Below are 72,089 nucleotides of genomic sequence, written 5' to 3'. Positions count from 1 at the left end.
ATTAGCAAGGTTAAAATAAATAGATTTCTACCAAGCTCAATAGGGCTCTTGAAACACTGCCTGCATTTGTACAAGGACCAAAAGACAAAACCTTTAGTCAGTAGATTTGGCACCACCATAGCCCAGTGAAGAAGGAAATACATCAACTTCATACCAACAATGATGTAATACGGTCCTTCGAAACAAAGACTTGAAAATTTTCACCACAAAAAGCTCCATTCTCAATGCCCGGTATCCATTCAATGCCATCTTTTTTATCTCATACTATACTGATGACTGAACACCAACCCAATCTTGAAGGGAAAAAAACAATAGAAAACTACATAAAAAAAAAAACTCTGAAAATTTTACCTCTGAAAACTAGAACAATGAAACACCATAGAAAGAGATTAAGGAACCAAAATCACAAAGATTTAGGATCCACCAGCTAACCTTTTCGAGCTCTTTATTAACTCTCATCCTCTTCTCCTCCTCGGTCTCTTCTTTACCCTCGCCTTCACCATCCTACACCCTTCGTATCAATCTCACCTATAATAACAAATTACTAGAAGTTGGTAGTTTAGGCTGTTAGTTATCAAGCTTTATGATTTGGGATACAAATTGAAAAACAGAGATCATTCAAGTGTAAAATGCAAAATTTTCCCCTAAGAAAAAGGTTCACATGGGAAGAAAAACGCAAAACCCAACATTGGTTTTTCTACATATGGTAAATCAAATCCTGCATATGGTTTTTCTGCATAAATATACCCTTCGGATGGATAGAGGAAAGAGAAGTTGTTGTTACCTCAAAGCCAAGACCCACCAAGAACCAAAGATTTGCGATCTGGAGCTGAAATTTCTACAGAGGGAAAAATAGAGAAAGAGGGTAGCATCGAGCTCTAGAAGGAAGAGAGAGAGAGCGAGAGAGAGAGAGAATGGAGAGGAAAAATTGAAAGGGAATTTTTTCAAATTCACTTGAGAAAGAAACATCTGGGAGAAAGGGACAGGAGAGGAAGAAAGGGAAGAAAGGGAGAGGAAGAGAAAGAGTTGAAGAGAAAGAAACGGAATCACGGACGAAAATGAGAGGGTAGTTGAAGGAAGTGATTTTATAATAAAATAATAGGAATAGATGATGATAGTGCATCTTCAAATATAGAGATGAAAGTAAAGATTATGTAGCTCAAAGCTTGAGCTTTGATGATATATCAAATCCAATGCCAGGGTTTTAACCCTCAAATCATCAAATTTTGATGAAACTTCTGTTTTGATGAGACCGATGCTGGAGCTCTAACCTCACTACCTCAAAGGAAGCTTCTAGTCAAATCGACTCCAAAGCAAAATAGACTGAAGTAACATAATCCTCATAGTGGAATATTGTGGTAAAGCCTAGAAATATATTTTGTAACAGAATTCTCATAAGAATTATGTCTGTAATAGTGGTTTGGTATTGTCTATAAATACTGAAAAACAAAGTATTGTTGTAGTAAGGAAAATCAATACATAAATGATTTTGTGAAACCGTAGGTCTGTTTGAGTCATTCCATCTAGCACCTTCTATGCAACATCTTTCTTCTACTCTTTATGGTAATTAGAGCCACAATAGGACTCACGTCCGTCTCCTTACTACATGTCTACCATGGAATCAGAAAAATACCCACCACCCAACCCCGCAATCATCAACTCAGCATCTCATCTAGTCACTATAAAACTCACCATTGACAATTATTTACTCTGGGAAGCCTAGATTCTCCTTTCTCAAAGGCAACCAGCTATATGGCTTTATTGATGGAACTGTTCCCATGCCTGCCTCTACCATTAATGGCCTTCCCAATCATGAACACACCAAATGGATACTTCAAGATTAATTGATCATTTCTGCGTTAAACTCTTCTCTTACTGCCACTGTTCTTGCCCAAGTCCTGGAATGCTCTACCTCACGCGAGGTCTGGACCACCCTTCACAATCTTTTCTCTGCCCAAACCTCTGCCCATATAATGTAAACCCAGCTCCAACTAGCCACGTTGAAAAAAAGGCTTAGACAAAATTTTTGAATATTTTCACAAAGCCACTTCCCTTGCTGCCTCCCTTAACGTCGCTGGACAACCCCTCTCCTCCTTAGAATTTATCATCTACCTCTTAGTCGGTCTAGGATCTGACTATGAATCTCTAGTAACATCCATTACCACTTGACCAGACCCTCTCTCTTCTTCTCAAGTCTATAGTTATCTCCTGAACCATGAGTCGCACCTTGCTCACCAAACTTAGACCCTCCTCTTCGGTAGTTCATTTGCTGCCCACACCACCTCCGTCAGGCCATTTTCTCCATCTCCTTTATCTAGCCGAGGTCGTGGCCATGGCTTTCAGCAAGGACGGGGTGGTGGTCGTAACATCCCCCTTCAAATTCCAACTTCTTCTCCTCTCACACCACCAATCGACCCACTTGTCAAGTTTATCATAAAGTGGATCACACGGCCATATCATGTTACCATAGATTTAATCAGGCATACCAAGCTCCTACCCCATCGTCTTTATCTGCCAATTACACAGCTTTTCCTAACACCACTACAAATCTCACCAATTGGTTCCTTGATACAGTGGCTATGAACCACTTCACGATTGACTTCTCAAATCTGAATATGGACTCCGCCCCTTATCAAGGCAATGATCAAGTTAGCATTGGCGAAGACTCATCTATTTCCAGTCAAAATTTTGGCACTGGCCTCCTTTAAACACCTTCTGGCAAATTTCTTCTTCGTCAATTACTTCATGTTCTTTTAATTTCTCAAAATTTGTTATCTGTGCATCAATTTTGTTTAGAAAACTATGTTTGCTTTGAATTTAATTCATCTGGTTTTCTTGTAAAGGATTTACATACTCAGGAGGTGCTTCTTCGGGGACCCATTAGGAATGGTCTGTATGTTCTTCCGTTCGATACTGAGGTCGTGACTCCTTCCAAAAATTTCTCTACTGCTACTCCTCCAAGTCAAGCTCTCACTGGTGAAAGAACCTCCTCACAAATATGGTATTCCTGTTTAGACCACCCTTCCCCATGCATCACATTCTTCACCATTCGGCAATTTCACCTCCTAGTTACTTCTACTTCAACTTCTTCCTCTTGTTTAGCATGTCTTCAAGCTAAGCCTCATGTACTTCCCCATCCACCATCTCCCTCTCGTTCATCTCATCCTTTTCAACTTTCATTTCTTGATATTTGGGGACCAATGTTTGTGCTCTTCTCTAATGGTTTCAAATTTTATCTCTATATTGTATATGATTTTACTAAGTACATTTGGTTTTTTCCTCATCATGCTAAATCGGATGTCACTACAATTTTTATAGTCTTTCTCAAGTACGTGCACAATACTTTCTCTTCAAATATAATTGCCATTCAAATTGATTGGGGTGGCAAATTTCGTCCTATTCGCACTTTACTTCAAAATTTTGGAATTACTCACCGAATTACGTGTCCATATTCACACGCTCAAAATGGTAGTATTGAAAGATGTCATCGTCATATTGTTGAAACTGGACTTTCTCTTTTAGCCCAGTCATTGGTTCCTACTAAATATTGGACTGATGCCTTTCAAACAACTGCGTTTCTTATAAATCGTATGCTCGCGCCAATTCTTAATAATTCCTCACCATTCCAAGTTTTATTTAAGCAGCTTCTTGATTACTCCTTTTTGTGTATTTTTGGTACTGCTTGCTGGCCCAATTTATGACAATTCTTGGTATTTTTATACCATATCCATTTTTGGTCACAAAATGAATATGCGTTCTCAACTCTGTGTTTTTATGGGTTATAGCCAAGATCATAAAGGGTATAACTGCCTTCATGTGCCAACGGGTCGAATCTATATTTCTAGAGATGTCCGCTTTAATGAAACTCAGTTTCTTTTTCTTCTCATGATGGCCCCTCTGTACTGCCCAACTTATCCACCCGGCCCAGCCATTCTTCTGAAAGTCAAATTCCCACTCATTCTCACCAGCTCTCGAGTTCTTATCTCACTCAGCCCACTTCACCCAACCCAGCCCACGAGCCCACTTCATCCAACCTAGACTTAAACATCTCAGCTTCTCTCCAACCCGATATTACTTCTTCTTCTCCTAACTCTACATCGTCGCCTGTTATTTCTCCAAACCCTATTGTCTTGTCTCCCCTATTTTCTGTGTCATCCGAAGCTCCATCTCCTCATCATTCCTCAGTCCATCCCATGATCACACGGTCAAAAGCTAATATTCACCTCTCTCTTCTTAGATCTGACGGTACCATACCATGGCCACCCTCTAAACCTTCCATTTCCCTTTCCCAGACCTCTCCCATCCCTGAAGAGCCATCCTCGTACACTGAAGCTTCAAAATTTTTTGCCTGGTGTGCTGCCATGGCCAGTGAATTTGAAACTCTTCTTCACAATCACACGTGAGATCTAGTCCCTCCCAACCCTAACTAGAATGTACTCGGCTTCAAATGAGTTCTCAAGACCAAAAGGCATGCTGATGGCACTCTTGAGCGTCGTAAGGCTTGTCTTGTGTCCAAAGGGTTCCACCAGCAAGCCGGTCTTAATTACTCTGAGACTTTTAGCCCTGTAATCAAACCGGTTACCATTCGACTATTGACTTCTATCGTTGTAACTCGTCTATGGCCCCTGCATCAGCTTGACATTCAGAGTGCGTTCCTTCATGGAGACCTAGAGGAGGACATTTTAATGTAGCAACCAATTGGGTTCGTAAATCCTGACTTCCCTCATCATGTTTGTAAGCTAAAGAAATTCATATATGGTCTCAAACAAGCCCATCGGGCTTGGTTCTCCAAACTTAGTTCGAATCTGTTATCCTTAGGTTTTCATGGCTCACTTTTAGATTCATCACTATTTATTTTTTCTTCTGCTTCCGCTTGCATTTATGTTCTTGTTTACGTTGATGATATTATTGTCATTGCCTCTAACTCGTCACTTATCACTGATTTTATTTTTGCACTTCGGACCACTTTTCCAGTTAAGGATCTTGGTACATTGCACTATTTTTTGGGTATTCAAGTCTTTCGTAATTCTACTGGTTTGTTTATGTCTCAATCCAGTTATATCACTGATTTACTATTTCGGACTAATATGCACAATTCCAAACCAGTGTCCACTCCTATGTCTGCCTCGACTAAGCTCACTGCTCTTGATGGATCCTCCTTTGAGGATCCACAACTCTATCGTAGTGTCGTCGGTAGTCTACAATATCTAGCCTTTACTAGGCCAGATATTTCTTTTGCTTTAAATAAAGTCTGTCAATTTATGCATTGTCATCGTCTTCGTCATTGGCAAGGTGTTAAAAGAACACTGAGTTATCTTCATTTAACTACTTCATTTGGTCTATGTTTCTCACCTGTCTTCTTGTTAAAACTTACTGCCTTCTCTGATGCTAATTGGGTTGGATGCCTTGATGATCGAAAATTAACAGGTGATTTTTGTATCTTTTTTAGGACCCACTTGATCTCCTGGGGCTCTAAAAAGCAGCCCACTATAGCATGATCCTCTACTGAGGCCGAATATAAATCTGTGGCTAACACTGCACGTGAACTTCTCTGGTTACAATACTTATTAAAAGAATTAGGAATTTTTCTCAATGACCCACCGAATTTATTGTGTGATAATCTTAGTGCCACATATTTATCCGTTAGTCCTGTTTTACATTCTAAAACTAAATATGTGGATCTTAATTATCATTTTGTGAGGGTCGTGTGGCTACAAAAGCTCTCAATATTTCCTTTGCATCAAGTAAAGATCAAATTGCTGATATACTTATCAAGCCTCTCTCCTCGGCACGCTTTTCTCTTTTTACACTCAAGCCTCACTATCTCTCTAGTGCCGCTTGAGTCATGGGGGGCTATTAAAGCACATGTTTCTTCTGCCTTAGACCTCACTACCTTAAAGGAAGCTTCTAGTGAAATCGACTCCAAAGCAAAACAGACTGAAGTAACATAATCCTTATAGTGGAATATTGCGGAAGAGTCTAGAAATATTCCTTGTAAAAGAATTCTCATGAGAATTACGTCTGTAGTAGTGGTCTAGTATTGTTTATAAATACTGAAAAAAATGTACTGCTACAGTAAAGAAAATCAATACATAAATGATTTTTTGAAACCGTAGGACTCTTTGAGTCATTCCATCGAGCACCTTCTATGCAACATCTTTCTTCTACTCTTTAGTGTCAAATTTGATGAACTCAAAGAGTCAAAATAGTTTCAAGTTTTGTTATAAAAAAAATACAAGTTTTTGTAATGGTACGCCATGAGAGAGAGATAGAGACAAAGAGAAAGAGAGGCAATTGGGCTTTTGCCACATCATCATGATGTATTGACTTCAGTTGCTTTTTCTAAACTTAGTAGTTGATGACGTTGGAAGTGGTCATTTGTTGTTTGCCTTCGTGTCTTTATTAGACCTATCCATAGTACCATACATGATATCATCCACTTCTCATGAAGTAAAACCAAAACCAAAAACAATTCACCAACAGAAGAAAGCAAATGGATATGGAATATGTATCTCTCAGATTGAATCACTCTCATGGCAAGACTTAAACCTTGAACCTGCACCAGAAACAACACAAACCATATCAGACTCAATTTTGGTAGGCATACTTGTTGCTGACAGACCTTTCAATAAATTTGCAGTCCACTCAAGCATCAAGGTAGAATGGAACTTCATCCAAAAATTCCTCATTGAAGATTTAGAAGCCAACATGTTTTTATTCACTTTTCATTCTCCCCAGGACAAACTCAGAGTACTCAATCAAGCCTCTTGGAATTTTAAAGGTCATATCCTAATCCTTAAGCCTTGGTCCCCTGGGTCCACACTCCAAGAAATCAGTCTAAAGCACTCAATATTCAACATCCAAATCCATGGACTTAAAAATGCCACAAACATATGAAAAACTCTAGGCAGCCCAATAAAGGTTGAGGTGGACCCCATCTTCAGAATAACTTACAAAAAACTCATCTGGCATAAGGTAGAAATTGATATCACAAATCCTCAACAACAAGGCTTCATGCTGCCAAGATTTGGAAATCAAGAGACTTGGATCTCCTTCAAATATGAAAGACTGATTTTTTATTCATGTGGTCGACTAGGTCATTCTCAAATTTTCTACAGCAATTTGAAAACCCCACCCACAAGCTAAGCTACGGACCATGGCTGAGAGCCGAATTCACAAACCTAACCACCACTCAATCTTTCTATCAAACACAGGACAACCAAGAATCAGAAGTGTTTTTTTCAGATCAATACACTCAAGCATCAGAGTCTCAAGAAAGAATAAGAAAAGGAAAAGAGCTTCAAATGACAATCAATCAGCAACAAAGAAATAGCCAAATCTCTTTCCTAAATCAGAACAAGCTTACCAACAGCAACGAAGAACAATCGGCAACAAAGCAGCCGGAACTTCACCATTTCTTTCCATCGCCAGAGCCGCACCAGGAACATTGACCCCATAAACATTCCATTTAAAATACAGAAAGCCTCAACCGCCACTGAAGTCTTTCAACCTCCAAAGAAAAAATTCCTGCCATAAGTGAAATAGAGGCACCAAGCGAGGTCCATGCCACAACCAGTGAGTACCAAACAAAAGAGTCCACATTAGCTCTTACCCTGCTGAAAATGCAGTTAAGTTCAAAAGGCAAAATACAGAAACTCAAAGAGAAGGCCCGCATGTCACCTTATAGTAGACATTCACCTCCACTTCCACCTCCAGGAAAGTCCAAACAAGCTAAAGAGGCAAGCTTCAAAATGCCTCCCCCCTTTGAATGAAGACAATGGCTTAGAATTGTAAGGGTTTAGCTCGACCCAAGGCAATCAAAGATTTAAGGGCTGATAGTAGGAAATATAACCCGGACGTCATCTTTTTGTCGGAAACCTTGGTGTCGGAACAATGCACCATATCTATTGTAAATAGTATATGTTTCCGTCATTTTGTTAGCTATCCAGCTTTTTGTAAAAAATGGGACCTCCTACTTATGTGGCATCCGGGTGTAGAATTAGAACTTATTCATATAAATATGAATGTTATTTTAGTTTTAGTTTACTCAGATCTTCCACATCATCTATGGTTAATTACCTATGTTTATGCGCCGACTCAATGGAATTACAAAACAAATTTCTAGACTCATTTGGATTCAATACACCAAGCATTTCCAAGGCCATGGATATGCATTGGCGATTTTAATGATCTCCTAAATCAATTAGAGAAACATGATGGGCACTCAATCCCCTCCAATCAAAATGGAGGACTGAAATCTCTAATGGAAAAAAAAAAAGACTCATTGACATAGGATACACAGGTTCAAAATTCACATGGTCGAACAACAGGCATGGAAAGGCACTTATCAGAGAAAGATTAGACAATGGAGGTTATTTTTTTCGGATGCTACACTGCAACACTTAGCTTCATCAGCCTTGGATCGCCATCCACTTCTACCACACACAACAACTAATCATCGAAGAGCCTCGTCTTTTAAATTTGAAGAATTTTGGATTCATGAACCACTTAGCCACAACATCATCAAAGAAGCATGGAACAAAAACTACCAGGACAATCTGGCCTACGTACCATGCAAAAAAATCAAATCAACAAAGGAGGCTCTTAAGCTATGGAATAAAAATCATTTTGGGCGAATTCAGAACAATATACTGGAAATTGAAAGAGAGTTACTTGAAGTGCAAAGCCGCCCCATGACTTCTTACAACCAAGAAAAAGAGAAGCTCCTACAACACAGCCTCCAAAAGCAAAGGGAAAATGAAGAAATATTTTGGCGACAAAAATCAAGAATTGTTTAGCTCACATCCTCGGATCTTAACACAAAATTTTTTCACCTTTCAACAATAATCCAGAGAAGAAGCAATGCGATAGACTCTATCAAACTGGGACCAGGTAACTGGTCCATGGACCCAATTGTTATTTAATCCTTTTTTATTCATTACTTTACAACAATATACACTTCCTCCAATCCGCAAATTCTGGAACAACTAGACAATATTTTTGAGAAGCAAATTTTGGATTAGGATAATGAATTATTCAAAGGGGTGCCAAGTGAAGAGGAAATTTTTGGGGCTCTAAAATAGAACCCAAACCACGAAGTGCTAGGTCAAGATGGAGTGACTACACTCTTATATAGACACTATTGGAGCATCATAAAAAAAGAGGTCATCGAAGCTGTTCATAATTTTTTCAGAAGTGGAAAGTTCTTAAGGCAAATGAATCACACCAACATAGCACTCATCCCAAAAATCCAAAATCCAAGTACCCCATGCCAATATCGACCAATCAGTTTCACAAATGTTATTTACAAAATCATCACAAAAATATTGACAAACCGATTCAAATCCAGACTAGCCAACATAATCTCCCCTCTGCAAACAGTTTTTATTTCGGGCCGCAACATAAAGGAAAACACCATAATCGCCCATGAATTGTTCCACCACCTTAACAAGAAAACAGGACAAAAAGGATTAATGGCCATCAAGCTTGATATGGAGAAAACTTTTGATCTAGTTAAATGAGTGTTTCTCTTTATGATAATGAAAGTATTGGAATACAATCAAAGGTGGATAAATCTGATAAAGAAATGTGTCACAACTGCAACTTTTTCCATTATAATAAATGGCTCACCAAGGGGTTTTTCAAAGCGCAAATAGGGCTACGACAAGGAGACCTGATCTCACCCTTTTCTCTTTATACTGATCATATAGGCACTATCAAGAATTTTGTTAAAAGCCAAAGCGCATGGGTCACTTGAAGGAATACGAATCAGTCCACCTATTTCACACTTGTTCTTTGCGGATGACACTATCATTTTTGCCAAAGTAACTGAAAAAAAATGTCAAAGTAATCTCTAAAAGTTTAGAAAAATATCAGCAATGGTTGGGGCAAAAAATAAATTTGAGCAAATCCTTCATCTTCATCACAAGAAATACATGTTCAGTGTCCAAATCAATCATCACACAATGGCTCCCATATAAAGCTTCTTCGGCGAGAATAAAATACTTGGGCCTTCTAACTTTCTTTAGCAAGAACAAAAAAGACAATTATAAAGAAATGCTGACTAAAGTGGAAAAAAAAAATTGGAATGATGGAAATTAAAGTTACTATCACAAGTAGGGAGAACAATGTTGATTAGAACAGTTGCAAGCACCATCCCATCTTATTATATGACTTCTTTTCGACTACCAAAAACAGTATGCAGGATCCTTGACACCAGCTTCAAAAAATTTTGGTGGAGATTTCCAAGAGATAAAACCCACAATCTGACTTTAAAATCATGGAAATCAATATGTGAACCAAAAAAGTCAGGAGGACTTGGTCTCAGACTGATGGAAAATATGAACCAAACTTTATTGGTAAAGACGGGATGGGAAATGATTGAAAGACGGAATGGATTATGGCACTCCCTCCTCTCAACAAGATACCTCAAGCATTTGGATTTTTGGAATGTAACACTGAAATCGTCTGATTCTAGTCTATGGACAGGAATTCTCCAGACAAGAGATCTTCTCAAATAAGGACGATGCTACCAAATTATTAATGGAATTTCGGTTAATGTCTGGTCAAAACTGTAAATCTCCTCTATGGAAAATTTCAAACCAAAATCATTACATGAAATGAACCAGATCCACCCTTCTCTAAAGGTCTCGAACATAATCACAAGCCACCCACAGTCTTGGGATATATAAAAAATGTAGAATTTATTTAATCAAGAAAACATCTCATAAATCCTAAAGATACATTTGCCGATAATCTCCTAGAGACAAGACAAGATAATATGGTCCCCGAATCACAATGGAAAATTCTTTGTTAAAACAGCTTATCACATAGTGGCAAGAAATCAAAATACAGCTCAACTGAATCCCCTATAGGCCCTCTTTAAACCCCTTTGGAGTTTAAAGATCCATGACCGTCACAAGCTGTTATTATGGAAACTACTTTGGAACATCCTCCCTACCAAATCAAGAGTAAGCGAAGTCATCCCTCAGCTTGAATCTGAAGAATGTCCACTATGTAACCAGGCGGAAGAAACCTCACTACATCTCTTCATAAAGTGTCAAATAAATCGGATATTATGGCAACAAAGCTCTTGGCCACTAAATCTCGCAAATCTGCCAATATAGTCCAGAGGCAAAGAAATGATATAGTCCACAACCACTCTTCCCTATCTTTAGAGACAGAAAAAAACAGATTGAACCAGATCTACCAAGAATACAAGCATGCTTGGGAAGGAAAGAAGAACAATCAAGATGATGTTTGGAAACCTCCACCACAAAATTTTAAAAGCTTCTCCTTCGATGCTGTAGTTAGAGATTCATTCTCACCAGCAACAACAATATGTAAAGACCATAATGGAGAAATCTTGGAGATTAGAGCAGAAAAAATTCAAACCATAAATCCCTTGATAGACGAAGCTTCAGTAGCACTCTTAGCCTCCAAAATTGCATCCCAACATCAGCAAATCCTGGCAATAATTGAAGGCGATGCCCAATCCATCATCACAGCCATTGAAAGCACAGACTCGACCCTGCATTAACAGATCTCCCCCATCATTGAAGACATTCAACAAATCTTCCATCATCACCAGGAATGGAAAGTAGATGTGCGCACTCAGTGGCGCAATGGGCAGCAACCAACCTAGTTTTTGGATGCATACCTTTAGATATTCTAACTAGATGTTTTCTATTTCTTAATAGTGGAAATGATCCACCTTGAACACTTTGTATTCTGATTTTTTTATATAATAAAATGCTTGATTAGAGAGAGAGAGAGAGAGAGAGAGAGAGATTCTTGGCAATAAATGCTAATGGTGGCTGGATGAACTGAAGTTAATGGTGATCCACTTATGGCAAGTCACATAATCATCAATATGCAAAATAAAATAAAATAAAGATTTACATATTTCATTCTATCCACAAGGTTTGGAGGGTATAAACCCATGATATATAGATGTGAAGATTAAAATGGAGCTATTTTTTGTTCTTTATTATGAAATGAGGAGGAAGAAAGAAGTAAAGGTGACTTACCAAAACAAAAAAAAAACAAAAAGAGGTACATGTCCAAGAAGGTGATTAGCCATTGTTTGGGCAATATCATACATTCTCAAAACTTTTTAAATTCGCAACTATTCTCGTAATTTCATTTCTAAATATTATCCAAATATTAAATACTTATCTGCTTCAAAGTTTAAACTTTTCATTTAATTATTACTTAATCATTACTTAAATACAAACTTCAACACAAAAGTAATATTACAAATTATATTCAAACAAAATTTTAAATTTATCTATTCACTTTTACAAATCCCAATACAAATACTTATTTTAAAAGTGTTTTTCTTTAATTTTATCTCTCTCATTTTCCAAAACTCAATCAAACATATTCACTCAAAATATTTCATTACTATTCACAAAATTTTTAAATAATTTAAGCGTCCAAACATGTTCTAAATTTTCCCTTGCCTTCTTATAATTGTTCTCTCCCTTAACTAGGGTGTGTGCATTATCTCCTTGATTGGTGTACTCATTAGTAATCTCAATTGTGGGCTTTTTAGTAGCTTTGCATGGTACTTTTAGGTTTTAGTAGATATTGTATTGCATACCGGACTCTCAATCTATTAATCTATTATGAATAATGTTATACACCGCACTCTCATCTCATTTTTATTTTACTATATAAAATGTGGTGTTATATTTGTCACCAATGAATAATCTTTTATTAAATTATTTTTTATCATCATTATTTTATCATCTAATGATGATAAATGTGTCATATCTTATATATTTCAATTTTAGTTTTTGATTTACCCCTATTGTTTTCTCATGGGACCTCAAGGTTTCCTGATAAATCTTCATGTTCTTAGGAAAACTGAGAATTCTGGAACCACATGAGTAAGCCCAATTTGGTTGGGCTTTCATAATTATTACAGCCCCTGAAAATATATAGCAGATCAAGAGAAAAGAAAACAAATAAATAAGATCAGGAGAATAATAATTATTACACGTACGTACATGATCATCGTGGGCTGCTCAAGTACTATCATCGTGGGCTGCTCAAGCAGTACTTGATCATCAAACATGACTATTACTCCCACTCATCAGAAAGCCCTATATCTGATGATCTCTACCTTAAAAACGATATAAATCAAGGGAAAATAAGTGTCGAAAAGAAGTGATTTGGTGAGCAAAGCAAGCATATATATATATATATAGAGAGAGAGAGAGTCGTCATGCCAAAACACGAAAAGTAGGTCCAATCATTAGTCAAAACATGAGCTTAGTTATTGGTGAATTAATCTATTCATGTCATCATGTACAGAAACCAGCAGGCTAGGGTCGGTATTCATATTACCCTTTTGGGACAGATCCAACTAGTTTTTGCCTTATCTTGATGGGTTAATGATAGCTAGCCATGCATGCATGCATTATTGATCATCTTTTCGCCAGCTTTGACTGCAATCTTTCATTTCTGTTAATTTTGCATCATGTCTTTTATTGTGCAAGCATGTCATGTCCTCTAGAAGAAATATTGTACCAAGTTATTCACGTCTTTTTTGTTGTAGAAATTATATTATATATTATATATATATGAATAGTGTTAGATAGTGTATAAGCATCGCGTAATCATTTTAAAAAATAGTAGAATTTATTATTAAAAAATTCATTTTTTCATATAGATCCAATATTTACTCATTTTTTTTAAAAGATTGTACATGCAGCACTTATGCACTCTACGACTATAAATATCATTTCTTATTCATGATATACCGATCGACTGCCAAACACTAGGTCGGATATGAGGTGCCCAAAAGTTAGATTAATTGGGTTAATTAATTCAGGCATATTGATCTGAGCCCCGAGTAGTGACCGAATATGAGGAGGGATAACTATACCTTCTCTAACTAGGGTATAATAATGGGCCAATGCCGGCCTCATGCATGGCGTGCGGGAACCAAAAAATACCTTTTATATAACTTTTGTCTTCAGTGGAAGGTATTTTGTAGATCTAAAATATCATATATAAAGTTATGTCTATTCGTGAATTTATTTGGATCTCTTTGTAGTTGTAGAGAATAATATTTATAGTCATAGATCAGTGTAAAAGTTTTACACACTCTTTTTGAAAAAAAGTAAATAAATATAAGATTCATATATATGAAAAAATTAAATTAATTTTAATGATAGATTTTATTTTTTTCAAAAGAAGTATACGATACTTACACAATCCATAATTGATTACTCAGTACTTTTTTTTGTAAAATATCGTATGCCTATAATTAAGGGGTGTCATCGGTTTAAATAAAATGAAAAAAATTATCTGATCTTCACGAAAGAATAACTGCTAGTACTCCGGAAAACTAGATCACCTTCTCCTGAAATCTTTCCCCGTGAAAAGAAATTGAAAAAAAAAAAACTCAAATCTTTCTGCCTAAGGCTCTCTATATATTCTAAAAGAAAAATTTTACTTATCATTGTCACACATAACACTTATTTTTATTTTTTTCTCTTTTTAAATGTGTGGTATATGGATGCTGAGTATAAAAATTCAATTAATTTGAGAAAAATAAAATTAAAAAATAAGTGTGGTGTGTGAGAATGATGAGCGTAACAAAGCTCATTCCAAAAACACTTTCCATACTCACCGTACTCATAATTAGTTTTTTTAACAGGACCATAATTTTTTTATCTTAGTAGAAAAAATTCAATAACCCATATTGTGTTTGGATAAAAGAATTTATTTTAAATCAAAAGAATTAAAATATCTTGATTTAAAATCTATTGATTTTAGAATTTCTTATTTGGAAGGATTTTAGAAATGATTACATCGATCATTTGGACTTCATTGTAATCTATTTGGTAGAATGATCTGAATTCTCTTTTATAAATATAACCTGAATTAATCCAAGATTTTAATTTTATTTCAACTTAATTGATTCAAACCCCAAATCCAAACTACTTAAACTTTAGTTTATGTCGGGATTTGGATTTTAAAGGTTCAAATCCAAATCTTTCCTTCGAAATCCGTCTATATTCTAAACTTGCCGGTAGATTAATATTTTACTCCATGGATCTTCGCTTATGAATTATAACTCGTTAGCTATAATTGAGTTTCCTCTGACTTTTATCTCTTCTCTCTTCGGAAAGGGAGGTTAGGTTGAGTGTACGTCTTTGTTTTACTCGAGTGAGTAAGAGAAGGAAGGGATCACTAGTCGTTACAGAGTACGTTTCGGTAGTGAGAAGTATTGAGAATGTTTATGAATAGTAGTGAAAAAGTAATAATAAAATATTAAATAGTAATAAAAAGTAGGTGAAAAGTAATAAATAGTAGAAAAGTAGGTAAAAAGAATACTTGAGGTACTCTCACTTGCCAAACATACCTGTTTGTAGTTATGGAGGAGGGAACAATTAAGGCCTTATTTAGATTTGAAACTCACGTCAATTCATTTTATCTTATTATTATAATTCTTTTAAATTTTTACATAAAATATAATAAATAATTTAATTTTTTTTAAATTCTAAAATAATAATAATATTAAAAATAATATTCTAACAATATTTTATTTAAATCGTCTAAAATTATCTCAACTCATCTCTGAATCCAAACGGGATCTAGGCTTTCGGAAGAAGAGAATGTAGAAATCAACCTGGAAACAGAGCATATGGCCTATGGGAGAGATGACGAAAAGATGGGAACTGAGTATTGTTGGGAAATTGTTCTCAGACCGAATGATAGGGAAGGAACTGATTCGATCAACCATGGAAAAATTTTGGAAAGTAGAAAAGCCTCTCTCTTTTCAAGATATCAGCCCAAATTTGTTGTAATTACGTTAGAGATCCAAGCAGATATGAGCAGGGTTCTAGAGACGATGGGATTGACGGGTAATTTTCTCAGAATCAAGATTGAAATTGATATTAGGAAGCTGCTGTCAAGGGGGAGAACTGTTAATCTTATGGGGAAGAGAATGTAGATTCCAATTCGGTACAAGAAGCTTCCTCAAATGTGTTTCTCTTGTGGAAAACTAGTGCATGGTTCATATGGGTGCAGCGGGAATGGTGTGCGAAATTAACAAAGCAGCAGTGAAAAAAATCAATTTGGAGTTTGGCTCAGAGCAAGTTCGACCCCAAGAAGAAGGTATAATGATAGTCATCACGGAGCTGACCAAAAGAAAACAGGAGATAGTGATCGGGAATCACATCATTGGAGGTTTGATCGAGGGGGATCGGTGAATTCAGAAAATGCTCTAGGACAGGCTGGCAACACTGCAAGCAGGGAGGATTCCGACAGAAGTGAAATGGAAGGCGTTAATAAAGGGAATTCAAACTTCGTATTTGAAAGTGTGACATATCACGGAGTATTGGAGGAAAAAGATGAGCAACAACCTCATCCTGGGCTAGGTAAAAGCACATATTTGAACTTAGCGGAAAATAAGGAAGTGGGTTTTGGTTTTTTCGCTGAAGTGGATAAAGGGGATAAAGTGGATATGAGTCAATCAAATAATATGAATAAAGGGGCTTTGGACTTATCTACTGAAATAGTGGGCTCGAGGGCCCAACATGAAGCTGTTGATGGAAATAATAGTGTTAACTACCATGAACTACAAAACCTCATGGAAGTCAGGAAGCATATCAGTAAAGCAGATAAGGGGAAGGCTCTCCAAGGCAAGTGGAAGAGGAAAGCTCGTAATAAAGGTAATAATTCTATTAGTTTGTTGAGTTCTGGTTACAAACGCAGGTTGATGGATGTAGAGGAAGACTATTTAGAGTCTGAAGGTTCTAAAAAATGGAAATTTGATAATGCTGAAGATGTTAACACAATAACTCAGATAATGGCGGTGGCTGCAAGTCAACCCTGCCAAGCATTATGAAAACATTAAGCTAGAATTGGTAGGGGCTTAGGAACCCCTGGATAGTTCATGAACTTTGTCATTTGGCAAAGGAAAAGAAACCCCAAATAGTTTTTTCTTATATAGACAAAATTGTTTGCTTGCAAGATAGATGGTATAAAAAATAGATTGAATTTTGATTGATGTTTCGTAGTAGATCCTATGGGAAGAAGTTGGGGTTGGCATTATCATGGAATGTAGATGTGGATATAGAGATTGTTAACTACTCTCAACATCACATTCACTCTAAAGTACCTTGTCAAAAGAAAAATACACATTGGTGTCTCACAAGTTTTTATGGTCACCCTGATATGAATAAGAGAAAGGAATCGAGAGGTCTATTGTCGATGCTAAAGCAACTTGTTGAACAAACTTGGTGTGTGATAGGTGATTTTAATGAGATATTAGCCCAGTCTAAAAAATCAGGAGAAAGCAAGAGACCAAAAAAACAAATGGAAGATTTTAGACATGCACTTGTGATTAACAACCTATCTAATTTGGGATGGGTTGGAGATAAATTCACATGGAGTAATAAGCATGTAGATGATTCATTTACAAATGAGAGATTGGATAGAATGGTAGCTAATGTTCAATGGACAAAATTATTCAGTTATGTGATGATGAAAGTCTTGCCAGCTATTAGGTCTGACCATAGACCTATTACGTTGGAATTGAATGATGAAAAATTTATAAGAGGGAAGAGGAGCAAAATATTCAGGTTTGAGGCAAAATGGGCAATGGACGAGGAAGAATCTGCTATTATCCCAGAGGCATCATCGAAAAGAGCAGAAGAGCAGGATCCCTTGCAAAAGGTACATAATAAATTAAAGTCCTATAAAGGGGCTTTACTAAGATGGAGTTCCTTAAAAGATCTTGATGAAGAAAAGAGTATTGTGCAGAAAACTGAGTTATTAAAGAAGAAGCAATTGAAGGAAGGTCCCCATATTGTTGTCTCCATTAAGAAATTGCCAGATGAGATAGGTAAGCTCTTGGATAAAGAAAACATGAAGTGGAGGCAGAGAGCTAAAACAAACTGATACCGGCTGGGTGATAAAAACTCTAAGTATTTCCATACTTATGCTTTTCAGAGAAGAAGGAAAAATTGGATAAAGCATATCAGAGATGGGCAAGGCAGACAACTGAATGACATGAAGGAAATAGAAGGTGCGTTTCATGACTATTTCCAAAATATTTTCTCATCCTTAAATCCACCTATGGAGGCAATGGAAGACTGTCTCAACACTATTGAACCAAGAGTCACTGCAGATATGAATGAAGAATTGCAAAAGAAATTTATAAAATGAGAAGTGGAAAAGGCATTGAAGCAGATTGGGACCCTCATATCTTCAGGCCCTGACGGCTTTGGGGTTTACTTTTATCAAAATTATTGGAACACAGTTGGGGAGGTATGTAAAGCTTTTAAGTTTTAAATTTTGGGGGGGGGGGGTTCTTTGGATTCTTGTATTAATTTTACTTACATTGCATTAATACCTAAGATGAAAAATCCTTCTGTTGTTAGTGAGTTTAGGCCTATTAGTTTATGTAATGTATTATGTAAACTCGTATCCAAAGTTTTAGCAAACAGGTTGGAGAAGGTGCTCAAATCCATTATTTCCAACAGTCAAAGTGCTTTCATCCCGTGGAGGCTTATCACAGACAACATTATGATAGCTTATGAAACTTTGCATACAATGAAGACTAGACAAAAAGGTGGTTCTGCAAGTATGACACTTAAACTTGATATGTCAAAGGCGTATGAAAGAATTGAATGGAGTTATTTGGAAGCTGTCATGAGAAGATTGGGCTTTGGAGCAAGGTGGATATCTTTAATCATGGAATGTGTTACATCAATTACATATTCCGTGATTGTAAATGGTCAACCAGGGAAATGTATCAGGCCTTTGATAGGGTTAAAGCAAGGAGATCCAATCTCTCCTTATCTTTGCTTATTATGTGTTGAAGGACTAAGCTCCTTAATAAACTCAACTAAGAACAGTGGTGAAATTAGAGGTGTTGCATTATCAAGGGGTGGCACTCGAGTGAATCATTTGTTGTTTGTTGATGACTATATCATTTTTGGAAAGGCATCTCTTGTAGAATGGGCCAAGATACAAGTACTACTGGGAAGATATGAGAATGCCTCGGGCCAGTTCCAGAATAAGCATAAGACTACTATCTACTTCAGTTCAAATACTCCACTGGATGTACAGAGGCACATAATAGAGGCAACTGGTGTAAAGGAATGTGGCAGCTATGAAAAATATTTGGGACTACCACCTATGGTGGGTAGATCTAAGTATAATACTTTTAGATACTTAAAAGAGAGAATTTAGGACAAAATTAGTAGCTGGAAAAACAAGTTTCTGTCTCAAGCAAGGGAGTAAGTGTTGATCAAAGTTGTATTACAATCTATACCCACTTTTCCGATGAGTCTTTTTAAGCTACCTAAGAAGTTATGCAAGGAAATTACCACACTCATGTCGAGCTTTTGGTGGGGTCACCAGCTAAATGAGAATAGAGTACAATGGAGGAGTTGGGATAAAATGGGGGATGCAAAAGTAAGAGGAGGTTTAGGCTTCAAGGATATTTGTTTCTTCAATAAAGCTACGCTTGCAAAGCAATGTTGGAGAATATTAAAGCAACGTCAATCCTTTGTAGCTAAAGTCATGAAGGACAAGTATTTCAAACAAGGTGATTTGCTAAATGAAAACTGGGGAATGGACCTTCACTAATATGGAGGAGCCTACTCTCCTTTATAGATTTGGTTAAAGCAGGTTTGATGTGGAGGTTAGGTAAGGGTGACCAGGTAGAGTTTGGAAGGACAAGTGACTACCTGTACCAACATCATACCAGATTCAATCACCTATAAAAAGTTTAGGAGACGTTTGGATTCGAAGATGAGTTGAGATGAGTTGAGATGGATTGTGAATAGTAATGAGATGAGTTGTGAATAGTAGTGAGATTTGTGAGTTAAAGTTATTGAATAGTAATGAATAGTAGTGAGATGACCTGAAATGACCTGAGATGACCTGAGATGTCCTACGAAACCAAACGAGACCTTAAACAAAGATGCTACTGTTAGTGAACTTATTGAGCAAGGGACTGGTGGATGGAAGGAAACATTGATTAAGGAGACTTTTGGAAAGGATGAAGCTGAAATAATATTGAGCATTCAACTGAGTAGGGTGGGGAGTGAAGACAAAATTGTGTGGATACATACTAATAGTGAGAGATTTTCTATCAAAAGTGCATACCATTTATAGCACTCCAGAAATAAGACGATTAAAGGGGAAACACTGACACAAGCTAATACAGGAGATGACTAGAAACAAATATGAGATCTGATTGTGGAAGGAAATGATGGAAACCAAAGAGGGTCTAGTCTTAAAGATATTTTGCAAGTTCCAGATGGGCCAATTACAAGTTCAAGGGCCAAGAAGATCAATGAGGCAACGTAAGAATTGATGCAATCCACTTGGGACGAGTTTAGCAAGAGCCCAACATTCAAGATGGGCTTAAAGAATAAAAATTCAGTTTTGATTCATTTGCTAAACTTTGGAAGAGGGCAACAACATGACTTAAAGGCTTTAGGCACTTGAAGGATCTCAACTTGTTTAATTCATTTAAAGAACTTATTTTATTAGTTTAGAATAATTGGATTTATTTTGGGCAACACTTAAGGGGGGCCAATTCAAGGGCATGTTGGGAAATTTATTATTTTGTTGAACTAGGGTTTCAAGAAGTACTGTAGCGAACTAGGGTTTCAAAAGTACTATAGCCGAGTTACTATAGCGTCGTACTGTAGCCGCGGCACTATTCACTCAGGGATATTTTTGGAAGATGGGGCATTATTTTGGTTTAAATACTTTTTGTAGCCTCATGTTAAGAAGTTTATGAAATTTGATGAATTTATTCATTATGAGTTGAGTTTTACTCCTCTTGTTCTTAATTGAACTTTTGAACTTATCAAAAGTAAATCACAACCTTTGTAGCATTCCTCATTTGTAATCTGGGTTATTGAAACGGGTTCTTCAACGGGTCTAGATTTTAATATAATCTAGGTTCTTGAAACGAGTTCTCTCCATCCATTGACTTGATTTTGACTTTCTTGGGAGAGTTTTCGAATTGATTGTGGGTTCAAGGGATTCCATTCTCGTGGGTTCATATCAGAAAGGTTAAGTAATTCCAATGGAAGGCTAGACACAAGATTCTTCCAAAAAAATTGAATCTCTTCGAGGAGAAAATTACTGATAATTGTTTGTGTCCTATCTATGAAAGAGAGGTTGAGTCATCTGTACATGCTTTGTGGATTTGCCTTGCAGCTTCAGATGTGTGGGCTAAAAATGGAAGTCCAGTGCATAAGTGGTCAAGTCACGAGTTCGTTTTTATGGAGCTATAGATGAAAATTAATGAAAAGCTGACTATTGAAGAGGTCGAAGAAGTGACTTAATGAGAAGAATATGGCTAAGAAGAACTCCCTTATTTTTTAAAACAAATTTGAGCATCCAAGATTGGTGCTGACGAATGCAAAACAATGTCTGCATGACTTTTTTTAAGCTTAGAATTATCAGCAAGAAAGTATGCAACAAAGAAGCATTGAAAGGCCCTTAAGTAGCTGGAAGAAACCAACTGGGACATTCTGCAAGGCCAACTGGGTTGCAGTTGTGGATAGCAAGTCAAAAACAGTAGGGGTTGGAGTGATTATCAGAGATAATGAAGGTGAGATCATAGTTGCCCTGTGTTCATTCATAAAGCATGCACTGAAACCTGTAACAGCAAAGGCAATGACATTGAGAAAAGTTATGGATTTTTGTATGGAGCTGGGATGAAAAGAGTGATACTAGAATGGGATTCTCAAATAGTGGTGAAAAACACAAATAGTATGGAAGCCATTGATACAGAATATGGTAATGTGATGGATGATCTTATAGCAAGTCCACGATGGAGTGTCTGTTTTACATATATGAAGGCCAATAATGTAGCACATAAATTGGAAACGTTAGCTCTTTCATGTGTAGAAGAGTTAATATGGATAGAAGAGGGTCTTGAAGAGATTTTGAACTTAGTTCAAAGTGAAAAACTCTGTAATGGTTGAATGGTTTGCATAATAAAATTCTGTCTATTCTTTAAAAAAAAAAACTCATAAGCTAAACGACAAACTAATTTAGAATTTCATTATGTCAAGCTAGAAGGTGAGTTTGTTGTACTTCAATATAGAAATGTTAAATTTTTTAGAACTGCTTTAATTGTAAACAGGTTTCACAAAAGTAAACTTACAATTAATTGACGGGATTTGATGTGATCAGTCAGATTGTAAATTTAATTTTATTGTAAATAAATCTAATTGATAACATGAAACCACATCAGTTTGTAAGTTTATTTTTGTAAAATCTTTTGTGACTAGCTGTAGCACTTCTCAATTTTTTATTTAAATTTAAATTTGACAAAAGTAATATCAATTTAAAATAAAAACTTTAAAAAGTTTTATGCATACGATTACCTTTAATTAGATTAGAATATTCGTGGGGGCAACTATTATCAAAAGGAAAATGATTTGAATGATAACTTACCCCGAAACATCTTGACGTCCTTTTATCTTAGAGTGTAAGATGGAAGGGCGCGCACATGGGCAAACCCCTCATGTTCCATAACGACATGTAATGCATGGCCATTAAACCATGTGTTACATGCTTAAGAATTAAAGTGGTCGTTTGTCATTTTATTATATGGCTTAAAGGCTAGCTTTTAAGGCCAGTCGTATGAAATGTACAGAGAGGCTATATATAATCCCCCTCAAATGGTTCTTAGATAATTTCAAAAAGTACATAATCTCTCTCTTTTTGTTTTCTCTTGTGAAAGTATCTATGTTGTGGATTTGTTAAGTATTACTCTAATTTATTTTACGTAGTATACTTCACCACCAAGAGGAGACGCTTAAGGCTTGCTGGATTATTTGTTCAAGCTGGATAAACTTGTGGAGCAACTCAATAAGTTGTGCTTGAGGTATTCTGTTGTGTTCTCTAACATTGGTATCAGAGCATGTTTTTAGTTGTTTCCAGTTTACCAAAAACTATTTTTTTCACATATTTTTTGGATATGTGATGGTGCCATTTTTTTGTTTTATTTTATATTTTGAAAACTTCTTAAGTGAGATTGAATAGCTTCAAGCACCAGAGGTGCTACGATGGAAGGGCTATAACCCACCCGTGAAATCTTCTATGCGCACCATGGTAGTGTTGCGCGCACTCCAATGGAACTGCGCGCATCTCAGGGGCATTGCCAGCACCACAACGGCGCTACGCGCACCAAAGAGGTGCTGCAACGCCACCTAGTTTTATGGACAAAGTCGTGTCTCGACGGCTGAGGGTGGGATGCGGTTGCAGTTGCTTTTGGCGGCGGCAACTGCCTTGCTGCGAAGAGGCATTGTTCACTTGAATAGTGCCCTAACTGGAGGTAGAAGATGACTTAGGTCATCTAATATGGACTTGGGCCCATCAGCCCATTTTTTAAATAAAAAAAAACAGAGGAGTTAGGCTATTTTCATGGCCCAGTACTAAGAAACCCACATTTTTTTAAGAAATAAAACAAGGAAAGTGGCACACCTGGGTTTTGAACTTAGGACCACCTCATAAAACCAAAGAGCTAGGCGTACCACTAGATTGCAAGTTTCTCTTAGAATAGGTGAGGTTTATAAATGTATTTATTATACATTTATTTTTTTAATATTTTATTTTTGCATGATTTATTTGTTTATATACATGATGTTTTTTGTTATTCCATAATGTTATATTTCATGTGATCTTTTATTTAATATTTTAGATTAAATGTGATTACATGTGTGTGAATTTAACCATATGGATATATGCTTATTTTATCAACTATGTATATTAGGCTTGAATGTTTAGACATTAGCCTTAAATATTTTTTAGTGATAAAATAGAAAGTTCCCAGTAAGTAGTTTTAGCTAGTATTGTTAGTGTGAATGATAAGCGGAAAGAATTACAGTGACCCCAGTAAGAACTGTAAATGCACTGTATAGCCAAAAAACTATGATGACCCCAATAATAACTGTAAATGCACTAATGGAACAAGAAAAGTGGACTGTAATGGTCTTAAAAGAACCATCTTTGTAGACTAACTCAACAACTTGTTGTAGTCTGAGTAGTTGTCCTTGTAGACTGGCGCAACAGAATGTTGTGGTCTGAGTAGCTGTCCTTATAGACTGGCCTAAAAGGTTAGTGCGGTTTTAGTAGGTTCTGTCTTTACATGTGACTAGGACTAGATAACTACTTAAGATAGTGGGAATATGGTTGAGATTCAAGAGGATTTGATTTCCCATATAATTTTTAAATTTGCACGAAAATTTGGTTAGAAACTAATAATTAGACATTGTGGCACAAGAGATGATTATGAAACCTAGCGAATTTTTTACCTTACGACTTGTTTGCATTATTTTTCTTCTAGCTGGGATGGACGCGGTAGATTTCTTAGGTGTGTATGTAATATTCATTTTTTTTTGCGCATTTTGTAATGAAATGACATTCAAGAATATAATTGTCGATTTAAACAAGGGGAGAAGTTTGATGGAGAGAATTATGACATTTGGCATCACAAGATTCAATATGTCTTAGATGAGCATGAAGTCTTGGAGGCCTTAACTCACTCCCTTAATGAGCCCGGGTAAGGGGACCAACACTAGAGAGATCATTAAGCCTATATTGAATGGGCTAAGAAAAACCATTGTGCACGCATTATCATGTTAAACAGCATGCACAATGATCTCATGTGTGAGTTTGAAACTTATGACACTGCCCAGAACATGTGGCAAGCATTGAAAATGAGGTTTGGGGGAACTTCAGCCACGAGGTTGCGCGGATTGAGTATGAGGTTTGACTCCTATAAGATGAGCTCTGACCACATTATGAAGCAGCATCTTAGGGCAATGTTGACCATGATCCGTGAACTCAAGACGATAGGAAATAACCTGATTGATGAGCAACAATTCTAGGCAGTGATACGCTCACTACCAAATTCTTGGGAGAAAATAAGCCAGAATTTGATGCACAATGAGAACATCAAGGACTTTGATGATGTCTCGCATCACTTAGAGCTTGAGGTTAAGCGTCTAGAGGTTGTTAAGCCCAAACATTTGGTCTATATGGTTGAGTCTGGTTTGCGGAAGGCATCTAGACCTAAGCACAAGAAGTCCAAGATAGGGGTAGCTGCTGGACAAGTGAAGAAAGTGTCAGAAACTTCACAGCACAGCAAGAGAGGCAAGCGCGAGAAGAACAAGTCAAAGATAGAGTGTTTCAACTGCAGAAAGAAAGTTCACTTTGCTCGTGATTGCACTGAGCCGAAGAATGTACATCTGACTATTATCGCATTGTTTTTTGTAACTAGCCATGTGGTGGTTGCTCATTCCTATCCTCTGTGGATTATTGATTCAAGAGCGACCGAGCACATAGCGCGAGATCGGGTCAGTTTTATGGAGTATCGTCGGATTCCAGCTGGGAGTCATGATATCAAGGTGGTGAATGGAGTTAGCATGGAGATGCTGATACTTGGTACCTACAAGCTGGACTTCCGGGGGTGGCCGCACTCTATTTCTCCACGATGTGCTATACGCTCCCAAGATCCGACGAAACTTACTTTCTGTAATTACTTTATTAAGATTTAGTTTTCGGATTGTATTTGAAAACAATGGTGTTTCCTTATATTTGGGCAATGTTTTTTATGGTTGTGCTTTTCTATCAAACGGTTTTATGATAATAGATTTGGATTATTCAAGTATGAATGAGTATTACTTTTCTTTCTGCATCTGATAATTTAGATTCATATAAATGGCATACTAGACTTGACCATATAGGGCAAAAAATAATGACTAGGTTAGCTAGAGAAAGCCTAATAGGCAATCTCGCTAAGGTCATATTGTCCACTAGGGCATCTTTTCCATTGCAATTAGTCCACCTAGACATCTGCGATCCAATGCTTGTGAGGATATGACACAGAGGTGTTTACTTCATCACATTTATAGATGATTTTTCACGTTATTGTCATGTCTACTTAATGTCCCATAAGTCTGAAGTACTAGAGTGCTTTAGGGGATATCTTAGAATGGTTGAGAATCAGCTAGACAAGAGCTTAAAAACTCTGAGAACTGACCATGGATGTAAATATATCTCTGAGCAATTTAAAAGGCTCTGTGATGAAAAATGAATAAAAAGACAATTGATGATGCCAAGTACTCCACAACAAAATGGCAAGGCAGAAAGAAGAAATCAAACACTATTTGAGATGATTAGGTTAATGATGGCACAAACAAACCTACCAATTTCATTTTGGGTGATCCACTTTTGGCTACTGCCTACATTCTTAACCGAGTGCCATTCAAATCAGCATCTTCCACTCCATATGAACTATGGACCGGCTAGAAATTCAATTTGAGTATCTTGCGGGCATGGGGTTCAACATGTTTTGTTCATGATGTTTCTCATAAATATAGGAAGTTAGGCCCTAGAGGAAAGAAATGTATCTTTATAAGGTACTCAGAAAACTCAAAAGGGTATGTGTTAATAGGTGAACAATCTGATGGAACTATTACTGAGATTAAGTCATGAGATGCATATTTCATAGAGGATGATTTTTCAAGTAGGAGTGAGGTTGATAAGAGTTTGGAACTTCATGAGATTATGGGTCAAGAGGAAGGTGCTCCTAGAGGTTTAGTTGAGAATGAGGAAGAAATTCCTCAAGCTCCTTTAAATTATGAGAGTGACTTGTCTTTGAGTGGGAGCACACCACTTGTAAATCAACCACAACAACCTAGCCGCGTAGATGCAAGCATGAAAGCGTTCCCCATCTTCGTTTTGAGATTGAATGAGAAGTTTTGATAGTAATTCTGCAAGATGATGATGAGTGTAGGACAATTCATAAGGCTCTCTCATCTTCTACTTAAGATGAATAGATGAAAGCACTAAATGGTGAGATAGATTCTATGAGAACTAACCAGGTCTGGGATCTAGTAGATCTACAATCAAGGCACAAGACTATTGGGAACAAATGGGTTCTAAAGCCTAAGGTGAAGCACAAGTCAAATGAATTAATAGAAATGTACAAAGTTCGTTTAGTGGCGAAAGGATATACCCAACATGAGGGTATAGACTATGAGAAAACGTTTTCACTAGTGGTGAGGTTTGCCTTAATTCGCCTAATTCTATCTATAGTAGCGTACATGGATTTGGAATTCTATCATATGGACGTTAAGACTATATTTCTCAATGGAGAACTAGATGAGAAGATCTATATAGATCAACCCACGGCCTTTGTGGTCAAAGGTCAAAAGCACAAGGTGTGCAAGTTCAAACGATCTATATATGACCTAAAGTACTCATCTAGACAATGGTATCTCATATTCCATCGAGTCATTCTCTCGAATGGGTTTACAATGATTACGAAAGACCATTATGCTTATATCAAAAGGTCCAAGAAGAGTTTCATTATGTTGTCATTGTATATTGATGACATACTACTGGCTGTAAATGACAAAGGGTTGATATTCGCCACAAAAGAGTGGTTATCTTTCAATTTTGAGATGAATGACATGGGTGAGGCATAACACATTTTGAGAGTTAAAATCTATATAGATTGATCAAAGAAACTTTTGTGTTTGTCCCAACAGACTTACATAAAGAAAGTTCTCGAGTGCTTTCAAATGAGTGAATGTAAACCTATTGACACCCATATTGCTAGAGACGAGAGCTTGTCCAAAAAGATGTGTCCTAAGACTCAAAAAAAAATGAAAAAGATGGCTCGTGTCCCTTATGCTAATGTTGTGGGCAGCTTGATGTACATAATGATGTGTACTTGGTCAGACATATGCTATGCAGTTGGCTTGGTGAGTAGATTTCAATCTAACCCGAACTGGCCCACATGAAAGTAGGCAAGAGAATTTTGAGATATTTCAAGGAACTGCAGACTATGTGTTGTGCTATCAAGGTTCAGATTTGTAACTGAGAGGTTACAGCGATACTGATTGGGGCAGTGACCTAGATGAGCGCAAATCAACCACTAGGTATGTTTTTCTGCTCAACGATGGTGCCATTACATGGAGCAGTAAAAAACAACCTTATATAGCCTTATCCACCATGGAAGTAAAATACATAGCTTATTCAGCAGTAGTTCAAGAAGCTTCTTGTTTACGGAGATTCCTCAAGTATTTAGACATTGGCATGGATACTTCAGATCTGGTGAAAATATTCTGCGATAGCATGACAACTCTCGTATATGCTAAGGACTCAAAGTATCATTAAAAAATCAAACACATAGATATCATATATCATTACATAAGAGACATGGTAGCGCAAAAGAAAGTGGTCCTGAAATACCTTTCTACAAGTCGTATGGTTGTTGATCCCCTGACAAAACCTATAGCAAGAAATGTTTTTGTGGCTCAAGTTAGGAATCTAGGATTGCGTAGATTGTGAATGTAATTTGTGTTTCAGTTGAAATTGATATGTAAACTTTCTTTTGGGATATTAATGCAATATGATTTTATTCAGTTCTTATCTTTATCGTATTGTTTTTCCGAATACACACATAAGTTATGTCAACAGGCTTAAATCGGCTCACTCACACGAGCGATCTCCTCTAGTGCTTGAGTTACAAGTGGAGATGAGACATTGTGTCCCTAGGTACTTGTCCAAAGGGATAAGTTGGTTGACACAAAAATATGTTGCCTTAGTGGGAGCTAAGATAAGGTCTATTGTATTGAGATGACCATGCATGGGTACCCCATAATCCATGTAGTCTATGATTAGCTAGATGCGAGATTCTCTTTTAACGCTTAAGGAGCGGTTAGACTAAGATATGTACAATATTGATTTAGGCATATGCTCTTTTGAGGAAGAGGAATCCACCGTAGCATGAATTTCATACTACATGTACTTATTCGACCAAATGAGTGAATAAATGATTCCATTCTTTCTCACTGTTTGAGTCTCATATTTTATTAAGTATGGTTATGTCATAAGATGAAGGTTGTGACGTCTGCTACTTTAGCGTGCTGTCTATGACCATATTTGATATGGTGTAAAGAGGCATTGCTGGAAAACGGTTTGACCAAAGTTGAATAAATGATGGTAAAAGAAAGACTATTCGACATCGTATCTTCGATGGTGTTTGTTGATGTCGAACTGTGACGCTACACATTGGTAGCGACTAAGGTTGTGAACACATCGAAATAATTTGAAGGTGGTCAAGCATTGTTCTAAGCTTTTTTATGAACTCAATAGGGTTTGGAAATGCTTGATCTGATGCATTCGTATGAGTCTAGGACATGACAAGACACTTTAGGGATATTGCTATGCTAGTCTTCTCTGGGAGATATTTGGTATAGTGCTCCCACCTTTCTTTTTGCAGGTGTGTTTGATGATCGCACAACCTATTTGCATAATTTTTTTTTACTTAGTGATTAAAGAAGTGATTTTAAGTGTATTGATGTATTTTTTTATTTTTTAAATGTATTAAAATATGTGAAAAGAAAAAAAAATAAAGAAAAATAAAGAAAAAATAAAAAAAGGAAAACGCTGGCCCGCGGTAAGAGTGGGGTGGCATAGTAGCCCCACTCAATGACAAAATAGTCCACGTGCATGCATGCACCTCCTTTGCTTAGACTATTAGACACAATATTATTATAAAATTCCCGCAAGCTAATATTTAATTAAGGAAATGAAATTAAAAGCAATGAAAATTAAAAGAATGCTTAATGAAGAATCCAACTAGATTTGCTTAAACATGCATGATAGATTAATTAGTCCTCCTAATTAATACATATCATTCAAGTTCATGATTCTTCTGCTTGCTCAGCCATGCATGGATAATGCAGGGGTACCTGATTTAATTTACTATTTTAGTGGATGGCTGATGCATGCTTAATCGATTATTCTCTACGCCACTAAACTTAATTTCTGGCTGCGATAGATCGATCGAACGATCGAATAGGTTCTCGAATCCATTATTTCAGACAGCCCATCCAATAGGCAGCAAGATATATATATAAATTAATTAATGGATTTATGATCACGTTTTAAATTATAACATGCAATGCATGCCATCAGCAAAAGCTAGCCACGTCGATCGGCTAGCTAACTCTGTAGTGGGTGTTTTCCTAATTATACAATCGCAGGAGATTTAAGATTAAAGATTACTCAAGATATATAATTAATTAACCTAATTAGAACATGCTCAAATAGATGGCAATCTGCAAGAGATTAAGCAATTGATTATTTTTTGTCTGATAATTCGTACGCGGTACGTACACGAAACCATTACATGATGACGCATATATGCACCACGATAAACATAGTCTTTCTGCAGATTTGTCATTTGCCGATTGATGTATATATACGAGAAAGAGTCAAAGTTGCTACCCCCATTTTGCAAGAGCCAAGATCGAGGCTATTCATTTTCAATCCGTCTATTCATATATATATATATATATATATATATATATAGCCGTATAATTGGAAAGTGTTTATAACCAATTAAGATGGAAATTCACCAAACTATGGACACATGATCTGTTTACAAGGTTGGATTAATATTCCGGTTTTTTTATGTTAGTGTTTGAGAATTATTTTTTCTAATTGGAGATTATTTAAGAAAATTTTTAAGTCATATTTAGACTTTATACATACTTCAAAAAGCGCTGGAAGTTGAGGATCAGATTAGGGGTGTAAATTCAATCCAGAAAATCAGAAAACCAGACCGAACCGGACCGGTTTTACCGGTTTTGAACCGGTCCGGTCCAGAACCGGTTTTTAAAACGTAAAAACAGGCCGGTTCCGGTTCCGGGATTTTTTGGACCGGACCGGACCGGTTGATTAAAAAAAATAAAAAATAATATTTTTTTATATAAGTTTTATACAAAATATTTTATATATATTAAATATTAATATATATAAGTTTTATATATAATGTATAATTATAAATTTTTATGTGAAATTTTATATATAACATATATATTCATATATTAAATAATTTCTTATTATAATTTATAAATTATTACATAAAATGTTAATACTAAATCATTAAAAGTTTATAACTAATACTAATATATAATTTATAACTATACCAGTAGTCTAATATTAATACTATTATATAGTCTAATATATTAATAAAAGTATAAAACAGTTTTTTTAAAATCAATTTTTTTTTTTTTATAAACAAATTTTTAATGACAAATTGTGAAATTTACATTTTAAAAAAATCAAAAAACCGGACCGGACCGGAAACTGGTAAAACCGGAAGTACCGGTTTATGAGGGTAACCGGTGCGTAATCGGTTTTGAAAAATACAAAACCGGTACATACCAGTTCGGTCCTAGATTTTATCCAAAACCGGACCGGACCGGACTTGTTACACCCCTAGATCAGATGCATGCTGGCTGTCATGATTCTCCTCTTCCCGGCAAGAACTTATATATTGTGCCAATTAACATGCTGCATGCATATAATATACTATACTTAGAGTGCCACGAGATCATGATCGATCATTATCCTTTTTCCTTCATTACCAACATTCATGATCCGGCCTCTAATGGTGGGGAGTTTAAAGTTTTTGCATTCTTTGTCCTCTAAAAGCTTATCATGTAAATGTTCAGTAAATGTTACATGGACTACTTTATATATTTATCATTCTTCTGATCTAAGATCAGAAATCTTTGATCGTGAATCTTTATATATATATATATAATATGCATTAGTTATGTCCAGCCTGCCCTTGATCTTTACCCTATAATCTACAGTAGATTATTGTCGTTTAAATAGAAAACAAGAACAGAAGATGACAAAACAAATCTAAGTACTGACTGTTCATATCAAAAACATTTATTCTGATTATTCGCTTGACCATACTGTGTTTTAATTAATAAAGTGATCCTAGACTAGTCTTAGTATAGATGCATGAGACATATTATTTAAGTGACTGCTCCCTAGTAATATTAATTTAAACATGAATTAATTTCTTGGAGACTAGCTAGGAACCTCCTAGCTCGCTACCATGAAAGCTACAGGCCGCATGATTCGTACTTGTCAATATGTTCTAATATAATTGATCATAAAGCACTCACATACAGGAGCTTTCAGACACTGATTTAAGGGAATTTTCGAATTAAAAAGTATACAACTTTAAGAACGTACAAGAGAATAACCCATATACTATATACCTGTATTAGTATCTTTAATTAAATGGTCGCCATCATCATGTGGTGCAATCAACACAACCCAATTGACCGTTTTCATGATTATCTTCTACTCCAATAAAATTGAGATTCTTAATCAACACGTTGCAAAAGAATAAATCCTTTTCCTTAATACCTAAAACGTACTAAGGATTTATTTGGACACTTGAAATATTTCAAAATTTTTGTGAATAATACTGTTAATAATAGTGAAATTATTTGAGTTAAAATATTTTATTAGATTTTAATAAATAATAGAGAAAAAGTTGAATACGTACTTAAAAACTTGTTTGAATATTATTTTTATTTTGAAGTTTGAAAAAGTTATATTAATTTTTGTGTTTTGTATAAAAGTTCTAATAATTGGATGAGAAAGTTGAAAATTTGAAAGTGGAAAGTGTTTTATATTTTTGTGCTATATTTTAGGAAGGATATAAATATTGCGAGAAGCTTTGAGAATTTCTCATCTTATCTCATATACTTACTTAAATGTACCTAATTATGTTAGAATATAAATTATATGACTAAATTTATCTCTTTTTATCAACTGAACTTTTTTAAATAATTAATTTGTTATGATTTAATATGGTATCAGAGCAAATATTTATCTGATACAATTCATATATTCCTCCATTATACTCAAACCCGACATGTGGTACTACTAATTGATCATTCATTAACATATCCATTCAAATATACCTTTCCCATTTTATCTATTTCTCTAAAACTCTTTAGAAAACTCACATGTACAGTTGCATGCAAGAACCAGAATCCCTTACCGGCCTTTTACCAATTAGCAATTAGGGGGTATATATGATCCTTCAAGTAAGATGCAAAGTAGAGCATATGCCTGCCTGCTGATCGAAGATCCAAGATCCAAGATGACTACGGTACTGATCTACTGCTGTACAAATATGCCACCCCTCCATAATATTAGAGATATAAGAGTACTTACTCAGTATATGCCCTAGCTATTGCTTAATTTACATGATATATATAAGAGAATATTATATATTAATGAAGGGATTTGCATGTTTTCCGTCCAATTAATATCCAAGTAGCTAGCTATAGGCAGGCTGCATGCATGCATTTTCATAAACTAAAGCCATGGGATAGCCTCCTTTGAAATATATCATGATATCAGCTAGCTAGGAATTAATTTCCTGGATATCCTAGGGAATATAAAATATTTCAGGGCATTTTTTGTGAATGATGTCATCATGATCAATTAATTAGAACCATATATATGCTCGAGATCAGATCAATTATATTCATGATGGCCGATGTTTGTTTCATTTTGATTAACCCAGTTCACATCACATGAATAAATGTGCGTGCATGCATGGGGAATGGTATATATATTATCTTGGAAGAGTGTACGTTCGGCTCAAGAGTGGAATCTCATTCTAAATAATAATTAGTTTTGTCAGTATTTTTTTTTAAAGTACTGTTATTGTAAAATCTCTACATCAGACAATATTATTTACGTAATATAATTTAATTTAACAGTTAAATTTTAAATTTTAAATTTTATAAATTAAATCTTTATTATAATTATGTATTCTAATCGAGATTTGAGAATAAAATAATTCCTTTTTTTTGGATGACATCATATCAATCCCTATCAGTTAAATGCCCTGTTGGTCAAATCTTAGAAACATGATGATGCAATATGCATGCATGCAGGTTGAATCAAAATGAAACAAGATGTTGAATCCGAAGAGTTAAAAGTATAGAAAAGTGTAGCATTTGCTGGTGATTTAACTGTAACAGTCTCCTAAATATTTTTTTCCCTTCAGAAAAGAGAATAAGATGATAATATATATATATATATATATATATAATTAATCTAAAAAGAAGAGAGAGAGAGAGAGAGAGGTGGGTTTGGGTCGATATGCAAGCTGGGCGCAACCAAAATGTGCTTTCCGAATCGGACCAATATCATTTTCTCGGCTTGTGATTGGTTCCAGGGTAAACTTTTCTTCTCCCTTTAACTGTAGTTATACGTGGAAATACATGATGTTTTTTTAATGACTCGTGCCATTTTGTAATTTCTATTATTATTATTATTATTATTATATTTTTTAAAATTATCAATTATATTAATTAATGTTAACCCTACTTAATTAGTTACACGTACGTACACAAATTTAGACCACATTTATATGTCAACTGATTTAATTAATTCAAAGTTATGGTCAATATTAACTAATTTAGTTGATAAATTCTTTTGATATTTTATAAGATATTTAAGATAATTTTGTCTTCCGTACATCTTCAAAAATATGGAATGAATTAATTAAATAAAAAAGAAATTTCAACGGATAAAAATTTGAGAGGAATATGATTATCCTAATCATCGGGCACATATACTTTTGGAATAATTCTTCACTATTCATTACTTCACACTCTACATCTTATGAAAAAAAAAATGTCAAGTGTGAGGTGTGGGGGTGAATAGTAATTGATGTGTAGCAAAACTCATACTTTTAACCCCAAAATAGGCTCTATAACTATATGTGTTCGGCATGTGTGGATCATAAAATATGAAAGATTATCATTACAACCATTAAGAGATTACATAAAAATAAATTCACAAACTGACGTAGTTTTATAAAATTTGTTAGATTTATTTTATAATATAAGTAACTTTATAATTTGAGTATCACATCAAGCCACATTAATTTATCATTTACTTTTGTGTAATTCTTTTATAACTAAAGCATTTTTCAATATTATATAGGTGGGACCGGATGGGTAGAGATCGATCGAGAACAAACAAAAATAAATAATGGCGTATCTTTGAGTCAGCCACCTTAGGCACGCTGTCAATTTTCCACAGTTATGAACCTGATCATGTATGTTGCAATTTATGCCTATGAAGAGAGAGAGAGAGAGAGAGAGAGAGAGAGAGATTTTGAATTTTGATATAGCTTTGGTGTGGTGGAAGCAATGATCATGTTGATCGACAAGTTGGCAATAGAGATTTAGAACAAAGGAAATTAAGGAACATGGAACCTTTTCTAAGAACCACAACTATATACATTTCTACTAGAACTACTAGCTAGCATCACTTACTATATACGTATTTCTTTTTCTTTTTCTTTTTCTATGATGTTTTCACTTATCCTAAGTACTTTTGGTATTATGGAATTATATCCACTTGCTTTTTTAACCATATATATATAGGAATAATCCATTAAATTATATGGCAACCGCGTATTTAAAGTAGATTGGAATCATATCATGTCCTTACTTTGAGTTCAAGCTTTAACTTAGGAAAAAAAAACTTTTGATATAATTGTATATGGTTTTTTGCACATTATGAAATCTATACATGAAGAATATTAAGTTATTGAATAATTCTATTTAGAAGCTGGGTTGTATAACGCACATAATAAAATACTTAGTTGGCATAATTTGATTTGGACGAAAAATTTTAAAATTTGAATCTGACAAATCAAACACTCATTTAAATGATATGGATGGTGTGTTCTATACATCGACTTAAAAATAGAAACTCTTTAAGTTATACATCACACTTAACATTTAATTATAAAAGAAATATTGAAAGAACGTTTCCTCTCATATGCATGCTTTCTCAAAAGGCAAAGCAAGTGAAAGTAAAGCTTAAATTTCCATTTCCCCATGATGCTTGTCTATGGACCAATGTCAAACACTGATGTGGGTAATATATGGCCACATTATATGGGGTATGATTACTACCGTTAAGGGATGGATCCGGAATTTCCCTCTGGACTAGCAATGTTTGTATATAGAATAATTCTTCTCATCTGTCATTATTTACTATTCCATAGTTTACATCCTATGAAAAATACCCCACATTCAATAAAATAAAAAAACAAAAGAAAAAGCTGTCAAGCGTGGGATATAAGGGTGACCAGTGGCTGATGTATAGCAAAATTCTTGTACATGATAATATTTTATTTCTCGAATTCCCCCATTTCAACTTTGTTTTTTCCCAATATTTTGTAGTGGATGTACTATTCTAATGTATTGTTCAGACAGTGATGAACTACCAATGATATGCAGCATGATAACTAGTCATCTTGAACTAGCCAAACACATAACATATCATTCCTACTTATACTTCAAAAGAAAGGGCATGGTGCATGGCTAATGAATGTTTTGATGAAAAATAATTTAGTCATCTATCCTCTTTTAGTGGAAGTCTGGCTGGTCTAATAGAGCTCACCTTTGACTGTATAGTTTGGGTATTGAGGCGTATTCTCTGAATATCTCACTACTATTTATTATTTTATTACTACTTTTTACTACTATTTAATATTCTATTATTATTTTTTCATTACTATTACCTGAGAATACCTCACTACCCAAACGCAACTGTCTTCTTCCTCAAATGAGCAGCTCTTGAGACTTATAGGGCATTGCTTGCTTATCAAGTATCTAAACTGCCCTTGATCTGATGCTTAATACATGTGGAACAGAAGGCCTTGGTAGTAAATCCATTAGGCATACGCAGAGTTTGGCCAAAATGACCGAATATGCCTTCATAAGAGGTCATTCTTATTAGTGCATATTGAATTAGGCTTGACCCCACTCAAAACCTCTTTAAATTCATTCCTTTCAAAATCTTAATAAGAACATGTGGCCGAGAAGTCACATCCGGTGGCGGCTCAGTCATATTCCGGCGAAGCTGATCACCACTATGCCATTCAAGTGGGTGGAGCATAGAACAGTATAAGTGCAAAGGATATTTTGGAATGTGCTGTCGAGCATCGTTACACATCATATATATATTTATATATATAATGTCATCATGGGGTTCCATTGAAACACACTCACAATTAAGGCTATACACATCATAGAGACCCACTTCCTTTTCTCTCAGAGATCAAGGCATTGAGAGAGAAGATGGTGAAGTTCTCTAAGCAGTTTGAAGGTCAGCTTGTTCCTGAATGGAAAGAAGCTTTTGTTGATTATTGGCAACTCAAGAAAGACCTCAAAAAAATCCATCTTCTTAACAGTGACAACATACCCAACAAGCAACAAAGTAACTCTTTACCCAACAAACTCTTGTCCTCTCTTAGGAACTTCTCTTTATTTGGCCACCAACATAGAAACCATGAGGCAATTCAAGTATTATTTCTCTCTTATCTCTTCTTACTCTACTTAGCAAACAAACATATTATATATATATATATATATATATATATTTCACAATATTGTGTATGCTCATTTTGATTGATATGTATGGACTAATGTGATCTACCTTCAGGTTCATAAGAAACTCTCTTCATCAGCAAGCAAGGGGGATATGTATGAGACTGAACTCCTTGACCAGTTTGCAGATACTGATGCTACCAAAGAATTTTTTGCATGCTTGGACTTCCAACTTAACAAAGCGAATCAGTTCTACAAAACTAAGGAAAAAGAGTTCATGGACAGAGGGGAGTCTTTGAAGAAACAATTGGGGATCCTGATTGAGCTCAAAACAGCATTGCAACAACGAGGCAAAGGAGCTACTTCCCAGGAATCCTCCGAGGATGCCTCTATTTCATACACAATATCATGTGGTACATAATCAACTCTTTTTCAGTAGCCATCAAAATTATTTTTAAAAATGTTTCAACTTTGACCTTTGGTAATCATTTCAAAGGGATTTTCAGATAATCCATTCCTGTCGTTTACTTGTCATGCATGAAAATGCACTCCATTTGCAAATAAACATGCACATATGCATCTCTATAATACGTTCCCTCTCTCATGCACAGCCCACATTTTGTAAACTATTTCTTACTTATAGTAATTTGAAACAAGAGTTCTGTTATGATAAGCTCTTTTTGCGTAGAAATATAACAAAACAGTCGAGTATGAGTATGATTAATGGTCAATATTCTGTGTCTTAATTTTTTGTCACTTGGCTGCAGATGAGGAATCTGTCAAGGACAGAATAGAAGAAGAAGAAGAACAGCTGCAAGACAACAGAGCAGATGACACGGAACAAAATGACTTGCCATTTACAGATTCTCTTAGATCAGATGACCTGAGTAAATCGATGCGGATGAAAAGAGAAGATGGGAAAATGAGGACACTCTCTGGACGTGTTTTCAATTACCAAGGAAAGAACTTGAAGATAAACATTCCTCTGACAACACCCTCTCGCACCTTCTCGGCAATTAGTTATTTAATCTGGGAAGATTTGGTGAATCCATCTGCGAAAAAATGCGGTCCAGAAGGCAGTAGTAAGCTGCATATTAACCGAACAAAGTTGCATCACGCAGAGAAGATGATTAAAGGAGCTTTTGTTGAGCTCTACATGGGATTGGGCTATCTACAAACCTACAGGTATAATAATCAAACCTCTAAGGCTAAAAAAGTGTTCAAAAGTTGCAAAAAAAAAAAAAAACCAGAGCTACACTGTTTGATTTTGATTTGAGTGAGGATCTTACGTGTTATCCACAATCAAAATGATTTTCAGGAAGTTGAACATGCTTGCTTTTATAAAGATCTTAAAGAAGTTCGACAAGGTAAGTAAATGGTCGACATTAAAGTCTCTTAAAATCTTCCATTTTGGTGGACATATGCGAAGGAAAAGTGATTTCTTGGTTTTATTTTTCAGGTCACTGGAAAAGAAGTTCTTCCCATTTATCTCAAAGTAGTTGAGAGCTCCTATTTTGACAGTTCAGACATGGTAAATCATTAGGCCAAATAAAAGACTACCAACTGAAATATATAATTCCTCATCATGATTTCTACAGTAAAGAAACAATATTTGGATGATATTATGAATGGATCATGTTAAGGTGTTGGCCACCATCCATCCTTTCTAGTTTCATCTGAAAATTTGCCCGACAATGCCAAGTGGCCATTGATCCTATAATCCATATGTGCACGACGAATGGTCTTAGATTCTTATAAATCAAACTCAGATATGCTTGTCTGACACTTACAGTCTGAGAGTGAAGATGTTCAATTTGCTCATTAGTCTCAGAAATGACAGGTGATGAAGTTGGAGGATGAAGTCGAGGAGCTGTTTATCAAACACTTTGCTGAAGAAGACCGTAGAAAGGCCATGAAATACCTTAAGCCACAACAGCATAAAGACTCGCACTCTGTTACCTTCTTCATTGGTAAGTTACTTGCCAAATTTTAGAAATAGAATAAAAGAAAACAAAAATATTTATTTGAATAATCAGCCAATGGGTGGAGAGCTTTAAGTCTTTAAGCTTGTTCACTTTTGTAACCAACTAGGGCTTAAAGAAACCAAAACATGGACCCATCAGGCCACTAAACTTTGAAATGAAGGCCAGTGCCTGGTCCACTTTTTTGGGTGGATGACAAAGCACCTGTCCTATGCTAGCCATTGTTATGTTTGAGACAAATCTGACTGTACAAGATTGAACCTTAAAAAGCCCAACAACAACTATAGGGAGGTACTACTTAGCTTCCTAACGTGACTGCTAGTACCTGTGCATGACGCTTTAGACACTCGGATTCCATGACTTCCTATCAAACACCCTAAACTATTCAAACTTTCATTATTGTAATCCACCGTAGGTTTGCACTATGATCCTGTACACATAAAGCTTGTTGAAGTGTGTTGGGGTGTGCCCTTTGCGACTGCTTTAAAAAACAGGCTTGCAGGCTGCGATGTTGAACGTCATAAAAATATCGAGGGTCTCCCTAACAACGATTAGTTTTAAGTGGATTGATAGCTCACGGTCTGACAAAGTAAACGGCTTAACATATGTGGCCATGACCCTTTGGTGTCTTGTAATTGACCCTTGCATAACTCCATTGTTGTAAACATTATCTATTAACGGATTAAAAGGTAAAATTCCATCGTTATCAATCTCACTTAATCTCTTCAAATATAATCAGGGCTATTCACTGGATGTTTCCTAGCACTTTTTGTTGGATATGTTATCATGGCTCATACCATGGATGTGTACAGACGGCAGCCACAATCAGTTTACATGGAAACAGTCTATCCGGTATTCAGGCGAGTGCCCAAACATAAGATTTTTCTCAAAACACCATCTTTTATGCGTAATCAGCTTTGCATTATTTTTTAAACACGGCTAATAAAACAAACTAATCATTTTTGCAGTATGTTCAGCCTACTGTTTTTACATTTCTTTCTGTATGGCTGTAATGTTTTTGCGTGGAGAAAGACTCGTATAAACTACAGCTTCATCTTCGAGCTAAGCCCGACCAAGGAGCTCAAGTACAGAGATGTGTTCTTGATCTGTACCACCTCATTGACTGTTGTCATGGGGGTCATGTTTGCTCATTTGTCACTACTAACGAAAGGGTATTCTTATGGCCAAGTCCAAGCTATACCTGGCCTGCTCGTATTGGTAAATTTTTTTTTTTTCTCAACCCGTAGTTGGATAGGCCTTTATGATCTGGTCAATACACATCCTTACAGATAATAGACTATTAACTTGACCTTTTTCTACATGTCAGATCTTCTTGCTATTACTCGTGTGCCCTTTCAATATCTTCTATCGATCAAGCCGTTATCGTTTCCTTCGGGTGATTCGGAACATCATTTTATCCCCTCTCTACAAGGTACTGCAGTACTTTTAGACTCCAGCATCATAATATCAGAGTGAGATTATTCCAATAGGCTTATAGTTGAAATAGTGATTACTATAAACATTCTCTTTCAAAAAGCCATTATTCTAATTCATTTATCTTATGGTCTGCAGGTTGTCATGCTGGACTTCTTCATGGCTGATCAACTCTGTAGTCAGGTTGGCTTCAGATCTAAATGAAAGCAACAAAAGTCATGAACCTTAAATAATATAATTACTCATCAGACGCATTATATCCCACAGATCTATATTGAAATGCCTTTATTTTTCTCAACAGGTCCCAATGCTTAGGAATCTAGAATATGTGGCTTGTTACTATATAACAGCTAGCTATAAGACTGGGGACTATGGATATTGCATGAAGGCCAGGCATTACCGGGATCTTGCTTATGCAGTTTCCTTCCTGCCATATTACTGGAGGGCAATGCAGGTACAGTATTGACTCTTCCAGTTTCATTTCCTAAATTAGTTTCTTGATTTTCACAACTTGTATCAGACTATCTGTTAATCTCCTTTTTTTAAAACAATTATTGAATTAAACTTGCAGTGTGCTCGGCGGTGGTTTGATGAGGGACAGACAAGCCACCTTGTCAACCTAGGCAAATATGTATCAGCAATGTTAGCAGCAGGGGCGAAGGTAGCCTTTGAGAAAGAAAAAAGTGTCGGATGGCTGTGTCTTGTTGTGGTCATGTCCAGTGCTGCAACAGTGTACCAGTTGTATTGGGACTTTGTAAAGGACTGGGGTTTGCTCCAAATGAATTCCAAGAACCCCTGGCTCAGGAATGAATTAATGCTTCGGCGAAAGATCATTTACTACTTCTCTATGGTATATGCTGTGGCCCTTTTCTCTCATTGTAAGTTTAGAAATATTAGTCACTGCCTATGGGCCATTGGCATGCAATTGGGACCTCCATCTCCTAGATATCAGCACCTACCAAGTGATTCTGATTCGGCAATCCACTCGGATAGTTTAGATGATCAAGATCAGACATCACAAGGTGGACAGTGAACATATTTTAAACATATAACAAAGATTTTACAATTGAAATTAATATTCTCACAATAGTCCCCTGAAGACAAAGATAAGAACAGACAATAGAAATTTTGACTACTTTCTGGGTTTAGTCCCTTTCATTTTCAAAGACATATTTGAATGAAACTTTGGTATATGTGATGCAGGGATTAAACCTTATTCTCAGGCTTGCTTGGTTGCAAACTGTTCTCCACTCAAGTTTTGAACATGTTGACTACAGAGTCACTACCCTGTTTTTAGCAGCCCTTGAGGTCACTAGGAGAGGGCTGTGGAATTTTTTCAGGTAATATGACCTTCAGATTTTCATTAATCAGTATTTTGTCACTGCAGCCTTTTGTGCACAGTGACACTAAAATTGAAATTATAAAACTCACTTCATTTTCAGTGCTTTAATGAACAATTGGTCAAATGGTCCAGGTTGGAGAATGAGCATCTAAATAATGCAGGCAAGTTTAGAGCAGTTAAGACAATACCCCTGCCTTTTCATGAAGTGGATGAGCAAGATTGATGCCCGTTGGCAACATTTCTTTATGGAATTCGATTCGGGGTCATAGATGCTTTTCTGCACACAAAAACAAAAACAAAAAAAAAAAGGAAGGAAAAAAAAACCATCAGTCTTAACCTTGTTGTCCTCACTCAAGTTGATGGAAAAAGACGTCAGCTTTCTTCATATTCTTCATTGGATTAGGGGAACAAGGTTCATACTTGTATACAAAATTCTTATCCAACAATGAAGATGAAATTAATGCAAAAGTGCAGCCGTGTTAATATCTAGTTGACACATAAATACATACACGTATATGTTTCTCTGCTGCTGACTCTATGCATGCTTGAAACTGCATTGTTTTGTGAAGATAAATTTGGCACCCTGCTATTAAGATTTTCGGAAATAATTTGCAACAAAAAGCCACATTATTAGTGATAATGCAGTATGCTGAACTAAGATCAGTACTGCAATGAAAACAAAAAACAAATCAGATAAAGGAACTTCCTTTGAGTTTAACTATTAAGTTTTCGATTTGGAAGTGTTTGGCTTGAATTCATCAATAATCATCATTCTACGTTTCATGTCTTGTCTGACACAAAATACAGAAAGTAATCGATCTTCAACCAAGAGAAATGTAAGCTTTTTATAACGTTCTGCCATTCGGAAAATAGGAATATCCTCCAAATTAATCGACAGAAATAATCAGTCATCAGCCAAAAAGAGTGAGGGGGAAACAAGAAAAGGAAAAAGAGAGAAGAAAGATCAAAACTAGTTGATCAAATAGTCAGTCTCGCCGATGCAGGCCAGCATGCGATTCACAACAAAGCGCCCTGCATTGTTTGCCAACCTGCTTTTTTCTATTTTTTAATGGCTGAACCAAAATACACTTTATTTATTTTACACCAGTTGTGGGAAATGCAATGACGATTGATTAAGAACTGCAGCACTGATCCACTATATACAGATATGTGACAGAGCAATCGTTTCATACCCTTTTTCGAATTTACATTATCTGTTAGATTATTTTAACTTATTTCATCTAATCATTATAATTTTCTTAAATTTTTAAATAAAATATAATAAAAATTTAATTTTTATAAATTTTAAAACAATAATAATATTAAAAAATAATATTTTAATAATATTTTATTCAACTTTTAACTTTCATTTGGTCTCAACTCACTATCCAAAACTCACCTTAAATTTTCAATTAAAATAATACAAATAATAGCAAAATCTTAATATTCAAGTATCAATAAAAGTTTAAATTACCAAGTTATGATAATTGTAGATGTCAATTACCAGTTTTAATAATTTAAGGTATAAAGTGGAAAAATGATGATGATTTGAAATTATTTTCCTTTTATAAAAAATAATCACTAGTTACTTTTCCTAATCATCTCATCTTTTTCAACTTACATTTAAAAATACTTAGAAAGAGTGTATAATAATAAGCTTAAAACTGGCAAAGACCAAAATTGACTCCAACATCTACAAAATCAAGACCATCAATGGCGGTAACAACTGGGTGCCGTTTCACTCCCGCCCTTCCTCGTCTCTCCTCTCCTGTACAGAACCCTCAAAAATCCGTCCATTGCCTTCTGTGTCCTAGCTCCTTCAAACCCATTTCACCGTCCAAGCCAAACCCTTCTATTGCACTATACAGGTCACCTACCCGAAATCCTTTGTGGGGTTTTACCTTTTTCTTGGTTCCTTTTCAATTTCTATTCTTTTTTGTTTTGGGTCTTTCCCTTCAACTTTAAGTTTCCCTGAATCTTTGTAACATGCTATAAACTCAGGTCCAGGACTTCTCGGACAACAGTGGTGGCATCGAAGCGAGCGTACCGGATATTGGCGGTTTCTGGATTGGTTGAAGATAGTTCTGAGAAACAACCGGAGTCGGAACCCGAAGTCTCGGGCACGGTATGAAGAATTCGCATTCTTTTGTTATCTGTTGCTCCTTGTCTTAACTTATTAAATAGCTGAATTTCAAATTAGATAAAAGTTGGGTAAAATCTTCCTTTTGGATTTGGGTATTGGTCGAAGGAGAAGTTCATGATTTCGATAATTTACTATCGATGGAAATGGCATTAATCATGGAATCAAAGAATTGTTGCGGTTAATGTTTTTTTTTTTTTTTTTTTATAGCTAATCAAGAATTTTATTCATAACAACAGGCGGCATAGCCCAAGTACACAAAAAGTATATATGAGAAAGTAACTAATTAGGGATTACAACTGAAAGTAGAAAATCATGGACATCTAGACCATTAAAATCAAGGACCCCCGCCCATAAGAACAAAGTTTTAAAGAAGAGAACTTTAAACTCATCCATTGTCCTCTCATGATCCTCAAAAGCTCATCCATTGTCCTCTCATGATCCTCAAAACTTCTATCATTTCACTCCTGCTAAATACACCGACACATACATATAGGGCCCATCTTCCATATTGCTGCCACTTGAGGATTGCCTTGGAGTCCAGCTTGCTAAAAAATCCACCAGCCTACGAGGCATGACCCAGAATAATCTTATTCTTGCAAAAAAAACCATCCCACAAGGTCCTAGCCACCTCACAATGTAGATGCAGGTGATCAACTGATTCCCCATTTTTCTTACACATGTAGCACCAGTCCAACACCATTACTCGACGTTTCCTCAATAGTAAAAATCTTGTCTAGGGAGGCTGTCCAAACAAAAAAAAAAAAACTGCTTTTAGAGGGGCTTTCATCTTCCAGATATTCTTCCATGGAAAAGGTGTCATGCCTTGGCTAGTTAGAACTTGGTAGAAGGATCTAACTGTGGTTAATGTTTTAATTTTAGTTTGTCAATGAGAATAGTGATGCATGTTTAGGGTGGCTATATGAGTATTAGGAAAATGATTGTACAGTCCTAAAGTGTGCAAGGCTCACACATTCCCTTTGAAAAAAGTGGACAAATATGAGATTCACACGAAGAAATCCATTTTTAATAGTGGGTCTATTTTTTTCAAAGGGAGTACGAATAACTTGCACACCCTAAGATTGTATCTAGCATTACTCTAAGTATTGATATGATATGACTGGCACTTGAAGTCATGAACTGCCCAGGAAACGGGATTGAACTCATTTTGCACTTCTGTCTGAGCAACTATTACGAGCACTCTGAAGAATTTATTATTTATTTATTTTTAATTTAGTGAATGGGGGTGGGGGATTCAAACCCCATATCTCAATCTCAAATGAGGTCCGGGGTTCGGTACCATTTGGGTCAAATGCCACTGGCAGTTTATTATTTCTTTCATGATTGCTTTTGTGAAGAAACTGAAATTTCACTCTTGTTGCTTGATTTAATTGCCACGTGTTCTGTTTATGCTCAAACAGAATGACTAAAAGTGGCAGAAAACCAAAACTAATGAACAAACTGATACCAATCTAAACTATCTGCTACAAAGAATGACATGTATAGAATATGTAAGGTATCTGCCATGCGGGACCATTGTCTAACTGTAGAGCTGGAAGTCTTCACCAAGAGCTGAGCTGAGCTGAATAATGTAAAAACAATTCTGCTAACCCTACTGACTAAAGAAGATTGAGGTTGAACAATTGATCCTATAGTAGGCCCTCTCAAGATGGAGTGTACCAATTATGAACACCAATCTTGCAAAAAGCAAATTGAACTGTTGAGAGCCAAGAGCCTTGGTTAAAATTTCAGCTACTTGATGAGAAGTACTAACATGGAAAGTTTGTATCTTCTCCTTCACAATATGTCAATTATCTCTATGTGCTTGGCATGCTCATGAAATACAGATTTGTGGCAATGTGAAGTGCTGCAGGCATGTTGTCACAAAATGACTGAGCAGGTTGAGGTAAAACATGAAAACCTTGAAGCAATGACATAAGCCTACTCAATCCACAAACTGTGGAAGCCATCGATCTATACATGGCTTTTGCAGAATACCAAGAAACTGTGGCCATCTTCTTAGATTTCCAAGACACAAGAGAATAAAAACACAACTCCTTGTATTGGACTTTCTAGTATCAGAACAGCTTGCGCAATCAAAGTTTGGGAATGCCTTTAGAGACAGAAGTTGAAGAGAAGAAAAACAACCTTTGACCAAGGGCCCCTTTGATGTATTGGAGAACTCTATGTGCAGCATTCAAATATGGTAAACGAGGCTGATCCATAAGCAGACTCAAAGTTTGCATTGAATAAGCTGGGTCTGTTCAAGTGACTCTGCGATAAATGTGTCTACCAATGAGCCTCGTATAAACTGTTGGATCTTCAATCAAGGACCATTGGTTCTACTTAGTTTAAGATGTTGTTCCACAGGAGATTTCACTGTTTTACTACCCAGTAGCACACTCAAAAGTGGAAGAGATTTTACTTTCGAGTGACCTAAATTATGCTAAAGAATTGAGATTATATGTAAAACAGGATGTAGCCCATTAACCTTAATGGGTCGCCATCTTATCATAGTTCAATTATATATTGTTTAGTTTTTTGGTCAGGTGCAGAACTTAAACACCTAATTCTGATGCACTTGGAATATTTGGCTGTGCATATTGAAAATAATTCGAATAAGACAGCACTTAGAACACAATTTTGTTTCAGTCTTTCCCCACTTGTTTTGTTCTTGTCTGATAATTTACACCTCAACGTGAATGATTGTGTAGTTCTCCGCCACTCAAGTTAGCAATCTCTCCAGCTCTCTGTATCTCTTCCTTGTTTTACTCTTAATATTAATTTAAATATTATTAGTCCATTACACATGAACCATTTGGGTCTTAAACCCACTACTTCACCCTCCACATCATTCTTGAAGGGGTAGGATGTGCCTACAATTCTTTGGCTTGCTTTTGAGAAACTAGTTGCTCTTATTTGAAAATATACACTCCCTTTCTCACTTCATTTTATGTTTTTGTCCCTTGAAACCAAGCAGCATGCACTCGTTATGTTTTTTTGTTAATTTTTATTTTGGCCCATTTTAGTTCCTGAAGTCCTTCATGCAGGGTGCACATATTGACATAAAACTTCCAAGAAGAAGCTTGCTTGTACAATTTACTTGTGATTTGTGTGGTGAAAGAACAAAGAGGCTTGTTAATCGATTGGCCTATGAGCGGGGCCTTATTTATATACAGGTATTATCTATTTTCCTTTTTAGTTCTATCATGGAAGAATTTATGTGGTATGTTTCTCGTTGATGGTGTGAAGCGAATGTCCGTTTCCTTGAATTGTTTTCCTTTCATTGAATTATTCTTTTCAGGGCTGTATTATCATTATGATACTTGTGTTTCTAATAAGTTGTAATAAGAAAATGGGTTCGTAAGAACTGATCAAAATCTGATTTGATATTTGCTATGTTTTGGGAAGGCATCAAATAAGATTTTGAGTGAACATTCATTTATGTTTCTCTTCCGGCGCAGCCAAACTTGATATGACTTTAAGTTAGAAGACAGTACTGTGAATAGAGATGCAGTTTTGTCACCTTATTACAAGTAACATTTTTCAATAGTATTTGGGTACAGTGCATTTTCATGAAACTTAAAGATTATGATCAACTTGAATAGGAATACAAATGAAGTCAGATATTATTTGTGCCTGGTTACAGGCCAGCATCAAGACCCCAATGGAATCTAAAAGAGCAACTTTGAAAATAATAATGAAAGCAGATTGCAACAAACTAGGTTCTTCCTGATCTTTGATTTGGGTCATGCCACTTCTATTATCTGAGATGGCATTGAGTTTTTTTCTAATTGCATAATTCATCTAAGGACTAAGTCTTACATAAAATCAATGTTTAATATTTTATGAAATCTGTGATGAATTTTAATGTTCACTGTGTATATTGTTCACTGGATACTTTCAAGTCTTAAAAAAGGCTGGTTGACTAATGATATCTTCATACTTTAGAACATAGGATCTTTTGTGTTCATTTGACCAACTGGGAATGCTTTTCATCAGTGTGCAGGGTGTCTTCGTTATCACAAATTAGTTGACAACATCGGCCTCATAGTTGAGTATGACTTACGGGAGAAAATCAATATGGACTCAGATAACGATCAACTTTGATATGTGGCATTCAGCTCTTTAAGCTTGATTAAGTTCTCTGTTCAACAGTTCCATGTCTGTGTACAAATCAAAGCATGTTTTCATTAAAAATTAACCGTTTAAAATTTGGAACTACAAAAACCTTGCAATTTGGTTCAGTCTCCTTATTATTCATTCCTATATGTTTTCTTATAATGAAATAATCATCTCTCCTGTATAACAACAAATCTTCATCATGCAAGGAATTGTATCATGTAAGAGCTAGCAGAATGGCAACTACGACCCCTGTACTCATCCACCTTCCGGACCTTCCTCCCTGCGGATGTAGTGCAAGCCCTCCATTCTGTAAATCAAGAAAAAAAAATGAGGATGATTACTAAAAACATTTTGATGTGATCAATAACACTGTAGCTTAGTGGTTCTTTTCTCTCATTTTGAGAGGAGATTCAGAATTCAACTTGCTGGGGGTGTGGATTAAGGTATTTTCTGTTGATTATGAATTTAGAAAAAATATATATGTGAGATGTAGCATCATCAATGTTGAACTATCCTGTTCATTCAGAATTTTATATTTGGTTGTAGAAAGTAGTTTGCCAGCAAGCCAAGGAAAATGGTAGTTAGAGCAATTTAATAGACTAAAGGCATTACCAAATTTGGCGATGGTGCCGGTGATGTTTCCTCTGTGTCTACCACTGTAGGAGGTGCTGGGGGGCTCTGAATAGTTGGTGCTGGTGCTGGGGCATGATGATGTCTCTTGTGCCTGTGCCGCCTCCTCCTCCTCTTGTGCTTTGTGGGAGCTGGAGCAGGTGAGGGCACTAAGATGGGTGCCGGAACTGGTGCCTCTTTAACTGGCGCTGGTGTTGGTGCTGGTGGTGATGGCAGTGGTGCTGGTGTCGGTGCCTCCTTTGCAGGGGCAGGCACTGGTGGTGCTTGGCTTGGTACTGGAGATACCTGTGGTGGGGGTAAAGCTGGTGGTAGAGGTGGTGGTGAAGTAGCTGGTGGAGGTGGCAATGCTGGTGGCTGTGATGGGGTCGAGACAGGTGGAGTTTGTGGCGGTTGTGGTGGTGGAATTTGAGGGGGCGGGACTGTTGGGCTTACAGTTGGTGGAACTTTAGGAGGCGGTGATGAGACAGCAGGTGGGGGTGTTGCTGCACTCACCGGTGGTTGGGTTGCTGATGATGGTGTGCTAGAAGCCGGTGGCGTTGCAGTAGGCAAATTAGATGGTGCAGCCGGTGTTGTAGTTGGCAAGTTAGCCGGTGCGGCCACTGGTGCTTGTGCATTGCCAAGAAATGGTGGAAAGCTAAGAAAAACTAGAAAGAAAGCACACAACATTGAAGCCATTTCTGTGAAGATGAGAACTGATGAGACATGGTGGTGGTTTGATATATACAACAGAGAGGGAGTTGGAGGAGTAAAAAACGGGCTGTGTAATGTTGGGAGGGAGAGATGTAGTCTTCATGTGATTGCTACGTCCCTTCTAATGATTTGGAAAACGAGGTTGTTAAGGCTTTTAGACCCTTCAAGGCTGAGCTTAGTAATCGTGGCTCAACCTCACAATATGGCAGAAGCTTTTATTTCTTAACTTCCAAGTTTCATGATGCCTACTGAAATCTTTTAATCAATCTTTTCCACCGTCGTTTCTGATACTGTTTCTTTGTTGTCACTGTGATGATTAGGACTGAGTATGGCAACGTAAGACCTCTTATGTATGAAAGAAACTTTCTAGTCATCTGAATTTTGTACATTTTCTCATAAGAACTCGAAATTCTCATTTCCTATGGCGCTTTTGGCAAAAGGAAAGGACATTAAAATGATATAGCGAAAGCTAATAAACCCATACCAACCATTTTTTATATGTACGTATTACCATATAGATCCCAACATCTAACCTAAACACTGGTGACCAGTCCCTATCCAATAGTTGGGTGAAAGCAAGGCTTTAGAACTCCTTCCTGGCTTCACCAAAAATTTATGATGACCCAGATTTGATATAAAAGTTGAAAAAACTCATCTTCACTGTAAACAAACAGCCATTTTCTGTTTCGCGACTGCTGACAACCAAGAAAATATCAGAAAGAGAAACCCCCTACTCGGTTCGATATCATAAACTCAGCAGGTTCTTTGCTTGATATCATAAACCCGTGTCTCTGTTTTAGCAACTCCAACGCTAGCATATTATGTGCAAAAGAAACCCAAGAAATAGATAAAAAGTCTAGAATCTTATATCATGTAAGGAAAGCTCATAATGTGGAATCAAATCCAAGATGTTCGAGTCTACAACCCATCCCAAAGTCGCCTTTCAACCACTAGGCTGCACCATTTTTACAACTTGAGTCGGATTTATAACGTTTTAATTATTTAATAAAGCCATTCAACATCAGATAATGTTCGGTCTAGCGATTTAGCCAACCCACGACAATACCAACTTTATTTCGTTTGAAGGACAGAAGCTTTTCAATATAATTTTTACCAGTTGCAGAAATACGGTGTCCAGTACCATCCTTATAAACAGAAAATATGGAAGATATCATGCCTCTTTGTACGGAGGAGTTTCGATGGATGGTGCGAAAGAGAAAGATGTGAAGGCTGGGGAGGGGGCTCTTCTTTCTTCTCTTTCTTCCTTCTCCTCAGCTGGAAGAATTGCAGCATTAAACTCTGATGCCAACACACCTCGTCGGATTGTCATTCTGGGGTAGAGTGGGTGGACAGGAGCAGCTGGCTTATCTGAAACTTCCGTCCCATTCCCAACTCCATTCGGAAAAAGTCTGTAAAAGACAAATAAATAAATTACAGTTCACATGCAGAGGATAGACGAGGTTCAGAAAATAAAATCATGATTACTAGATTCTACAGGATTTGACTGCAGAAGATAACAAGTATGCTGATTCATAGGCATAGCGTGTGCTTAAGGGAGACTAACAGTGAAAAACTTCTTCCTTCAATTTTGGATCTCAATGTATTTTGTTCATGCCTTTGTTACGAAATCGGAAATTCTGAGTTTTTTTCAGTAAAGTAAATAGATATAGTTCCAGATAAAATATCCCAAAAAAAGCTGCAAGTTCTTTTAATTAAGCAGAACTCTTATTACATGATATTACAAAAAAACAACCATGGGATTTAACAAAAAAACAGCATGACATACCTAATCCAGCTGCCATCAGCTCAAAGAAGCTCATTGGGTGCTCCCCATACAAGTGTGTTGATTCGTGCTTGAAGTATTGCTCCAGCACACATGGGACATGGTTCTAGTGTTACGTAAAGCATTGTCTCGTGAGAATGGACAGCATTATCAAGCTGAAGCAAAGTGAAGTCAAACAGTTTGACAGGGAAAGTGCATTCCATATAAAATAACCTAATCGATATTATGTGCTCTAAAGAGATTGTAGAGAGGCCTCTGCATGTTCATACTGCTACTGCCATCATACTCTTGTTAACTTGGTAACCGGGATGGGGGGTACATAACAAAACATAAGACACTGATACGTATAATGGCCAGTACTGCACAACATACATCTATTTCTTCTTTAATTTAATTTTATTTTGTTCGTTTCTATTTTTTTCTTTCTAAGTAAGATGCAGGGAGTTACAACGTCTTTTTCGGCAATCAACTACAACGCTAAGAGTAGTAGTTCAACTAGAAGGAAGTCTAAAAGGAGGACATTGTGAAGACGGAAATCAAGATGTTGGGGTTGATGTTTGGGTAGAATTTTAGTTCTATGGAAAACAAGAGTTGGGTTCAGGTCTAGTGTATTTTGGAATTTTTTTTTTTTTTTATGGGTTTTTTGGGTCATTTTGGACAAAGTATTTTTTTGTATACATTCAGTATACTTGATTTTTCCTTATGATATATACAATATTTTAATTATTAAAAAAAAAAAAAAGAAGTATGATGCAAGTACAATGCAAATGTTCCTATCCATTGTACGTCAACCCATTAAGGAACTGACGTTTTTCTCATACTGTCCTAGATTAGCAGCGGCTCCATTTTGCACTCTAACCAGCAGTGTAAAGACGGTCAATATGACATATGTTTTTCAATGTAAATGTAACAATTAATCCAAGTCCTCAGTTCTATTCCACATGAGTTGAATAAAGTGTGAGGCTTTCAATCTTTAGGCACAGTTGCATCTAACCATACATAAATTGAGATGAGATTTAAGATTTTAGAAACAAAAGCTAAAAACAGGTTCAAAAACATAGGAAAGTACCACAAGCCTCCAAGTCCGAAGCGAATTTGAAGCCTCACGTATGCAAATCATTTCCGCATGGGCGGTGGAGTCCCGTAACTCTTCCACACTGAATACATATCTCCATATAAATACCCAAACCAAACAAGAGACAAATAAGCTCACACAACTTACAGGTTGCATCCACGAGCAATATAATCTTTCCATGCTTCACAAGTACAGCCCCAACAGGCACCTCTCAAGCATCAGCAGCCTTCTTGGCTTCCAACAGCACCTCCCTCGTAAGCATTTCATCAATTCTCTGCTGCTCACTTTCAAGTTTATATGTTTTTTGTTAAGAAGTCTCACACAGCTTATGAATAAATTTATCTTAGGCCTCGTTTGTTTTGGAAAAACATCTCATCTCATCTCATCTAATCATTATAATTTTTCCAACTTCCAATACAAAATAAAATAAACAATTCAACTTTTTCAAATCTCAAAATAAAAATAATATTAAAAAATATACTCTAATAATATTTTATTCAACTTTTTAACTTTAATCTCATCTCATCTCATTTCCAAAAACAAATGAGGCCTTAGTCTTTATAAAGAGTTACCTCACTCTTCCTATTAGATCTTTTATGGAGAGAAATAAGTGTTTCTATATAGTATCAGAGCAGGCTAACTTATGACCAATGATGGGTTCCTGTGATCTACCCACGATGATGGTACTAGAAAGACCGGCCTACACGTGAGGAGGTGTGTTGAGAAGTCTCACACAGCTTAAGAATAAACTCATCCTGATTTTTATAAAGAATTACTCCACTACTCCTATTAAGCCTTTTACGAGGAGAAATTGGTATTTCTATACTTCTTCCCTTTCATCAAATCTATCTCTTGGAACTTGCTTGTTCCGCTGAAGTCTCATTTGTTTCAATTCCTCGTCTATTCCCTCAGACCCTGAGATTTTAGTCAATCTTGCACTAACAGGTTCTTTCCGAGGCAGGTCCAGGTTAATCAGTTTGACAGGTTTCTGAAAACACTTCTACGATGGGAGACCTGCTTATGCCTCTAGAAGGTGAAGGTAAAGATAAACCCACTACTCCAATGCCAGAACGAGGTCCATGACAATGTTTTGTATCTTTATTGAAACCTAGATTTTCCTTTCCAAAAGCCAAGGAAGTGCCTTTTGATGCTGACCCACTTTTTGATAAAATTAAAGATGATTTATTTGCTTCATTTTTATTTTTTTTTTATAAGTGATGATTTATCTACTTCATGATAACTTATTTTATCCTTCGATCTCATTGTGTCAGTCTCCGTATTAAAGTCTTGAATTTCTGATGTCTCAAAGAGTTGGTGGGAGTTTCTTTTTTTGTGAGTTTCTTTTTTTGTAAGAAAGTTGTCTTGACATTGCTGGCACGGAACTCGGGAAATTCTGTAGGTTGCTGATGTTTTCTGTTGGGAAATAATCTGAAATGCTTTGTAAACTAGAGAATATGTAAAATAACAAGAACAAATTTGAAAGAGAGAGCCCGGTGTTGAAGCACGTTGTGATAGACGCTTTCCTTAGAGTAGATTCTGCCGCTTCCAATATTAAACATGCACTAAGCTTTTTGACAGTCTACTCCCAAGATACAACAACGTTGGTTCCCGTTAATCTCCTCGTCGATGCACACAAAAGGAGATCCTCCAACCCAATATAAAATAGTCAAAGCCCAAAGAAATAAAGACAAAGAGAAGGAGGAGGTGTTTCTCTAAGTTTTGTAGAGAATTTTTTAGTTCATGAATTTGTGGGTGGGGTTCCCTATTTATAGAGAATGAAAGGTCACATGTAAAAAGTCACAACTTATTTAAATGAAATGGTACATGTGAAAAGTCACATCACATAAATGAAATGATGTTTGTGAAAAGTCACAACTTATTTAAATGAAATGGTACATGTGAAAAGTCACATCACATAAATGAAATGATGTTTGTGAAAAGTCACAACTTAATTAAATGAAAAGGTACATGTGAAAAGTCACATCACATAAATGAAATGGTATTTGTGAAAAGTCACAACTTAAATGAATGAGCATTTTTGAGAAGTCACAACTTCTCAAATATTAGAGAATACATTGAAAAGGTTTCTAATTCACCAAAGGACACAGCCCTTTGTTTGGTTGGGAAGCGGTTAAGGCTCATATCCCTAAGAGGCATACATTGGTTCAAGTACCAAAACACAAAATCTAGATAACCGAACCGATACATTGAACAATGGTAATGGTTCACATTATTTTTCACTTTACATCAAATATTTTAATCATTTCTAAGATGAAAAACTAACAATCCCCCACCTGATTAAAATATTTTAAAGAACAGAATAGAATACAATTTTTTTCTCTTTGGACTAAGTACTATGCATCAATAGAGGTAGCTTGCGGCTTTGAACATCTACCTAGTGTTAGCGTGTTTCCATCTGAAAGATCCATGGTGAACCAAGTCTTGAACCAGAATCTTTAACTCGGGCTTTTCCACACTACACACATAGTACGACATATATCAGGTTCCTTTCAAGGTGGTGCATAAAGGCCGTGCACCGTATCTTGGATTCATGAGCGCTCTAGGAAATAGCCCAATTGCCATAGACTGCGGCCCCACAGTCACACTCACATAGGTGAGTCCTCCAAGGGTACCTGCAATTCAATACCTCGCCTTAGTCTTGGACTCATTCAAAGCATTTCGCTTTTCCTTTGCCATTGCATTTGTAGCACTCACACCCTAGGGATGAACCTATAATAATATTTTAATAGTGTTATCTAGTCACTCAAATAGTTTGTTCTTCCCATTGAACCTTCTTCTTGGGATCTCCAGTAAGAAAGGTTGGGTTGTCACTATTGGTGACCTAATTAATGGAATTCAGTCCCATCCCCCTTGATGTACGTATAACCTTCGACTTTGCCAGTCATTTCGTCAAAGGATCCGCAAGGTTATCTTCTGACTTTACATATTCCAAAGTCAGGTATCCATTCTTTATCAGGTATCTTATCGTAGAATGCCTGATACTTAAATGTCTCCTCTTATGATTAAAGTGTTTATTATTACAAATACTTATCACAGCCTGATTGTCACAAAGATCAAAAATGGCTGGCATTGGTTTTTTAACTAGTGAAATTTCTGATAATAAATTCTTAAGCCACTCTACCTCATGTCCAGTAGTATCTAAGGCTATTAATTCAGCTTCCATAGTAGATCGTGAAATCACAGTTTGCTTAGAAGATCTCCAAGCCACAACTGCTCCACCGAGAGTGAAAATATATCCACTCGTTCCCTTACGATCTACTGTGTCAGTTATCCAACTAGCATCACTGTATGCTTCTAATACAATAGGATACCCAGAATAATGGATACCATATGTCATGGTTCCTTTCAAATATTTAAGAATTTTTTCCAATGCCTTCTAATGAGAATCATCAGGCCTACTAGTATATCTGCTAAGTCTACTCACAGCATATGAAATATCAGGTCTAGTAGAATTAGCAATATACAGTAACGTACAAATAATCTGAGAATATCTCAGTTGTGATACAGGATTTCCAAGATTCTTACTTAAATGCCAACAAGGATCAAAGGAGTACTAACAGGTTTGCATTTGAATCTCTCAATTTTTTTTAAGAATCTTTTCAATATAATGAGATTGATTTATGTTAATACCATCACGAGATCTCATTAATTTAATACCAAGAATTACATGTGCCTCTCCCATGTCTTTCCTGTCAAAATTCTTAGATAAAAATTTTTTAACATCAAGAACAATATCTATATTGGTACCAAAGATGAGAATATCATCAACGTAAAGACATAGCATTACGCATGCACCATCAACTATTTTAGTGTATAAACACTTATCAGATTCATTTATCTTAAAATCATAAGATAAAACTATTTCATCAAACTTTTGGTGCCATTGTTTAGGAGCTTGCTTCAAACCATAAAGAGATTTAATAAGTTTACAAACTTTTCTTTCCTGTCCTGGAACCACAAACCCCTCTGGTTGATCCATGTATATCTCTTCTTCTAGATCGCCATTTAGAAATGCGGTCTTTACGTCCATTTGGTGGACTTCAAGTTTATGGATCGCTACTAGATAAATTAGAACACGAATTGTGGTTATTCTAGTAACAGGAGAATATGTATCAAAATAATCGATACCCTCTCTTTGTGTAAAGCCCTTTGCAACTAGCCTAACTTTAAATTTATCAATAGTACCATCAGGTCTCAATTTCTTTTTAAAAATCCACTTACATCCAATGGTTTTACATCCAGGTGGAAGATCACATAAATTTCAACTACCATTAATCTTAAGAGATTCTATCTCACTATTTACTGCTTCTTTCCAGAAAGTAGAATCAATAGAAAGCATGACTTCCTTGAAAGTCAATGGGTCTTCCTCCATAGAATAAGTATAAAAGTCATATCTAAAATCATTTTCCTTTCTAACTCGTTTTCATCTTCCAAATTCATTTTCTAATCCAGATACACTATCAGGATTATATATAATGGTAGGTTGACTACTGGTGGAAGGAAAACTTACTATAGGTAAAGATCTTTCGAATTTGTTTTTGAAATGAAATAGATCTTTAAAGAATGTTGCATCTCTAGACTCCATGATGGTGTTGGGATCAATACCTTGGACTTCTGATTTGATAATCAAAAACCTATATGCAGAACTATGTCTAGCATACCCAATGAATACTGCATCTACTGTGTTGGGACCTAATTTCCTTTTCTTAATTTTTGGAACATTAACCTTTGCAAGACAACCCAAAACTCTAAAGAAATTAATATTGGGTATTCTACCCTTCCAGAGTTCATACGGTGTCTTGTCAGATCCCTTAAATGGTACCCTGTTCAAGATAAAACAAGATGTAAGTATTGCTTCCCCCCACCATTGTTGCTCAGGTAGGCCGGAACTTGAGAGCATGCATTTGACCATATCCATCAAGGTTCTATTTTTTCTTTCAGAAACATCATTGGATTGAGGAGAATATGGAGCAGTTTCCTCATGTATAATATCATTCTCCTCATAATATTGAGCCAATTAATTAGAGGAGTATTCACCTCCTCTATCAGACCTGATAATTTTAATTTTTCTCTCCAATTAGTTTTCAACTTCAGTTTTATAGATGACAAATTTACTAAATGATTCATCTTTTATTTTCATCAAGTAAATATAACAAAATTTGGACATATCATCTATAAAAGTAATGAAGTATTTATTACCACCTTTAGAGGAGACACCATTTAAATAACAACCATCACTATGAATTAATTCAAGTAGCGATGAATTTCTTATAACAGATTTAAATGGCTTTTTAGGCTGTTTTGATTGAACACAAATTAAACATTTTTCATCCAAATCAACAGGAAATTTAGGAATAATCTCTAAATCCATCATTCTTTTGACATTATGATAATTAACATGGCCTAATCTAGCATGCCATATTGAAGAGGAACATGTAGAAAATACAAATTTATTATTAGAATCAAATTTGTCTACTACATTATTTTGAATATTTATTACAAACAAACCACCACTCACATAGCCTTTCCCCACAAATGACCCATATTTAGTTACAATAACTTTATGGGATTGAAATAATAATGTGTAGCCTGCCCCATTGAGTAAAGATCCACTAATTAGGTTTCTCATCGCCTCTGGTACGTAAAATACTTCTTCTAAAGGAAGAGTATTTCCAGATGTTAATTTGAGTATAATTTTTCCTACTCCAAATACTTGTGCAAAGGTGGAGTTAACCATCGTCACTTTCATGCCACTTGTATCCTGATATGTTGAAAAAATTTTGCGGTTAGAAGTGACATGTACATTGGCTCATGTGTCTACTATCCAATTAGTAGCACTACAAGCCAAATAAACTTGGAGACTTATGGTTACATACCGTTCATTGCTTCCAATAGAGTCGGTCCCGAAAAGTACCATATGAGCTTGTGGGTTAGGCGATCTTGGTTGTTCATTGCCTTGATATTTCTTCTTCTTATAGCGACAATTTTTGGCCAAATGACCCGGTTTGTTACAATTAAAACAAATGGGTCTTTTATCATCTTTGTTAATATAGGATTTTGGTTTCAAATTATTTCCATAATTAGTTTTACCCTTATTGAATTTGGACTTCTGATGTAGTGGGTTCTTATGAGTTTTATGGCCTTCTACAATATTTGCTTTAGACTGAAAATCAGAAACCAATGGTGGGATGAGATCATTTTTCAAGTGTTGTTCTTGGATCCTAATGGCAGAGATCAAGGTTTCCATGATCATATCTTCAGTCTTATGTTTAAGAGATAGGCCAAAATTCTTCCATGAATGAGACAATTTGTCTATTGTACAAGCAACTTGGAGACGCTCGGTAATACCCATTCTCCGTTGGCCCAATTCATGGTAAAGAATAGTTAACTCATGGGTTTGCTCTGCCACAGATTTGGAATCATCCTTCTTGAAACCAAGAAATTGGCTTGCGGTGTACTTATCCATTCCGGCATCTTGTACACCATATTTCTTATCAAGAGTATTCCAAATATCTTTGGCAGATTTAATGTGTAGATAAACATCAAAAAGTGTGTCACTTAAATGATTTAAAATCCTACATATACACAAATTATCTTTTTCTGCATATGTTTGCAATTCAATAGTACGTGTGGGCTCATGTAAATCATCAGAAGGAGGATCATTTTGAATAACAAAATATAATCCAAGCATTGTAAGAAAAATTTTCATCTTTTCTTGCCAACGCTTAAAATTGATTCCTCCAAATTTCTCGGGTGCAATAGGTTCGTTTGAAGTCATGGTGGCAACCAATCAATTAAAACACACCTCTAGTTTAACAAAGAGGCCTCTACTCCAAGATTGTTGGGAAATAATATAAAATGCTTTATAAACTAGAGAATATGTAAAATAACAAGATCAAATTTGAAAGAGAGAACCCGGTATTGAGGCATGTTGTGATAGACGTTTTCCTTAGAGTAGATTCCGCCGCCTCCAATATTAAACATGCACTAGGTTTCTTGACAGTCTACTCCCAAGATACAACAACGTTGGTTCCCGTTAATCTCCTCGTCGGTGCACACAAAAGGAGATCCTCGAACCCAATATAAAATAGCCAAAATCCAAAGAAATAAAGACAAAGAGAAGGAGGAAGTGTTTCTCTAAGTTTTGTAGGGAATTTTTTAGTTCATGAATTTGTGGGTGGGGTTCCCTATTTATAGAGAATGAAAGGTCACATGTGAAAAGTCACAACTTATGTAAATGAAATGGTACATGTGAAAAGTTACATCACATAAATGAAATGGTATTTGTGAAAAGTCACAACTTAATTAAATGAAATGGTACATGTGAAAAGTCACATCACATAAATGAAATGGTATTTGTGAAAAGTCACAACTTAAATGAATGAGCACTTTTGAGAAGTCACAACTTCTCAAATATTAAAGAATACATTGAAAATGTTTCTAATTCACCAAAGGACACAACCCTTTGTTTGGTTGGGAAGCGGTTAAGGTTCATATCCCTAAGAGGCATACATTGGTTCAAGTACCAAGATACAAAATCTAGATAACCGAACCGATACATTGAACAATGGTAATGGTTCACATTATTTTTCACTTTACATCAAATATTTTAATCATTTCTAAGATGAAAAACTAACATTTTCTTCTGGGTTTTAATACTTCAAAGACTTGATTCTCCGTTTAATCATATTGCTTTCTTGTTCCCTTGTCCAGATTGGTCACCAATTTTAAATTTTCTTCCTCATCCTTGATTTTCTTGTGGGAGCTAGATGTCTTTCCATTATTACTTTCATAGGTTCTTGATACTCATGAATGCATTTGTAAGGATTTGTTCCGACTCTGTTTCTTCATCTGAGATTTCAGTGAGCTTCTTCTCCGACTTCTACATCCACTCCCACTCAACACCATTCCTCACGGCAGTATTTCTCTGTTCTGAGGTTGCTCCCTGTCCACCTACATCATCTTTATGCCTCTTATGCTGTCTAACCACTTCCATTTCGCCCTCCAGTTTATCTTTCCCACTATTTCTTGAGTCCCTAAACCCACTTGATGATTCTTCCATGAATCTCACCTGCTTATTCTAAACTTCCATATCACTCTCAAAACCCCAGAAGACGAATATGAGTAATAGGATGAACTAGAACCATCTTCTCTTTTTCTATGATTCTCACTCTTCAAAAATTGTTTTCCTTTCCTCGTTTTTTCCACAATCCCCCTTCCTCAAGTCAAGTTGGTCTGACTGCAGTTCATGCCTTGAACTACATTCTTGGGAAGACGAGCTAAGATTTTTCTTCTTCCCAATATAAAATTCACTACCATGACTACTATTCTCCAGCTCCACTTGTTTAGATGAACTCACATTTCTCTCTTCGCCACCAATGTCCCACCTCTGCTGCGCGTCTAGTCTCTTCAATGAACACGCATCTCTCTCTCTACCGCCAATATTTCCTCCCTGTGCCACCTCCACTCTCCTAGATGAGCTCGCATTTCTCTCTCTACCTCCAACTTCCACTCTCTTACAAAAATACCCACTTCTCCCAACGCCACCTAAATATCCCTCACCCACTTCCTCACTTGACAAGCTCAACACTGCTTCTGCGTCTTCAAAACGACCCGGATGGCACTTTCCTCCTCGAAAAAAAAAAAAAACAAAACTACATCTTCCATTTCTTCTCCTCCCACTCCTATTACACACCCTAAAATCCTTAAGGGAACAAGAACCCCCATAATAAATCCGCTCAAGGCTATGAACTGGTAGCCAGTAATAGTACTGGTCTCCACCACCCAATATCAGCCTTCTAGAAGCTGACCATTGAAGCAGGGTGGCCTGCCTCGACCCATATAAGAAGCCAGGACTTGTGGGCAGGCTATGGGTAGAAAATGCACAACACCCACAACACGATGATGATTGTAATGGGATTCTACCAAACCTTCCATTCAAGAAGCAGGAAGAGTCGTTAAAGAAAAAAGGAGTTCCTTCACTCTAGAGTGAATATACGGTCAAACTAATAAAGGTGTTATGCATATCAAGACAAAGAGAGACGGCAGGTTTACCGATGTGGGAAATGGGTTATGGAGGGATTGGAGAGTTGTTGGGAAAAGAAATTGTGACACCATGTAGGTGGGTCTGTTGAGGATCAGACTGCTCGACTTAGATTGTGATCGAATATTGAATTGAATTGAATTGAATTGAGATGATAAAATATTATTAAAATATTATTACTATTTTAAGATTTGAAAAAGTTGAATTATTAATTTTATTTTATATTAAAATTTAAAAAAATTATAATGATGAATTGAGATTAATTTAAATTTCAAACGAAGCTAAATGTTGAGAATAAAAATCAGAGTCCACAAAGAGGCATAAGGATTTAGCGGGTGTCTGGCTCGGTTGGGGAAGGCAAAACTCAGGTTCTCCATTTTTATTTTATTTTTAGTACGGTTTAGATAGTATGATAAATCATTTTAAATAAAATTTGAAAGTTATTAGATAATATTTTTAAGATATTATTTTTTAATATTATTATTATTTTAAAATTAAAAAAATAAATAAATTATTTATTATATTTTATATGTAAATTTAAAAATATTATAATAATAAGATTAGATAAAATGAAATATTTTAACTATTAAAATTGGGCTTAATTTCTATCCTCCTCATATGTTGAGCCTAAAGATGTAATGGGCTTGGGCTTGAACTTTAGATAAACATTGGTATCTCCGGTTAAAGAATCTTTCCAATTTCTAGATTTATTGACCTAAGCTAACCTTTACATTTAGTTAAAGTTTGGATATTGAGTTGAGATAATATAAAAATTAAAAATTTATTAAAATATTATTTTTTTAATATTATTATTATTTTAAGATTTAAAAAAATTAAATTATTTATTCTATTTTGTGTAAAATTTTAAAAACTTTATAATAATTAGATAAAATAATATAAGAATAGTTTATCTAAATGAGTTAAAATCACCTCTAAATTCAAACAGGGCTATTATTTGGGTTAAATATAAAAATAGTTCATTTGGTTTATTTGCAATTTTCTATTCTTAAGCGACATCCTAATTTCTCGTCGACTTTTTTAGAAGAAGAAAAAAAAAGAGTTACTGGCGCAATATACATTTTTCTAGCATGCAAAATGCACGTGTCTAATTTTAATACAATTAAAAGTAAAAAGACACATGAAAATTAAATAGATAATATTGAGAAGAGTAACGTTAGATATAGTCACGAGATGTGCAAGTCTCGCATAGTCATTTTAAAAAAATGTAACCTATTATTATAAAATAATTTTTTTTCATGTGTGTTCCAAACTTGCTCATTTTTTTTAAAATGAGTGAGCGAGACTTGTACATCCTATGACTGCATAAATAATTTTACTATTGAAAAATAGTTATTATATTTTCAAATCGGTATGTAGATCACATTATCCATGTATCTTAAATGGTAATATTTAATTTGTAAGATTCAAAATTTTAAATTTATCTTTTAAATCAAATATGTCATTAAGCATTTTACTATTCCAATCTCAATTGACCGAAAACTTGGTCATTTAGGGCTCATTTGTACACTTAGTGGAGGGGATATTCTCACTGCCCACTAGGTCTGGCCTGGTCCACTCCCGAAGGCCCAACAGCCAAAACGTAACTGGACCACCAATAAAGACAGGTGAAAAAGGGCCCTGAGCCAACGCGAGAAAAGGATCAATGTGGAAGATGGGACAGCATTCACTCTGACACGTCTCTACCCACATAAACTGCAGGGAGCCATGCCACAGATGGTCAAATACAGAATGGAGGCAAGGGATCCCTGCATGAGGCTCTATTTCTGACAGAGTGCCCAAACATTGGCCACACTCACCCACTTGCCATAGGAGAAAAAATCCAGAGGAGCCACGCCGCATTAAATGCGATGACATGGTACCCAGTATAATGGAGGACACCCCTAGCACTGGAACGAGGGGGCCCACCTCGACAGGGAGTCTAAAAGCCTAATTTCATGTTAGAATTGGGGTCACATACTCTTACATAAAAACTTTCTCCTAGGACAAGAGAATTGACTTAGGCATCGAAGGTGCTTCACCACCCACCGAACATTCACATTTATTGTGTTGTAGGCCCATCGAGCCCATTGTCCAATGTGTAAAACACATCATTAACACTTAGAATATATCATAATATATATGAATAATAGTGAAATGATTTGATTTAAGATGTTTTATTAGATTTTGAGAAAAAATATAAAAGTTGAATAAAAATATTATAAGATTAACAAATTGTTTGAATATAATTTTTGTTTTGAAATTTGAAAAAATTATATTATTTTTGTGCTTTATTTAGGAGTTTGAGAAAATTATAATGATTAGGTAATGATTAAATGAAAAAGTTAAAAATTTGAAATTGAAAAGTATTTTGTGTTTAAATGATGTTTATGAATGAAATATCTTAAAAACTTGTATTCCCAAATTAGTCCTTATACTATCTAAACAAATCCTTTGTTCTAATCCACTCTCGTAGAATTTACGTTAGCTTTCTATCTCTCCATGGATGGAGAATGTATTAGAGCTGAGCAAAAATTTGAAATTTCGACTCCAAATCTGACTCCGCTACTGCTCCGGTCCGATTCCTACAATTCGAAGTCAGAGTCGGAGTTTTTTCCCTATTGGAAATCGGAGTCGGAGTTAGAGTCATTAAAGAACCGACTGCAACTCCGCTCCGATCAGCCTCTGACTCCGCTCCGATCCGCCTCCGACTCCGCCCTCCGACTCCGCCTCCGATTTTATACATATTATAAAAATATATGTGTTTTTCTATATATTAATCATTTAAATTTTATACAACTATATCTTATATAGTTAGTTAAAATCGATAATATACTAGTTCAATAATATATTTATACTATAATATATAGACTAAATTAACTAATAAATAATAATAGTTTAGTATATGACTATATGTAAGTATAATAACATGTAATACTAATGTATATATAATATAGTATAAACACTAAGATACATAATAACATCAACATGTAATACTAATGGATAAACACTAATCTATAAATTTAGAATAACATATAATACTAATGTATAATAACTAAAGTATTATTCATATAAATTTTATATAACAATATCTTGTATTAATTATATTTTTTGACTTGATAAATTCTCAACATATTCCTTTTAATAAATATATTAGTAATACTAATATACATTAGTATATTAATTAGATTTATGGTCTAATACTAATACTATTAGTAATCCACTTTAAGTCTATATATAAATTACTATATAAATCACTATAGTATTAACTACTAATACTATATTACTATATGATATTATTAACTATAGTGATATACTAGTATTAGTATACTAATACTATCAGTGATATAGTTAGTATAGTGATTTATACTAATAGTATTATATAGTTATACTAAATTAAAATCACTATAGCAAGTACTAATATATAATTATGCTAATCACTATAACTAATACTAATACTAATATAGACTATAATTATAACTTATAGTATTATACCTATACTAAATCACTATAACTTATACTAATATAGTTATACTAAATCACTATAACTAATACTAATATTTATACTAATACTATTATAGACTATAGTTATAACTTATAGTATTATACCTATACTAAATCACTATAACTTATACTAATATAGTTATGCTAAATCACTATAACTAATACTAATGTAGTTATACTAATCACTATAACTATATATAGTATTGATTTCACTATTAGTATAATATATAGTATTAATAATAACTAATACTAATACTAATATACTAATACTATTAGTGTATTACTAATATTTATATATATTAATATATATATCAAGTATAAGAGATTAGAGATTTAATATATATATATATATAATACTAAATCACTAACATACTAATAGTATGATACTATAGTATTAGTAATTACACTATAAGATATAGTAATAGACTAATAGTATATTATAGTAATACTATATTATATATAAAATAGTAATACTATTTTTTGAATATTCATTTTGTAGATGGTGCATTTATTTTTAATATTCATATATAATAATATATATCATATATTTTTTATGAATCTTCATATATATATATAATATAATTAAAAATAGATTCATAGTAATTATAATAATATACTATAGTAATTATACGGTGCCTTTTTTTTTTAATCTTCATTTCGTATTTAATCTTCATTTCGTATACCGTGTCTTTGTTTATTGTAGAGATTAGTTGGATGTAGATATGGAATCATGGATGATGGGAGAACATGTAAAAATATGACTTTTTTTTAATTTTTAATTTTTGAATGTATGTTAGTTTGTTACTTGTTTTATTTAGTTTTATTTTTTATTATAATCAAAAGCTTAATAAGTTTGGATTGTAATTTTGAGAAAATTGAATTTTGAAAGCCCACAATTTTTTATTTTTTTTTTAAAAAAAAGTGGGTCAAATATGAAGTTAAAAAAATTAAAAAAAAAGTCCAAAAATCTGACTCCGCTCCGACAAGTCGGAGTCGGAGGCGGAGCGGATTCTCTACATCTCGGAGTCGGAGTCGGAGTCGAAGTCAGAGGTTGGGCCCTCCGACTCCGAAACAGTCGGTGCTCAGCCCTAGAATGTATGAATTATAATTGTACGAAAATTTTCCTCACTTCTCAAAGCCCACTGGGCCTCAGTCCAATGCCCGGCCCGAAGGCCCCCAGGTCCGCTTAGAGGGCAGAACATTACCAGGGAGAAGCACTGAATAGTCGACAAGACAGATCAGCCTGACAGTCTGCAGCAGCCTTTAGAACCCAGAAACTTGCATAGAGTGCGGCGGGAAATGAGGAAGGCCCTTGATCCATCGACATTAGATCATCTATGGCCCATATAGACCAGACGCGAAGTCAAGAAATCATGCCGCATTAATGGCACCGCTGCCAAGCTACACGCCAAATTTATGGAGCCATAGTAGAGCCACGCCGCATTGAAAAAGTTCTGACAACAAAAAAGAAAGGAAGGCACGAACTTTGTGGAAACAAAGAGAATTTGCACCCCCCAACCCACAAGATAAATAGCCAGATCCATGTACGAAGAAAGCTCTCTGATCCTTAGACTCCTTTACTTATTTACAAACTTTCAAGAATATTTACTAACTTTGGCATCGGAAGTTCCCCGGCCTCAAGGTCACCCTCTCCTAGTTGCACTACTCTGCATTTTTTACAAGCTCATTTTCGAAGACCTGAGTTGTCGGAGCTTAACCCAAATGTGTGCGAAACACGACGTTAACAGTGACGCCGTCTATAGGATCGTTATAGGTCTTATGTGTACTTCGTACGCATGAGATAATCCGTTCAAGGCAACTTGGGAGTGTACCAGCGCCACCAATGACATGGAAATAAACCAAGCAGAGGGCCGAGTACAGGAGAGTGAGAAGGGAGCAATAGAAGGAAGCAACGCACTCGCCTATAATGGGATGCCAACGAATGGCAGGGTAAGCAAGGCACATACTACAGAGGGTGCCTGCACCTTACCCCCAGCTCCAGACTACGCGGAGGTCATAAGCGAAGTCCGAGACGAGCAAGTGCTCTGGAAAGCATAACCAATCAGACCATTAGAGCTTGTTACCCTCAACCCAGATCGGCTAAAAGTCAGGGTAACAATTAGCAGCAAAATGACACCTGAAGCCCGAAGCGTCATGTGGCAACTTCTTGCTGAGCACTAGGATGTATTCGCTTGGAGCCATAGGGATATGCCTGGAATCGCGCCCGAAATCATACAACACAACCTTAGTGTACACCTGAAAGCTAAAAGAGTAAGGCAGAAACATCGAAGCGTCAGTGCAGAGAAGAATGTCTCCATAGCAGAGGAAGTGGACCGGTTGTTGAGTGCGGGATTCATTCGAGAAGCTCACTACCCAGAGTGGCTGTCTAATGTAGTGCTCCTAAAGAAGCTGAGCGGTAAAAGAAGAATGTGTATCGACTTTACCAACCTCAACAAAGCTTTCCCGAAGGACAGCTTCCCGCTCCTCGCATCGATCTCATTGTCGACTCCACAGTAGGCCATCGCATGCTCACCTTCATGGATGCATACTTTGGATATAATCAAATCCGTATGAATCCTGAGGATGAAGAGAAAACTTCGCTCATTACTAAACAAGGTTTGTACTGTTACATGGCAATGCCCTTGGGCTTAAGAATGTAGGAGCCACCTACCAGCGGCTGGTCAACCGTATGTTCAAAGGCCAGATAGGAAGAAACATAGAAGTCTACGTGGACGACCTACTGGTTAACAATAAAACATTAGAATAGCATTTAAATGACTTAAGGGAGTCTTTCGCAATACTACGACACTACCAAATGAAGCTGAATCCGGCAAAATGGGCATTCAGTGTCAAATCGAGGAAGTTCTTAGGATTCATGGTGCTCGAGTGCGAAATCGAGACCAACCTCAAGAATGTGGAGGTCATCCTCGGCATGGCCCCGCCTCGAAGCATAAGTGAGGTGCAAAGGCTGGCTGGACGAATAGCCGCCTCAACAGGTTTGTATCAAGATCAACTGACAAATGCCTACATTTCTTCAAACTCTTGCGGAAAGCAAATGCATGGGATGACTAGTGCAACCAGACGTTCGAAGCCCTCAAGAAATACCTCACGAGTCCACCGCTCCTCAGCCAACCCCGGTGTGGAGAAATGTTGACTTTATACTTGGCGGTCTCCCCTCAGGCCACCTTATCAGCATTGGTACGCGAAGAAGAAAGGGGTCCAGAGGCCGGTTTACTATACTAGTCAGGTATATCGGGTGGCCAAAGCCAGGTACCCCCGCATTGAGCAGCTGGCCTTTACGCTAGTAGTAACTACGCGCAAGCTGCATCCGTACTTTCAAGCTCACCAGTGCGGGTCCTTATGAAAACTCCTCTAAACAAAGTGTTGCAACAACCAGACAACTCAAGCCAGCTTATGAATTGGGAGGTGGAATTGAGTGAGTTCAACATTGACTACGCACCATAAAACACCATAAAGGGGCAAGTGTTAGCGGATTTCATCGTTGAATTCACCAACTTCCCAGCAGAAAACAATGATGCACTTCTTGTAAAGCCATGACAAGTATTCGTTGACAACTCGTTTTGCCAGGCTGGAGGGGGAGTGTGGGTGCATATCGTTGTATGCGAAGGAGAAGAATACAATTATGCCATCAAATTGGCGTTCAAAACGACAAATAACGAGGTAGAGTATGAAGCGCTGCTCTCAGGATTACTGGTGGCCAGGTCTCTAGGCCCCACCGAGATCGAAGTATGGGTTGATTCTCAGGTAGTGGTGAATCAAGTACGAGGGGAGTATGCTGTAAAAAGCGACAAGTTAAAGAAATATCTAGTTCCGATAGAGGCCTAGCATCCAAATTTCAAGTACTTTCAAATTCAACAAGTGTCAAGGACTGAAAATCAAAAAGCGGACAAGTTGGCGCGCTTCCGAACAGGAGGACTCCCCTTACCAGAAAATACGATGATCCGAACTATGGAAGTACCTACTGTGAGAATCTAAGTAATGGATATACGGCCCGGAGACCCCAGGGGACATAATCAGATATCTGGAAACCAACGAAGTACCTGAGGACTAACAGGAGGCAGGGAAGATCAGAAATAGATCGGCGCACTACACCATGGTCGAGGGAGTCCTATATCGGAGGGGTCACTCGACACCTCTTTTAAGGTGCATCTCCCCGAAGGAAGCGTAATACATGCTAGTGGAAATACACAAAATGATTTGTGGGAATTAAGAGGACAAGCATTAGTCGGAAAGGCAATGAGAGCGGGCTATTACTTTCCTCAGCCCTAGCAACCATCACGGTGAACAACATCACGCGGTTTCTATGTAAGTCGGTAGTTTGCAAGTTTGGCATCCCACACACCATCATATCGGATAACGGAAGGCAGTTTGATTTTAACCACTAACGCAATTGGTGCAGAGAATTGGGGATCGAGTTCCAATACTCATCCTTGGGAAATCCTCAGTCTAATGGACAAGTCAAGGCAACCAACAAACTGCTGATAGGAATGTTAAAGAAGTGACTCAATGACATAAATGGAGCATGGACAGAAGAACTCCTAGCCGTCCTGTGGGCCTACTTGGTCACGGTAAAAACACCAACCGGAGAAACCCTTTTCACCCTCACATACAGCCACAAGGTAATGCCACTGTAAAAATCGGAGTCCTTGCCTACAGAGTGTAGCACTTCGGGCAAGAGTCCAATGATAGGCGGCTAGAGGAACAACTAAACCTACTAAAAGAATTCCGACTAGAAGCTGAGATAAAAATCACTGCCAACAAAAGAAGAGCCAAGATATGCTTTAACAAGCGTGTGCGGCGGAAAACATTCAAGGTTGGAGATCTCATACTCAAGGAGACTGGAACAACAACACGGGATGAGAAAAAGCTAGGCCCCGATGAGAGGGCCCTTACGTGGTCATCACCACAAATCGTTTGGGCTCTTATCGCCTCAGGGACTCCCAAGGAAACGAGTTGCCACACCCATGGAACGCCAAGCATCTACGGAAATATTATTTCTAAGCTGGTTTATTATTCTAATTTTATATTTTTTCATGCACCTGTTGCAGGCCCTAATAAAAGAAGTTTTTGTATTTCAATGGCCAATTTCAAGAGCATAACATAACTCACCAAGCGAACTCTCCCCTCTGAACAAATCGACACGCTCCATCAGCAAAGTCAACTCCACTAAATTGGAACTCCATAAAAAATTTATCTCCCTGTAAGATAAAAAGGGAAATGTAGGCCTAAAAGGTTGTCTTATCCTTTTCGGGGAGAAATGCGGGTCGGTCCTTGACCACCAGAAGACAAAGGCTTACTTTTCTCGTAAGCATCAACGAGTAGAAGTGGGTTCAATAACAGACTGTCCGAACGACTTACCTCCCTATGAGACACCATAAGGAAAGGTAGGCCAAAATGTTGCCTTATCCCTCCCACAGAGGAGTGTGGGATCGGCTGCACAACTACCCGAATAACTTACCCCTGCCCCGCTACGACAAAGAGTGAGATCAGCACCTGCCTGACCCAAATTTATCTTTTTTCCTGTGATGTCAACGGGCAGGAGTGGGTCTAGAACAAACTGCCCGAACAACTTACCTCCCCATGAAGAATGATAGGCGAGCGGGTGGCTCAGCCTTTTCGTCTGGGTGAGCGGAACAGGCCCTAAGTTGGCTCGAATAACTTACCCCGACCCCCATCACTGAGAAAGAGCAGATCAGCCACATCGTTGTTCGAATTACCTCCCCACGGGGCAATAGAGGAAAAGGTAGGCCTAAAAGTTGCCTTATCCTTCCTGCGGCAAACTGCGGGTTAGTCCTTAGCTACTCGAAGGAAAAAGTTTTTACCTTCCTCGCTAGTGTCAACATGAGGGAGCAGATTCAGTAACAGACTGCCCGAATAACTTACCTCCCTGCAGGATACCATAGGGAAATGTAAGCCTAAAAGTTGCCTTATCCCTCCCACAATGGAGAGCAGGATCAGCTTCGCGGCTACCTGAATAACTTACTTTGACTCCCACTATAATGAAGTATGGGATCAACGCTAGCCTAACCCAAAATTACACTTTCCTACGGTGTCAACGGGCAAGAGTAGGTACAGTAAAAAACTGCCCAAACAACTTACCTTCTTACAGGATACCATAGGGAAAGGTAGGCCTAAATGTTGCCTTATCCCTCCCACAGTGGAGAGCGAGTTCAGCCCTGAGGCTGCCCGAATACTTACCCTGACCCCCACCATGGTGAATGAATGGACTAGCCACGTCACTGTTCGAATTACCTCCCCGAGGGAGAAAAAGGCAGTTTGGCGTGAGGTATTTCGACCTCTCCCCAACGAAGAGCAGGCCAAGTCCATGGACTACTCGAATAATGAAGCAAAAGACATGAACATCATCAACACGAACAACGGCAACACAGAACATCAAGACAGGCATCATCAACAAGCATCGTGCGGCATATATCGGAGAACCTAGGTTTGCGACATTAACTTCTATGACAAAAAAGATAGTAATGATGATGTTCTCATTTCCCGAATAGGACAGACGCTATTAAGCTAAGGGAGGAAGAGGGCAAAGTTTCAAAATTACCCAGATTGTTTTACCTCCCTGTGGGCAAAGGAGGCAAGTCGGGCCTAAGGCCGTCTTGACTCCCCACAGTGGAGAGTGGGATCAACCTCACGGATGCCCTAAGAGCTACGTTATGGAGGAGTACAGGTAAAGTTCCAAACTACCAAACTATGTTACCTCCCCGTGGACCAAGGAGTTAAGTTGGGCTTAAGGCCGTTTTGACTCCCCGCGACGAAGAGCGGAATCAGCCTCACAGTTACTAGAAGAGCAAAGCTGTGCTAAAGGGAAATATGAAAAACACCCGTCCCTTAGGCAAAATCATTAGGACCAGGAATTATGCATACATGGTGAAGGTCAACAAAAGGAGCGTAAGCTGGAAGATTGCCAGCAAGCGGTGTCGTCAAATGTTGGTTGAGCACTAGCGGGGTGGACAACAAGAGTCATTATGCGGCAAACCCGCGCGGCCGAACTCCCCTTGGGGCAGGCCCATAAAACAAAA

General features: G+C 36.4%; 3 protein-coding genes and 1 pseudogene across 3 annotated transcripts; 2 read left to right on the top strand and 2 right to left on the bottom strand.

Moving 5' to 3' along the window:
* Nucleotides 1-36,942: 36,942 nt before the first annotated feature.
* On the top strand, nt 36,943-42,512 carry LOC109003820 (phosphate transporter PHO1 homolog 1-like). The gene is made up of 14 exons (XM_018997022.1): nt 36,943-37,241; nt 37,381-37,678; nt 38,033-38,450; nt 38,584-38,632; nt 38,725-38,796; nt 39,106-39,235; nt 39,987-40,107; nt 40,216-40,465; nt 40,575-40,679; nt 40,820-40,864; nt 40,983-41,135; nt 41,253-41,531; nt 41,885-42,021; nt 42,156-42,512. Exons 1-14 carry the CDS (start codon nt 37,017-37,019, stop codon nt 42,244-42,246), a joined length of 2,373 nt encoding a protein of 790 aa, XP_018852567.1. The 5' UTR covers nt 36,943-37,016; the 3' UTR covers nt 42,247-42,512.
* A 1,174-nt stretch (nt 42,513-43,686) lies between these two features.
* Nucleotides 43,687-48,684, top strand: LOC109014503. Its single transcript, XM_018997011.2, has 4 exons — nt 43,687-43,891; nt 44,025-44,148; nt 47,214-47,342; nt 48,166-48,684. The coding sequence occupies exons 1-4, from the start codon at nt 43,737-43,739 to the stop codon at nt 48,271-48,273; spliced, it is 516 nt and encodes a 171-aa protein (XP_018852556.1). The 5' UTR covers nt 43,687-43,736; the 3' UTR covers nt 48,274-48,684.
* On the bottom strand, nt 48,193-49,884 carry LOC109014497 (lysine-rich arabinogalactan protein 19-like). The gene is made up of 2 exons (XM_018996991.2): nt 48,901-49,884; nt 48,193-48,595 (listed from the first exon to the last, which is right to left on the bottom strand). Exons 1-2 carry the CDS (start codon nt 49,591-49,593, stop codon nt 48,503-48,505), a joined length of 786 nt encoding a protein of 261 aa, XP_018852536.2. The 5' UTR covers nt 49,594-49,884; the 3' UTR covers nt 48,193-48,502.
* A 620-nt stretch (nt 49,885-50,504) lies between these two features.
* On the bottom strand, nt 50,505-61,512 carry LOC109003802 (annotated as a pseudogene).
* Between the last annotated feature and the right edge of the window lie 10,577 nt (nt 61,513-72,089).

This window comes from Juglans regia, chromosome 16, assembly GCF_001411555.2.
Source record: "Juglans regia cultivar Chandler chromosome 16, Walnut 2.0, whole genome shotgun sequence".
Taxonomy (NCBI): Eukaryota; Viridiplantae; Streptophyta; class Magnoliopsida; order Fagales; family Juglandaceae; genus Juglans; species Juglans regia.
Note: the sequence above shows the minus strand (reverse complement) of the source record. Positions and strands in the feature narration are given on the sequence as shown.

Excerpts from the sequence above, each read along its gene's own strand:
- LOC109003820 (XM_018997022.1), top strand. The coding sequence starts at position 37,017 with ATGGTGAAGTTCTCTAAGCAGTTTGAAGGTCAGCTTGTTCCTGAATGG. Across the intron at positions 40,108-40,215 it reads ACAGTCTATCCGGTATTCAG|TATGTTCAGCCTACTGTTTT; the intron begins GCGAGTGCCCAA and ends TCATTTTTGCAG. Across the intron at positions 40,466-40,574 it reads TACCTGGCCTGCTCGTATTG|ATCTTCTTGCTATTACTCGT; the intron begins GTAAATTTTTTT and ends TCTACATGTCAG.
- LOC109014503 (XM_018997011.2), top strand. The coding sequence starts at position 43,737 with ATGGCGGTAACAACTGGGTGCCGTTTCACTCCCGCCCTTCCTCGTCTC. Across the intron at positions 43,892-44,024 it reads CCTTCTATTGCACTATACAG|GTCCAGGACTTCTCGGACAA; the intron begins GTCACCTACCCG and ends CTATAAACTCAG. Across the intron at positions 47,343-48,165 it reads GGGGCCTTATTTATATACAG|TGTGCAGGGTGTCTTCGTTA; the intron begins GTATTATCTATT and ends GCTTTTCATCAG.
- LOC109014497 (XM_018996991.2), bottom strand. The coding sequence starts at position 49,593 with ATGGCTTCAATGTTGTGTGCTTTCTTTCTAGTTTTTCTTAGCTTTCCA. Across the intron at positions 48,596-48,900 it reads CGGCACCATCGCCAAATTTG|AATGGAGGGCTTGCACTACA; the intron begins GTAATGCCTTTA and ends CTTGATTTACAG.